The sequence below is a fragment of the Triticum urartu genome, chromosome 3, assembly GCF_003073215.2.
Source record: "Triticum urartu cultivar G1812 chromosome 3, Tu2.1, whole genome shotgun sequence".
NCBI classification, from domain to species: domain Eukaryota; kingdom Viridiplantae; phylum Streptophyta; class Magnoliopsida; order Poales; family Poaceae; genus Triticum; species Triticum urartu.
In genome coordinates, this window is record NC_053024.1 from 50,633,205 (window position 1) to 50,704,466 (window position 71,262).

General features: G+C 46.2%; 5 protein-coding genes and 1 pseudogene across 5 annotated transcripts; 4 read left to right on the forward strand and 2 right to left on the reverse strand.

The window, feature by feature from the left end:
- Positions 1-707: 707 nt before the first annotated feature.
- On the reverse strand, positions 708-3,169 carry LOC125547908 (9-beta-pimara-7,15-diene oxidase-like). Its single transcript, XM_048711645.1, has 2 exons — positions 1,950-3,169; positions 708-1,536 (listed from the first exon to the last, which is right to left on the reverse strand). Exons 1-2 carry the CDS (start codon positions 2,835-2,837, stop codon positions 886-888), a joined length of 1,539 nt encoding a protein of 512 aa, XP_048567602.1. The 5' UTR covers positions 2,838-3,169; the 3' UTR covers positions 708-885.
- Positions 3,170-8,574: 5,405 nt separating this feature from the next.
- LOC125547909 (protein MAIN-LIKE 1-like) lies at positions 8,575-10,854 on the forward strand. The gene is made up of 2 exons (XM_048711646.1): positions 8,575-8,952; positions 9,043-10,854. The coding sequence occupies exons 1-2, from the start codon at positions 8,884-8,886 to the stop codon at positions 9,718-9,720; spliced, it is 747 nt and encodes a 248-aa protein (XP_048567603.1). The 5' UTR covers positions 8,575-8,883; the 3' UTR covers positions 9,721-10,854.
- A 4,193-nt stretch (positions 10,855-15,047) lies between these two features.
- On the forward strand, positions 15,048-18,904 carry LOC125542750. The gene is made up of 7 exons (XM_048705922.1): positions 15,048-15,761; positions 16,181-16,272; positions 16,353-17,053; positions 17,852-17,922; positions 18,043-18,132; positions 18,235-18,414; positions 18,581-18,904. The coding sequence occupies exons 1-7, from the start codon at positions 15,357-15,359 to the stop codon at positions 18,608-18,610; spliced, it is 1,569 nt and encodes a 522-aa protein (XP_048561879.1). The 5' UTR covers positions 15,048-15,356; the 3' UTR covers positions 18,611-18,904.
- Positions 18,905-19,576: 672 nt separating this feature from the next.
- Positions 19,577-23,825, reverse strand: LOC125542749 (annotated as a pseudogene).
- Positions 23,826-33,604: 9,779 nt separating this feature from the next.
- LOC125542751 lies at positions 33,605-36,555 on the forward strand. The gene is made up of 6 exons (XM_048705923.1): positions 33,605-33,817; positions 33,935-34,055; positions 34,164-34,393; positions 34,510-34,581; positions 34,826-34,914; positions 35,448-36,555. Exons 2-6 carry the CDS (start codon positions 34,032-34,034, stop codon positions 35,999-36,001), a joined length of 969 nt encoding a protein of 322 aa, XP_048561880.1. The 5' UTR covers positions 33,605-33,817; positions 33,935-34,031; the 3' UTR covers positions 36,002-36,555.
- A 2,633-nt stretch (positions 36,556-39,188) lies between these two features.
- On the forward strand, positions 39,189-39,837 carry LOC125547910. The gene has a single exon (XM_048711647.1). It carries the CDS (start codon positions 39,222-39,224, stop codon positions 39,801-39,803), a length of 582 nt encoding a protein of 193 aa, XP_048567604.1. The 5' UTR covers positions 39,189-39,221; the 3' UTR covers positions 39,804-39,837.
- The last annotated feature ends 31,425 nt before the right edge of the window (positions 39,838-71,262 follow it).

The following is a 71,262-nucleotide window of genomic DNA, read 5'->3' on the forward strand; positions in this document are numbered from 1 at the left end:
GAATTGAATTATGCATTGGTTATTGAACCTTTGTAAATAGGGTGTGTATATGATGGATACGAAATAAGGGATTGCCTACTTTCAAATTCAAATTCTGAAGAATTTAAATGGCAGGGATTAAATTAGTGAGAAAATTCTTCTCTACGGGTCATGGTTTGAGAAAGCGAAATGTCGATCAACCTTAAGATCAGAAATATTTCTCAGCTCACAGCGTGTGTGATGAATCCCTACCGGCTACCGCACACACGATTCGCTAAGGACTAACTGTGTAATTAAAAACAGCACACATATTTCTACCTAGGGGCGGAGCCAGGCTAGCACTAGGCCCCGTACTTGCTTCATTGCTATAGTGATCTATATTGTGAAATAGTGCAAACAATGCTACAGTCGACGAAAGCTTTCAGCAACATGACCCGAGCCTGGCCCCCTAGGCTTGGGCCTATGTTCTAAGCTTGAAGGCTGGGCCAGGCCCGGTCCTGGGCCGGTCATATTTGCTATTTAGTGAAGAGGCCGGGCCTGAGGCCCAAGGCCCGACGGGCTTTTGTAGTGATGGGCCGGGCTTGGGCCTAATTTTTAGGCCCGACGCTTCAGCCGGGCAGGGCCCGGGCCTTGGTTTTTTGCTTTGAACTTGGTTAGGCCCGGCCTGAAGCTCGGCCCGGCCCGAGGGATGGCCAGGTATAAGTATCATAGATCACCGAACAAGGAAATGGTAAATAGATCTTGTACAGAACTTTACATTAAGATTGTAAAATCGAATAAATAAGATGATACTATGATATATACTATACAACAGGATGGTAGTAACTAAAATAATATAATGCAATATGATACTATCCGGTGTGGGATGCCTACGACTTATTTATTATACTATACTACTAATGAACATCAGTGAGCTTTGCATTCATCAATCTCCTTGTGGATCGGCACATTATATGGTGACACCACCAGGAGCAGCTGGTTGCTTCTCTTTGCCGTCAAGCCTACAACGGTGTCCATGTCCAGCTCATCCGGCTGCATTCCGGCAGGGAGGCTCCAGTCGAAATAGTACAGAAGTCGTGCCACGACGAGTTCTACCAAGGCCAATGCAAAGATGTTCCCAGGACACATCCTCCTTCCACTTCCAAATGGCAGGTACTCTAGCTGTGTGCCTTTGTAGTCCGCCGCGTTGTCCTCGAACCTCTCTGGCCTGAACTCCTCTGCATCCTGCCAGTACTCAGGGCTCCTCGCCATCGCCCATGCGTTCACGAAGACGCGAGTGCCCTCCTCGACCCTGTGCCCGCGGACGTCGCAGGTCTCCCTGCAGACACGGGGGAGCAAGAGCGGAACCACCGGGTGAAGCCTCATGGCCTCCTTAACTACCATCTTTGTGTAGCATAGCTCTTCCATGTGAGCCTCATGGTCTTCTGGGTTCTTGTGGTTGAATGCACACCGCACCTCCTTCTGCGCCTTGGCCATTGCGCTTGGGTTCCTTATGAGCTCCGACATGACCCACTCGGTGGTTGATGCAGTCGTCTCCGTCCCTCCAGCGAACATATCCTAATTAGTCGGTCACAAAGCATAGTTTTCACTTTCAATGAGATGTCTAAGAAATTGATTGAAGTTCCATAATTTTGTTGACACAGAAATGTTTACCTTTCGGTCAAAATAATTTGGCAATTTCAGAACTACATGAAAATTCAAATATTTTCTCAAATCTTCCAAATATCTAGTTGAATATTTTAAGTGAATGATTCAGCCCTTTGGCTGAAATGCAAATCGAGTCACTGGTATTGACTGAATTTATTTTGGTGCTTGCTGAAATATTTCTGAAAAGTGAATTCTAGTGATTTTGTTGCAAATATTTCTGAAAGTGGAAGTGAAAACCATGTCACGGAGTTTACATGCACAAGGATGAAAATCCCGTTTCATGCTAGCATTTGAGAGCAGTTAGGTATTATCAGTCCACTCACCGCTATGACTGCCTTGATGTTAGTGGTGCCCATGGGGACCTCGAGCTGCCCCTCGTCCCTGACCCGAAGCAAGACTCTCAGGAGGTCCTCGTCGTCTCCGGTCTTGTTCTGCTCTCGCCGCTCCTCGCACTCCGCGATGATCTTGTCAAGGACCGTGTCAAGCTGCCGGCGTGCTCGCCAGAGCCGGCGCTTCATCCCACTGACGACGTCGACGAACGACAGAGACGGGAAGAGGTCCCCGACGCAGAGGCCCCCGCTGCTCCTGAGAATCACCTCGATCGCCGAAAGGAACTGCGCCTGCAGCTCCCCTGCGCACCCCTCGCCGAACGCCACCTTCGCCGTGACCGTGTTCGTGCACGCCATCACGAGGCCGCCGAGATTCACGGGTTCACCACCTCGGCCGGCTGAGCGGACCGTCTCGACGAGGCGCATGATCTCGCCGCCCCGGACCGGCGCGAACTGCCGGACCTTGCGCGCGCTGAGGAGCTCCGTCGTGCAGAGCCTGCGCATGGTCCGCCAGTACGCGCCGTAGGGCGCGAAGGCGACGTCGAGGTTCCCGTAAAGGCAGATCTCCGAGGCCAGGATGCTGGGCCGCGACGCGAAGCTGAGGTCCTTGTCCCGGAGGACCTCCTGCGCAGCCGCCGGCGAGGAGATGACGACGGCGTCCACCTGGCCCAGCCTGAGGTACATCACCGGGCCGTGCTTCTTGGCCAGGTCACGGAGAGCGACGTGCGGCAGTGGCGTGAGGAGGTGGTGTAGGCTTCCGATGAACGGGAGGCTCCATGGACCAGGAGGCCTTGCTGCTTTGGATTTGCGGCCAAGTAATAAGGACGACAAAAGGATCAAAGGCAATGAGATGAGCAGGAGGGTGGCTGTGGTTAGCTCCATCAGCGTGGAATTACTTCGTATTGCACAAAGCTCACTATTTTACCTGGGAAGAACAGCGAGAGAGCCCATCTTATAAGCCTTGTGATGAAGGCTGCAGTGGAGACAGTGCCTATTTGATTGTTCCAATTTCTAATATAAGTCACCTGTTTCGGGTGTGCTTCATTTGTCCGTTATGGAGTACTCAGTATTTCCTCTGGGATCAAAATACAGTGCCTATTAGATTCTTCTAACTTCTAATGCAAGTCAAATTTTACTTCCGGTGAATCTTTACAATAGATCTGATCTTTTCGTAAAAAAGACAAAATTTACAAAATTTAACCAGGTTTATGAAAAATAATATGAATAGACAAAAGTTTATTTTAGTCCCCCAACTAATTGACAAGTGCAGCTTTTGTTCCTTAATTTTAAAACCAGACAACTTGCACGCTGATCAAAATGCATGCTTTTATTACGTCTCTATCCTGAATAGAAGTGGTTTTGTTGCTGAGTTCGATGGGTCTAACTACCTATAGTTACATTTTTTTGTAGTTATAAAGAATATTGGGGGATGGGTTAGAGATGCTCTAACCATAGTTGGCAAGCCTTCTATAGACTCGGCGTTTTGATTTCTTATGCTTTGCTATTTCAGGTTTGTACTTTCCTTTCTATTTGACATTTTTTGCCTCTATTTTATTAAAACTACATCTTGTTTGGTTGGTTGGAGCTAATTAGATAAAGAAAATAGGAATTCGGGTTATAAGATACGAACCCACCTGTTTGGTTGTAGGGACTGGGGATCTAAAAGGATAGGGAGTGGGAGTTTAGAGTCTAACAACCCCCACCATTTTAATAACGGGGAAGGGGTGAAAATAGGGATAGAAATGATTCAACGAGATCTTGAACCTTCAATGTAACTTAAGTTGTCATCTCTTACTTTTTTCTTAATCATTTATGAATATCCACTAACCAAATAATGGAATAAACATCTCTCTTAAATTCTCAAATATTCTTATCATTCCGCTGCCAAACAAATGATGGGGATTAAAATGAGATGTCACATGTCTAATCCCACCATCACTCCTTCCTCTTAAATCTGAATCCCCTTGAAAAAAGTTGCCAGACACACCGTTAAAGGTTGTGTATGCATTTTGGCACAGAGGCCGGAAACAACAAATTCTTCTACTATTGGAGAACAATGGCTCAGAAGAAGGATTGGGAGAGGCTTTATTGTACTTCGCTACATGTTAGCATGGTATACAATTTTTTATTGAGGGCCTCTTGATTCTCATGAATTTTAAACCACGAGAATAGGGAAAACATACGAATAGAATGTCATGACACCTTAAATACTACAAGTATGTTTGGATGTTTAATTGTGCACATGAAAAATATAGAATTAGAGGATACCCCACGCGTTGTTGTGGGAATTGATTGATGAAAAATTGAGTTGATAACACAAGAGCCAAAATTAAAAGTAAATATGACTTATTATTTTTGATTAGGTATAGTTGTAACAATATTTATTGAATATAAGTAGAATAATTGAATGAAAAACATGTTTCAATGCATGGTTGAATGTGCTAGTGGGTCTTTTCTCATGCATGATTGCATTTCTAGGTGGGCCTTAATTATCTGATTGATAGTTGTATGGTGGGGTAACTTACATGTTAAGATAAGTAAGTTAGTGGGAATGACTTCCTTAGATATATACTCCCTCCGTTCCAAATTACTTGTCTTAGATTTGTGTAGATACGGAGGTATCTCGCACTAAAATGAGTCTAGATACATCCGTATCTAGACAAATCCAAGACAAGTAATTCGGAACGGAGGAAGTAGGATTCTTCACAAAAGGTTGAAATAATGCAAATTTTAGTACAAATGAATCCTAAGGGTGAAAATCCTATATAAATTTTAATCTTAAGAATCAAACAACTCATGTAGGAAAAATTACCGAGGATTGGAATCCTCCAAAATTACTTTTACAATCCTTTGAATCAAAGAGCCCGAAGCCCTAAACAACTTTTATGCCGGACACTCGACGCCAAGTTCTGGGGAAGCAATCAAAGCAGCTCACACGCTTATTAAGATTGATGATCCTCCTATGTTTTTACTATCAAACTTGGTAGAGGATGTAACTGTAAGTCCTTCACGTTATCGCGTGGAATGGAAGAGACGTTGACCTTGGATTCTTCACATTTCTATTGATGCTCAAGTTTGCAAAATAATACCCAGTTTTGGCATGTAGTGCGCTGAAGAATCTCAAAAGATTAATCCTCTGTACGGCCCGTGCGTATCATATCAAAATACAAGCTTAGAAGTCAGCTGTGCCATCTAATGAGCTAAGCGACAATGGCTGCTAAGGGCGTCTCTACCAAATATGGTATTGACATTGGTAGGAAAGATTTGGTGGCGGCTAAGCGTTCAAGTTTTATATAACAAGGCAGGAACTGAAGAAAATCCTCCAAAGTTACAGAAGCAGCCACGCACGCACGCTCGTGCGCACACACACAAGTAGAAAGAAGAATTAACAGCAGGGCGTTTGATCTTGACTTCACGTGAAGGCATCCAATAGATAAAAAAAAAATTGCATTGTCCAGGGACTCTTTAATCATGGTGAACGGGAATCCTGCTTGTAGTGTCATTTTATCTCTTTTATTAGTGATAGTAGAGAGTGATGCTAATCGATCGAAGTGTCAACTCTTTAGTTGGTGATGTCAGGCCATGTCCAACACGGACGCTTGTCATAAGCGTCAGGATCCAATTCCCGTCTGTTTTGGCCACGTAGGCATGGTTTTAGAAACATATTCCAAAAATATATTTTAACAATATAGTGAATTTGTTCTAAATACATAATGAGCATTTTTAATACAAGATGAATAGTTTCCTACTCCCTCTGTTTCAAAGTACTTGTCGTGTAAGTATTTTGGAACCGAGGGAGTAATAGACGTCAGCCTTTCTTAAAACATTTAGCTGAAAAACACGACGGATATGTTTAATACATGGTGAATATTTTAGAACAATTTCCTAAGAGGTGTGTGAAAATCTTGGTTCTTCTATGGCCTTGCTCATTTTGTCTCTGTGCAATCTGACTCTTCTGCTTTAGTTTTCTTTGCGTGAATTTGGTGAAACTGAAAATGATTACCGGCTATCCAAGTCATCGATTTAGAAATTACAATGGTGACTTTGGTTGTGATTCAAAAAGAAGAAGAAAGAAAATCAACAAAATGTTTTCACTGTATTTTTTTCATATGTCATTTTAGAAGACTTTGACACCCCCAAGGCACTGTATTGTCCGTTTTGTGCAATCTGGCAAAACAATTTTTTCTTTTGGCGAGAAGTATAAGTTTTAGAATTAATTCCACTTTTTACATAAATCGAGGGGACCCATACAACAGTCTACAGTCCGGCCGCAGAGGAGGCTCGCCAAGCGGCTTAGAGCATCTCCAGCCGTTCGCCCCCGGGCTAGAAAAAAGCGCCGCTTGGGGACGAACCGGTGATATTTTCGGCGTGGGGGCGATCGGCTTCCCAGCCGCCACCCCCAGGTTGGCCCCAGACATTTAAAAAAACATAATTGGGCAAATTTCGGTAAACACGGCATACATTCGGCGATATTTAGGCGGTTCATAGTTTTTTTTACATATAGAGACATAATAATAAGTCTACTAAAAAGAAGGAAAAAAAGGCCGCGCCTATAGGCCGAAGAACTAGCTGAACACGCCGAAGTCGCTGCCGTCGTCGTCCTCCTTCTCCTCCTTCACGCGGCCGTCCCTGCTGGACCCCTGCCCGGGGTCCCCCTGGCGGACAGGTTTGGCCGGCGGTGGCACCTCGTCGTCGCTGTCCTCGAGAACGATGACGCCTCCCTCGTCACAGCCACGGCACCGAGTGGCGATCTCCTCCAGGGCGCGGGGCTGGCGCTCCAACTCCGTCCGCGCCCAGTCCTCCCGCGCCCACTTCATGGCGGCCTTATCGTCGATGGCAGCCTCGTCGTTGTGCTCGTGCTTCACGGGGCCGAGCCCCGGCTCCGTCTTCGGCCTGACGAGGCGGGAGGATAAACCGCCGCTGCCCTCATTGATGACGACGCCGTGGTTGCGCCGGCCGAGCGTCGTTTACACTTAAGAGCATCGGTGCCCCGGGGGAGTGGGAGGAGGAGCGGGAGGAGGAGGAGGACCCGCCCAGCATCCTCCTCATCACCCATGGACCGCATGTCCGGCGGGGGACTGGGGCGGCCGGGTACGTCAACGGCGGGTCGTTGCCACCCTCGAGGTACTCGAGGACGGCGTGCAGCATGCGCCGGGGGCGCCCCACCACAGGCGGCGGACGTCGCTGTTGTTGCGCCCCCTCGCCAGTGGCACGTTGTTGGTGGAGGCCAGCTGCTCCGCCTGCCAGCTTAGAATAACGCCGCCCACGCCCCGTGGTTGCCGGCGTCGTACTACGGGAGGGCTCGCTCCTCCTCTGACAGAGACGCCCGCGCACGGTCGATCTTGGCCTGGAAGTAGTGGGGGTGCTCGACGTCGGGCAACGGGGGGACGGGGACGCCCTCGGGGCTGAGCCTCCGCCGCCCCGGCGCGCGCATGTCGGGAGGCGCCGGGTAGTATGCTTCGTGGAGAAGATGCGCTTCTCACTCGTGCAGAGAGCGGCGGCCGAAGCCATCGGCCACCGCCCCATCGCTGGGGAACCTTTCGCCCATCGTCTGTGCGTGCACGGGGAGAGAGGGGGCTCCGGGCTGGGTGTGTTCACCGGCAAGGCAGGGCGGCTTATATAGCGGCTGGGGGCGGCGTTGTGTGTACGCGCGGCGGGGAGGGGGCGCGTCGCCTCACCGCACCGCCCGTGAGGAATCAATGGAAGACTGACCGGCGGCAGCCTTGCATTGATTACTCGCGGGAAATCGAGGCGATGAGGACGACGAGGCGCGGGGGTCGCTGACTCGGCGGGCTCGCCGTTCTTTCACGCCAAAATCAGTTTTCCCGGCGCCCCGGGCGCTCCCAGCACATCAGGTTCGGCCTGAGTCCGCCGGCGCCAGTTTCGGCCCAAACCGGCAAAAAAGAGCTTCTGGAGGGTGCGACTGGGCTGATTTTTAGACGCCGGTATTAAAAAATGACCTTGGGGACGTGGCTGAAGATGCTCTTAGTTTGCGATCGTTTGGCATTCCACATGCATGCCGTGCTGTCGGCGTCCGTCTGTGATGGCTAGCCGGTGGTCAAGCGTATTGGCGTCCATGCTAGTGCGGGCAATTTTGACTATTTTGACCTGTGGACGAAATCAATTCACAAAATGAACTGCCCGTGAAACTATTTCACAGCACTGACCCTTTTGTGTAGCGCCCGCCACGCAGGCGCCACACCCTACGGTGCAGCGCCTAGCTCGGGGGCGTTGCACCTCAGTCCACCGTGGCAGCCCCTGGGCCCGCACCCAGCAGTGCAGCGCCTCAGAGCTAGGCGCTGCACCGTAATGTGCAGCGCCCGGCCCGCAGGCGCTGCACTGTGACTTAGATGCCAGCCGCCCGCTGCCCCCCCCCACCCCCCCCATTCGTTCCAGAGGAGTTACAGAACAGGCGGCCGGCGGCTTCCTCCTCTCCCCCTCTCAATCCCCTCTTAAAAAATCTTCAAATCTGACGATTTGGCCCGTGGATTCCTTCACCAATCCATCCTAGAAGATACTTTTCTCCGATCCCCTTCTTTCTATCCATAGAATGTATGCTATTTCGGAGATTTGAGGAACCCTTGTTTGAATCTTGTGTGTATTAGATTTAGGGAATTTTTGTTTGAATCTTGCATGTATTAGATTTGGGGAACCCTTGTTAGACTAGAATGTGGTTTGGATACATAGGTTGACATGTTATTTATATAGTTTGGATACATAGGTTGACATTTTATTTATATGGAAAAGATATTTGTATTGAATCTTGCATGAGGTAGGCTTAGTTTAGTTTATTGAAATTACATTTGTATTGGCAAGAATGGTTTGGATACATATGCTTTGTATTTTGCATCTAGTAGGCGTACTTTAGTTTATTTGTATTGAAAAGATAATCGTGTTGACAAGAAAGCTTTCTTTCAAAATTGTTAGGATGGTTTGGCTTCTCGATGATCACTGGGACAAACAACACCGGTCGTACGCTATGGCGGTGGAGCAGCGGGTAATAATGAAAGTGGCCTGTTTTATGAATTTCGTATTTATTTCAAACACAAATGCCCCATATGTAATGTTATGAATTGTTTGTTTGTAGGCGCTTGCACCTTTGAAGCTTCGTTCTCACGGGGTCACCCTTGGGTGGATGCGCTATGATGAGCGATACACACCGTATGTAAGGGAGACAGGACTTCTCCCTTTCATTCATATGGTCAGACGGTCGACGCCACCCAACAATGCTCCAGCACTCACCGCGCTTATTGATCATTGGCGGCCGGAGACACATAGTTTCCATCTACGGACCGGGGAGATGACAGTGACGCTCCAGGATATTGCTATGATCACCGGTCTTCCTATCGATGGGAATCCTCTATGTATGAGCACCGACTCCGATGGGTGGCGCGCGCAGATGCATGCCCTTATCGGTATGGTTCCTCCGGAGCCTCCGGAACCAGCAGCAGAAAACAAGAAGAAGGAAAGAGTCGCAGCCGGTGCTACTTTCACGTGGATTACTGAGCACTTTGGTACTTGCCCACCGGAAGCTGATGAGGACACGGTCAAGATATATGCTCGTGTCTACATGTGGTATGTGATATCCAGGACTATGTTTGCTGATGGCACAGGCAAGAATGCTCCATGGATGTGGCTGAAGGCGTTGACCGTCTTCGATAGCAAATGGAGTTGGGGTTCGGCGACACTGGCTTACTTGTGTGCGAGCAATTTGTTCAACAAAGTGGCGAACCGCTTCTCGGAGAAAGCAAGACAACAATCTTGAAGATCATCGGCCAACTCCTTAAGGCCACATGCCCTATAGAAGTTCGAACAAAAGTGCCTCATGCACCATTGATGGTGCAACAGAGCATGCCCGGGAATGTCAATCTCCACTGCGTTAAGAATTCCTGCATGCCGATCCGATATGACACAAATTTTCCTTTGAGCGGGTAACACCTTCGTCCTCAAAAGACGCATAAACCACTCCCAGTTGTCATTGTTCTCCGCCTCAACCAAAGCAAATGCCAATGGCAACACCCGGTTATTGGCATCACTTGCTATCGCAACCAACAAGGTGCCCTTGTATTGTCCGGTCAAGAACGTGCCATCAATGGAGATGACCAGCCTACAGTGTTCGAAAGCCCTCACGCATTGCTCGAACGCCCAAAATGCACGGCCAAATACTCGGACTTTCTTTCCTTCATAAACCGTTGTTTGGTGCCCATGAGGCTCGACAACATGAACCATGCCCGGGTTTGTGGCGGCCATGGCTAACAACAACCTAGGGATTCGGTTGTATGCTTCCTCCCAAGTACCATACAACATCTTAAATGCGGCTTGCTTCGCCTTCCATGCCTTGCCGTATTTCACCTTGTAATGAAAGATGGCTTTCACAAGGTCAATGACATGTTGGACGCTCATTGTTGGAAGTGTGGATATTGAGTTGGAGAGCCTGTAAGCGATGAACTCAGACGTGAGTTGTCTGTGGTCTTGGGACACAATCTTGCCATCCACCCTTTTGCCTCGGCACATGTGAGTTGGCACACAACTCACTACGTGCCAAGCGGGACCTCCTTTCCATGGTCTTGCACGCACAATCCACGGACATATTTCATCTTCACATGCACATGCAACCGTGTAGCGCATATTGACGTCCGAATGCACCACCTTGTGTGGACGATAATGCGTAACCGAGTAGTTGTCGAGCCACATCTTCAATTCCAAGAAGGTTTCGAACTTACACCCTTTACCAATCCGGTTCTTGTCGTCTCCCAAATCACGGTGAGAGCTTGGCCTAACCCCAAGAGATATAGATTTGCCACCATCCACAACGGCTTCATCCGCGAGACTAACATCCTTGAACAATGGTGTCTTGTGATCCCGACCGAATACCTTCTCGAAAGCTTCGGCCTCCTTCACCGTGAACCTCTCCTCATCAACTTGTTCATCGGGACCTTCGTCATCCGAATCCGATGCATATGCACGGGAAAAAGGGATGGAATGGTCCATTGTCTCTTGCAAATGATATTTGTCAAGATCACCCACATTGTTGTCATGGAGATCAACTTCATTGTCATCGTCTGCATACTCATCATTGTCCTCTTGCAAAGCTTCATCTTGGTTGTTTGTAAACGGGCTCAATGTTGGCCTCACTTCTTGGGTCAAAAGAGGTTCAACAATTTCATCTCGCTTCAAGGGTGGGGGGCTACTAGCAACCAAAGGGGAGGGTTTCCGGTTCAAGTCCAAATGCAAATTTGAATCAACCTTCTTCGTTGCAAATAACTCAAGAGCCTTGTCAAGTGAATCGGCCACCGTTTCCTTGTATGCAACCCAACGTTGCTCCGAGTTGATACGCATTGTCTTCCAACGGATGTGCATTCCAAAACCTACATTATGCCTTCCCTCCAACTCAACGATATCACTAGGGTCCATCCAATTCAAATCTTTCCTCACTTGTTGCAAGAGCTCCGCATAGTTAGGACTACTATCAAACAACATATCTAGCTCATCCGGATCCGGTTCAATATTGCCTTTCAAGAAGGCGTCTTTGTCCCCATGATGAACAAACACACATGTTCTTCCCATCCCTATAAGCATTCAAACAACACATCGTAACATTGCTTCCATGAGTACTAATTTAAGGATTAACACGGAATACAAACCCTAATATATATATATATCAAACAACAACCCTAACCCTAACCCTAACCATAACCCTAACCCTAACCATAACCCTAACCCTAACCATAACCCTAACAATAACCCTAACCATAACCCTAGCACCAACATAAGAACACCCATAAGAATAACCGTAACATACTAACAAAGCCTAATCATACGAAATTGGCAAACAAAGATCTCACATCTCCATGCAAATCTCTAGATCCAAACAAAACTAGGGTTTCCCAAACTAGCATTACTTGGATCAAAACAAGGGATCGGAGAAGATTACCTTGAGGGAGGGTATGACTTCGAAATATATATATCAAACAACAACCCTAACCCTAACCCTAACCATAACCCTAACCCTAACCATAACCCTAACCCTAACCATAACCCTAACAATAACCCTAACCATAACCCTAGCACCAACATAAGAACACCCATAAGAATAACCGTAACATACTAACAAAGCCTAATCATACGAAATTGGCAAACAAAGATCTCACATCTCCATGCAAATCTCTAGATCCAAACAAAACTAGGGTTTCCCAAACTAGCATTACTTGGATCAAAACAAGGGATCGGAGAAGATTACCTTGAGGGAGGGTATGACTTCGAAATCCACAGACAAATTCTTCAAATTTGCAAGTTTTGGGAGAGGATTTGAGAGGGGGAGAGAGTGGGAGAGGGGGCAAAGCTCGGGTTGGGGTGTGTGGGGTGAGGGGAGTGGGGGAGGGGGGCCCAGCCGCTGGATAAGTCACAGTGCAGCGCCCGAACGCTAGGCGCTGCACATTACATGTGTGGCGCCTAGCTAGGAGGCGCTGCACTGCTGGGTGCGGGCCCAAGGACTGCCACGGTGGACTGGCGTGCAACGCCCCCGAGCTGGGCGCTGCACCGTAGGGTGTGGCGCCTGCGTGGCGGGCGCTACACAAAAGGGTCAGTGCTGTGAAATAGTTTCACGGGCAGTTCATTTTGTGAATTGATCTCGTCCACAGGTCAAAATAGTCAAATTTGCCGCTAGTGCGTCGCGAGTGTGACATCGGGCTCGATCTGCCGAAGGTGTGCACAGGGTCGATCCTGAGATTTCAGGGGCCCAAGGCGAAACTATACGAGTCCATTTACGATACATCAACCAAATTTGGACAGTATATTTTCATGGTTCGATACTACACTAAATTTTTGGTAGTATATTAATTAGTTAGGTGCATTTTTGGCAGTTCATTGTTTGTTTCTGTTGTGTGCTGGCGGGAGGGCCAGCTACGGCGAGGACGTAGTGGAACAAATTCCTCAGGTCCGTCGTGTTGGGAGGGACTATTCCTCGAGTCGTCGGAGTTCACTGACCGTGTTCCCCCGGCGACGTCCGTTCCCTCTCCATGACCACAGCCGCATCACAAGAAGCTGGTCTCGAATACAGACAGCCGCATCACAAGAAGTCGGTTTAACTAATTCTCATAAAAATTAACCAGTATGTCTTTGAGGAGAATTTTGCCTGATTCATTATGACCGTTGGATCAAACTAATACTACTCATTATATGGAGTAGTATGATGTACTGTAAAAAAAACTCAAGATATATATGCAAGCAAACACCGACGACAACTGGGAGGCTGGTTGTTGTCGTTGTTCCCCTTGTTTGTCTGTTTAGTTTGGTTCTTGGTTGGTAGGTAGCTGCTTGTTTCTTAGCAGATTTGTCCACGTTCAAGCAGAAGATCAATCTCGGTACGATCTTCTTTATTGAAACCTCTATGGTTATATAAAAGTATATTAAAATGAGGAGGGTATCAACACCCATACTTCTATAAGAAATAAGGGTTGGTGACATGCAAACGATCTTGAGTTCTTGACCATCTAATACAGTCAGCCCCAATGGCTCCTGAATCATTTAGACCTTGTATATTACTGTATATCATAATTGCACACATCTAAGAGGAAGCTAATAGGCCGAGAGGAAAATAAAAGGAATTGTTTGATCTTACGTGCTTGCTGAATTTCAATTGCCTGAAAATATTTGAAAATCTCATTCACTAAAATTGGCACACCGGTAACCGTAAAGTTACCCTTTTTGGAGTTGTGCTTTTTTAGTGAAATATTAGTGCAATTTCTTGTTCATGGATTATATTATATATGAAGTGACGAACGGCTCATGTAGCACCCTGATGACCAACGGCGCCACTTTCACACAACTCCACGTGGAAACATGCATGTCATGTGGGTGAAATAGATGTACTCGCAAGGCTTACAACAGACCTAAACTAGTTATGCGACATGTTTCAAAGGAAGGGTGGATGGTTTAGCGGTAAGAACTAAGCATGCCTTGTCTTCCTCCCTCGCATCTCTCACGAGGAAGAACCCATGAGGCGCTCAAACGGTTGGCAAGTTTTAATTACTAAGGTTAAAGTTGTTCTGTGATTAAGTCAACAAGATCCAAGTCGTCCAAAAACATGACTATTCGAGTAGATTTATCCCCACGGAGGTGTGGTACACCAAATGTACCCATACACGTTCATCCATCTCTTGCAGTACGCTGGTTATTGGCACATTATATGCATGAACCGATGGAAGTGGATCGACACGACACTCCCCTACGCTACATCCAAGTCCAGGAAGCGACCTGATTTAGTCGACACCAAATCGAGAGCCCGGCCGTAGTTCCAAGTCGGACCCAATCAAATGCGAGGGGTTCCAACTTCCAAGGTGAATGTTGCCCCGAACCAGAGTCAACCCTTTGTATCAGCTCCACTAAGTTTACGTATCACCAAGGGATTTCTCATCGGTGGCACAAAAGTATGAAAGGCAAATGAAAAACCCTAGCTGCTCGGTAGCTCGTGTAGGCCAAGACCAAGGGCCACCACCACTGGTGGCCCATACACCTCCACTCCTCGCCGTCATCCACTAGACGCACATCGTCACCGTCGGGATCCTCTGCGCACATGGCCCTAGTAAGCCTAAGTTGCCTTTTTTGGAGTTGTGCATTTTTAGTGAAATACTAGTGCAATTTTTTGTTTGTATTTATCTCTCTTTCTCTCTTTGGTTGAACGTTGACCCAAAAGCCAGGAAATGTTACCTAGATTTCAAACAGAAAAAAAAACAGCTAACCTAAGTCTAGCCTCCACAAATTGGCCAGGTCAACGACGACCGAAGACCACAAGTTTGGGTCAATAACTTTGATATCGACAGCGCATGGTTAGCTCACAAAACATACTCCCCCGATTAGTGATCTAAAAAGTCTTGCACTCCCAGTACTGCATTTCTTTACAGAGGAAGTATAAATCTGCAACACGTGCGTGCATTCTAGGCTTGCTCAATGTATCTGCTAAATGTGGATTATTGCTGCTCAATTATAGCACAAAGCAAGTCTAAAGAGAGAGATCAGATCAGATGGGTAAAACAGTATCCTAGGGGAGGCTCCTTTTTAACCCACCACTACTCCTACCAGCATTCCTTTTCACTTTTGTTGAGTCAGCCAAGGCAGCCCAGCCAGCCAATCCTTGCTCACCCAGCTCTGCTAAGCTGCCTCCCCATCCTCCTCCCTCCTCCCTCCTGGAGGATTCTTCCCCTCCTCCTCCGCCTTTCTCCGCCCAGCAGAGATTGCATCCGATTCCAGTTCCAGACCCAGCTCCATCCTCCTCCAAACCCTAGACCCAAGCAATCAAGCAGTCCGTCGCCTTCACCTCGTCCCCCTCCCCCATCTTGCCGTCTCCGTCCATGTGACCGACTTTCTTGGCCCAAGCAGCAGAGCCGGGGCGGAGCGGCGGCTATGGCGGCGGCGTGCGCGGCGGCGCGGATGTTCGCCTACAACGCGACGCTGTGCGCGTGCGACCCGGGGTACTACCTGTCGCCCAACGGCACGGCCTGCGTGTCCCTCCCGGCGTCCGGGGACGGCAACACCTTCGCCGACTGGCAGGTCGGGGCCGTCGGGGCCGGGTCCCGCAACCAGACGCTCTACTTCCTGGCCCCGGTCCTCTCCCTCGACGCCGTCCGCCGCCTCACCCAGTCCCAGGCCGTGCTCCTCTTCACCGCGCTCGTCACCCTCCTCTCCTGGCTCGCCTTCTGCGCCGCCGCCAGGCTCGCCGGCCGCGACCCCTCCGGCAACAAGAAGCTCTTCCGCGCCCGCTTCTGGATCAGCCGCCTCGACTGCATCTTCGACACCCAGCACTGGGCGGTCAGTACTACTCCTCACTAACATCCATTGGTTGATTGATTTCCTTTTTCGTTGCACACATTATTTCCAGAGGCCAAAGCATCCACACATTCATCGATTGCTTTCCCTTCTTGTGCCACACATTCAGTAATTAATCAAGCAAGCAAAGTAGGAATTTCCGGATAAATAAATAAAATTACTGTTACAGCTTCGTTTGCTTCGCCTAGGCGTCTTGGATTGCTTCGCCTTCCCCCAAGCGTTTCCTCCTACTTTTCCTCCTGGTTGGCTGCTTGCTTCCGTGTGGCGAATTGGGATTGCCTTTTGAAATTTTTACCATTATTTGCCTGCTGTGTAACACACGTGTACTCTTGTCGCAATCAGCATATCCATAATATATCTTTCTGATCTGAAAGTAGGTTGCAATTGCTGTCCAAATGTAGGCTGACCAGCAAGTGCTCAAGAAGAGGAAGACAGAGCTGGGTGGGATGTGCTCGGTTGCTGCCCTCATACTCTTCATTGGATTAGTCACTGTGTAAGTCAGCTTCACAAAATTCATCTAGTCTAGTACAATACTCAACTGGAGTGATGCTCACTCGAAATGTGTTGATGCAGGCTGCTGTACCAAGCCATCAATAGGCGCAACATCGAAGTGCATCGAGTCAAGCCGGCCAACGCTCCTGATCTCTTGGCTTTCGTCAACGACATCGAGTTCCACATCACCACCATCTCGAGCATGTCCTGCTCCCAAGTGACCCCGCCTTCGATGATCGCGATGGGGACGCCCGGGTTCATGGACTTCAGGGTGTTGCCTCTCTCGACGCTCTTGACCTACAGTTGCCAGAACACGAGCCAGGGGCCGTCTATCACGCTCAAGTGCAGCGGCTGCAGAATGCCTCCAAGGGACCACTACGTGTCCTGGCAGTTTGTTGACCTGCCGAGGCGACCGGCAATAGCTGTTGGCTTCCAGTTCAACCTGACTACCAAGCAAACCGGGGACGATGAGCACGTGAGCTTTGTCAGTGGGACCATAAACTCTGACAACTATGGCGACGAGAAGCTCAAGACATTCAGAGGGAGAGACTCCAACGTGCTCAAGATTCAGCTGTTTCCCCAGATATACAACAAACTTAACAACTTGAAGCTCTTGCAGCCGCTGCTTCAGGACTTCACTCCAGGGTCTACCTTTTCGGATGTCAGCAGCTTGAATGCTTCCCTGCAGAACCCTACAGATGGAGTATTAAATACTACGCTCTACATAAGTTATCTTTCAGATTACATCGTGGAGATTAGTAACGAAAGTGTCATAGGCCCAGGTGAGTCTCTTATGATGACAAGGCTGAGCATTTTTCTGTTTGATACTCTGTATGTGCTATCTTTCCAGTCTATTTAGTGCCCAAGTCTTTTTTGCTGTGCGCATGATTTGCTAGTAACCGATTGCTTATGGTTATGGGTTATTATAGCAATATTGCTTCAGATTGAACTACTAACTACCATATGAATAGTATCAAACATTTGCTCCATGATAGGTTTTCCAAATCCTAGAGGATCTGTATTTAGTAGTGTGTGGCTAATTAAATTTGATCTTGATCTAGCTGTTTGATTTGGTTAAACATAGTTATAGTTATACTAGTTTAAACTGATCATGTTACTGCAGATATGAATATATGGTTACAAAAGGCTTTCTACTTGTAGCATATAGGAAATTTGCTTCCAGCTCACAGCGGGTTTCACTTAGTAGAACCATCCTCCATTGTTATTTCCTGAGACTAAAAGTAGCTTAACCCTGAATCCCTGGCACGGCAACAAATCCTGAATTTCTTCTCCAGATATGAAAGTACTTAAAACAGAAGCAACTTATAGGTTGTGTGATATTTCTCAAGACGATTTTCCACATGCCTGCACACCAAATAGGCCATAAACAATAGCCTTGTGCCGTTGCGCGCCCCGTAGATACATACTTTTATGGTTATAATGAGGGCCCACTTGTGAGAAAGTTGGCCCAAGTGTCCAACAGAACACCCTGGCAGTTATATGGGTTGTGAATTTGAGCATTAGCTACCTAATTTGTGCAGTTTCCATTTCTATCATCTAATAGCGATTGTTTCATGCAGTCAGTATAATTGCGAGTATTGGTGGCCTTTATGCCTTCAGTATAGCGATATTTCTCTGCCTCATGGCTCAAGTAAGTTCATGGACAATTTACTGTTTTTTTTTTACTTTGTGACACTGAAAAAAAGGAATAAGCATGCGACGACGTGTAAACTGATTTGGTATGCAACTGACTATTATTTGGACTCTTCAGTGTGAAGCTAGGATAAAGAAGCTCCGTAATGAGGATACAAGAATGCTGAAAATTCTGAGCAAACGGCGAGCTCAACAGAATTGGGATAAGGTGAAGCATTGCTTGGTCCAACGATGAACATCATATAATATACATGGCATCCATGGGGCTGCATCTCTGATTAATAAATGATACTGATTTTGTTGTTTATAGGTGAGAAAGTTTGTGATGTATACCTGGGGCCCTAGCAACTTGGATCCAAGTGACAGAAGTGGCAAGTACCCTGAAGCTTCAATGATGGATTCTCTCCATGAATCCTTCCACAAGAAAAGAAAACCGACTAGACGAGCTACCTCGATTGCTACCAGAACGATGAGAGATCATCCTGATGTGGTAAATTAAATGCCCCTTTTTAATAGTGTCTACTGATAAATTTTGTGCACTATAGTACTATATCTAGTTTTGCAAGTTTGTGTTGTTATTCCATTCAGTTTGTCGAATCCTACTAGTACTTTTCTTTAGAAAAAATCTTACCTTCTGTGCATGATACCGCGTGCAGGGAGCAATTGACATTGAAAGAGCTGGGTAAATGCAGCAGTAGACAACAACCTTGACGCGCCTGTATGGACGACTCCTGCAGGAAGAAGTTTGTATGGTTGAGTGACGCGACCAGCCATACCGGAGATTCTTTTATTTTTGTCAATATGATCTATCTCAAGGCAAAAATTGTACAGCGGTAGGTAGGTTGTAAAGTTGCAAATAGCTTGATTTCGTTGGACGGGCACGATTCCTTTTCTTAAGCATGTGATGAATGGGATTATGGATGTGTGACTGGATCTCCTTTTCTTTTCAGCAATTCATCCATCCATGTGAACTTGCAATAGCCTAGAAGACCCCTTTTGTTGTTAGTTCCTGTAGTGGATTACTTTATGTTTTTTTAGAAGGGGATAACTTTTCCGTGTTCCCTCCTTTTATGCCACCACTGAAAGGTGGAACTGGATCAATTATGTCAAGCCATTTAGTTGGGAATCTTAAAGTAGATGGCAGTAAATAAATTAAGGGTGTTGTTTTGCTGAAGGAGTAAACAGCCCTCTGCGGTACCTAAAGTTAACATGAGTTGTAAAAATCACCATAACATTTTCACAATTGTGGCTATCAAATCAATCAACTGCCACACACAAAATGCATAGTTGTTGTAATTTGACTATTCGTTATGTATGATGAGCCTTTTTCCCCCGAGAAAATAATGTCTAACACGAGTAAACTAATACTCCTTTTGTTCCCCCTTTGTTCCTTTATTAGCACTGCAAATGCGCACTACAATTCGGAACTTTAGCAACAACAAAAAAAGGGACTATAAAGAGGAATGGAGGGAGTATTTGAGTTGCATGGGCTGACCAAATTCTCCAACAAATTTCCCAAGTAATTCCCTTGGATGGTGCGCAACAAAGTAAATTCATAAAATTTGGAGGAATGAAGACAGTGAGTAGAGGGAAGTCCATTGAAGTTCTCAAAGGAACAAAATTCAAACACTTGTTAGATTCCCTATAAGATGTGGAGGTCAAAAGAATGCATTCCATATAAATTTTACAACCCCCAATCCTATGCAGGGACACCTATTTTTCCCTGATGATCTGGCCAATTATCTCTTTCTCCTGTTTTTTCCTGATGCTCTTGCCAAAATACAGTAGGGAAAGGATCATAGTGCAGAGTTTTATAAATTAAAAAAACATGTACATAGAGAATATTTACAGGTATGCAGAGAGTACAGGAAGTGTTACAAATTATGTTGTATCCAACCTTTGAAGTTATTCGAGTGCTTTTGTACTCTCTGGATAACCAGAGTAAGATCCTCTCTGAAATTTCTGAGCCATCTCTCCCAAGATAAAGCAGAGAGCACAAACAGCCCCGCTTGCCCAGCAAGTACCCTGGGGATGACTGCATTGCACGTTGAGGAGCGCAACAACGCCGCCGAAGAGCATCGCACCTTTGATGTCATGTCGCGATATCAAGAGCCGCTGGCGCCAAATGCTACGCTGAGGCACCACTGCACCTCCTGTCAGTAGCTTACCTGACAGACAACAGCCAACACCTGAAAAGCAACTCTGAGCACCTTGCGAGGCATCACCGCCAACACCGGAAAAAAGAGAAGCCTGGAAGGTTCATCCTTCAGTTGCAAAATGCGGTAGCAAGGGGCCCCAGTTCCTAAACAGTATCCAGCGCTTGATACTTCCATCAACCCAAACTAAATCATTCCACCATTGCGTTTCTCCTATTATCGTTGCGAAGAATGGGTTATTTTCAGTGACACCAATGGGGATTCCCTTCAGTTTCGCACAGCCCTTCACCTTCAAGTCCTTGAGAGACGGCAAGACCCTTCCGCAGATGCAGCTAAGCTCTGGAAGCTCCCACAGCTGCAGCGACTGTAGCCTCGGAAGAGCATGTTCCGCGGCGACCGATTCGTCGAACACTCTCTCCAAGCTGTCACAGAACCTTATTTGTAGGCTACGAAGATTCGGCAGGCGCAGGGATGAAGGAAAGAGGAAGTTCAGTTTTGGACAGCAATCGAGGAGCAAGTGCATCAGACAACTGAAACTAGTCAAATCTTCCATCCCTTGGCAGAAGTATGCTAAATTGTCCATGTTAGAGATCCATATATTCTGCAATTTGACCATTGTAGCCACTTCTTCCAGTAAGAATATATTCTCCAGTTGGTGACAGTCCTCTACCCAAAGTTCTTGTGCTGCTGTCAGTCTTCCGGTATTCAGCGTTTATACCAGATTTGTCAGTGTTATACTTTTTAATGATATTAGCTCAGCGTGTCTAAGAATCCCTTCGAGATCATCAGGATTGCTGACACATTTTATCTCCAAAACCCTATCGAAATCACCTGACTGTCTGTCCATCAAAGAAAATTTTGTCCTCCATACTTCAAAGCCATTGTCCATTGTTTGGTCAGAGTTTAAAGGGGAGATAACTATGTGAAACTTTCGAAAGCAGTTTGACCACAGTGTAGAGTCTTTGTCCAACAAAGACTGAGCGAAGTTGGCCTGGCTTGAATAAATGTATGTTTTTCCGTCCTGGTTTACATCTTGAGAGACCCTCATGCCAAATCTGTCAGACAACTTGAAAGTAAGTCCACGCGGCAAACAAAGCATGGCCTTCCAATCCACTGGATCCTTACTTACTCCTATCTGGAGGTTACTGACAGCACCTGTTTTTGAAACTCCATAAGGGAACTTGATAAATGCTGTTGTATCACATGAATTGTGGTTTGTTTCTGTAGTTTGCTCAAACTTGAGGCATGGGCAATCTTGTAGCAGAAGTTGGTTAAGCTCCATGCACGCAGCCAGGGATGGCAAGCATTCGATAGAAGTTCTCGAAAGGTCGAGGATCTTGAGCAACCCCATACGGTCAAATGATCCACATTCTACCCTTTTTAGGGAGCCACAACCTGATGCACTCAGTGCCTCCAGCATCTCCAGCGAGCCTATGTGCTGAATTCTCTCCAAGTGTCCACATCCAACCAGTAGCAGCAACCGGAGGTGAAACAGACGAGAAATGGACTGGGGAAGGGTTCTGATTGGAGTGAAGGACAGGTCTAGCACTCTAAGCATTCCCACGCGGCAAAAGAATTCTTCCGATATACTTCTCATATGGCGGTTCCCTCTTAAAAGTAGCGTCGAAGTTGAAAAGCACTCATGACTTGGGCTTGCACGGAGTTCTTCCTTCACTGTGTTATTCATCAAGGAAATCCTTCTGCCAAACTTGGCAAGAAGATACTCAAATGGAATGTCATTGTCGAAGTATTTTTCAGGCTGCTCCACATAGCCATTCTCACGTCCAACTTGTGATACCGTCTCTCTGATGACATCATGGATGCGGATATGATGGTCACCCTCAAAATGAATCAAACCATGCTTTAAAAGCACATGGAGAATTTCCTCACCATAATAGTTAGCCTCATGAGAATCTCTAGCTTCTTGAATGATACCATCCAGCTTCCATAAAATGATCAGGTCTTTGACAGGAATTGCTTCATCGTCAGGGAAGAGTAGGCAGTATAGGAAGCAGCGCCTGGCAGTATCACTAGGAAGCCGACGGTAACAAAACTTTACAAGGCGAACCATTGTGGTGAACACTGATATCTTGGGTCCTAGAGCCACATAAGCTTCACTTATTAACTTGCTCGACTCTTGTGCAGGCATATCACACAGTGCCCCAGCCAGTAAGATAATCGACAATGGCATGCCAAAACAGTTGTCAACTAACTCCAGATCAATATCCTTGCCGATCTTCTCGCGCAGTAGGTCATATGAGGCCTGATCTGTGAGTGGTTGTGGCGATATAAGTATAGCTGGATCCATGACTGAAACTGTCCTCCCGGTTCTTGTGGTCACAATGACCTTTGAACCTAAACTCTGCTCTCGAGGACATGGAATCCCCAATTTCCCTAAGATGTTTTCCTCGACAAAATAAGCATTGTCGAGAACCAACAAGAACTTTCGTCTCGTGAGATGCTCCTTGATCATCACCCTAATTCTCGACGATGACAGTTCTGCGCCAATGTCAATTAAAAGACATGTGGCAATCTTCTCAGTGCACCGTCTCAGACTACAACTTGTAGACAATGAAACCCAGATATAGGTATCAAAGCGATTAGAGTTCCTTGCGGTTTCAAATGCCGCTTTTGCCGCCCATGTCTTTCCCAAGCCGCCAATGCCCTCGATGGCAACCACTTCACCTTCTGGACGAAGAATCAGGCAAAGCATGTCTTGGAGCGTTATCAACCGATACCGTGGTACAGTAAAGCTTGGCAAACGAGTCCTTGATTTCCTAAAACAGCAGTAGGACGCCATGGCCGGCACACCTCCTATTTTGTCAGCCCTTGTGCTTGGGTTGCGCCTGGAGTCACAAGAAATCAGCTCGTGTACCTGCGTGGCGGACAAGTTCTTGCATTGTTAACTAGTCAATGGTGTTGGCTAATGTGTGAACTTGTTGCCAAATAGTATGAAATTCCAGTTCTTGATAATCTAGGTGTAGTTGACGCCCTTAGGCAAATATCCTTTTTCAAGTTTGCACCTCAAAGCAGCATCCCGGTTAACTGAAAATAATTACATTTCTTTCCATGAAAGAAGAGAACTGAAACAAGCTGTTGTGAAGGCTACATATGATATGAGAGAATTCACCCTTTGTGTGCGCAAAGCTTCGGGAGGTAAATTCAAGAGAACATGCTAGATAATTCCTTGTTGAGACTGATGAAATATGGGTTCTCCTCCTTTAATAAACAAAATAGGCGGACCGGATCCGGTCCCTAGCTTAGGTCCGTTTGGCAACATGCATAGCTAGCTAGCAAGCAAACATGGGGAGCACTGATAAGGATAACAGATGCAAAGGTTGTTGCACTTGCACGCCATTGCTCCATGTTTGTCTTGCAGAGAGACAATGCCTGAACTGCAGGAGCGGCGTGCTGCTACATGGTACGTATGGGGTTGTTATTCAGTAAGTCTGACTCGGCCCATCTTTCCTGGAAATCGGCAAGAGTCTGCGACCAAGGGCGGGCAGAGCACACAGGGCTCCCCGTGAATCGTCCCGGATCGGGTTCCCCCTCGCGTCGGAAGCTCGGACGGACGGACAGCTGAAATCCAAGGAAGAACAGGGCTCACCTTCGGCTGAATGGAGGCGAGCGGTGCTGATGCGATACGTGCGGCCTTTCTCCAGAAGCCGAACGCGACCCTGATGATCCGCTGGCGCAGAGCTTGCTTGTATCAGGGATTCAGGCCGGGGGGGGGTGGGGGTGGGGGTGGGGTGGGGGGAGGGAAGGTGGGCGCCGGCGGCGGGTTGGAGCGGGCCCTGGTCCACGGGCAGTCAAAGCAACCCGTCTGATTGGAGAGCGTTATCTTTTGAGATTTTTTCCTGTGAAAAACCTTTTAAGCAATTTAATCACCCATTTTTTTAGTCTAAATCTAAACACATTCACTTTATTGATCAATGTCCAAATACATGAGAATATAATTTAAGTCCGGGGGTTGAAGGAGCCATAAATAGCGCGTAGATAACCACAAAATAATTAGATGGGTCTTTTATGGTCTTTCATAGAAAGACCGTGAAAAATAATTAGGTCAAAATAAATCAACATTGTGGGAATTGAATACAAGGCCTCTTGTCTATCTCTTAGATGTAACTAATCCCAACTCATTTTAAATATACGAGCGGCAGTCATCATGTTTAATTTTTTTTGCGAGAAAAAGAGTTGATATTAAAACAGCCAAATTACAGAAAGGTCCACACAAAAAAGGAAATTGCAACCAAGCCCCTCTGCAACCCGACTACGCCGGCACCGTGGACGAGCCGATGACGCGCCGTTTGCGGCTGCTCGCTGACGCCTTGAATCAAAGCAGCCCCCAGGCAAAATGAGAAGTCTCTGATCAACGGTCCCTGAGGACCTACACCCATGGCTGTCGTCGTCGTCGCACCGCTCAACATCGCCTTCCTTCTCCAGATTTTCAACCGTCGGAATTGTCATCCCTCGATCTCCAGCACGGGGGAACCGTGCACGGCCGCTTCACCGAGCAGCGAGCACAAAGAAAGGAGCTGGTCCACAGCGGAGCTCCACCGGAACTTCGCCGTCAAAGGGGAGACCAACACCTGCAAAAAGCTGATCAAGTCGTGTCGCCGCCTCCACGACGCCACCGGCTGGCTCCCTAGGCACGCCTACACTATGTACACGTTGCAAATAGGGCCTCCCCCGTCCTCCCGCCGCCGGAGCGGCTGGCGGAGGGCGAGGGAGCCGCCGATTCGGCAACGGCGAGGTGGAGAGCCTGGGGTTCGCACAAATCACCCTTCGTTCCTGTAGATGGGGAAGGGTGAGGTCCAAGGCTCATGTTTAGGGAGAGGACTAAAGCGGGTGAGGACTTCATGGTAATTAATGAAAGGGTTATGCTTAAATGCCATTAAAAATGATTGTACTTAAATGGAATCAGTGGGAGATTATGCCCCGCAAAGAAAATATGAACACGACTAAATTGCAACATATTTTTTTATGTTCATTTTGTAGAAGGGCGTTGTTGCGTTGCAACATGTTCTTCATAATGAATCCAATGTTGTGGGACATTATGCTTGTGCAAAACATCAATTTTATCCGTTGCAACGCACGGGCATATGTGCTAGTAATAATATTAATTCAGGTCCATAGACCATCTAGTAATGACCACAAACACTGGAGCGAGCTGAAAATGCACTGACGTCATCGCTCCTCCCTCACTAGAGTCGGGCAGAACTTGTTGCAGTAGACACTCAAGAAGTCGTGCTAAGGCCCCACGGGACTAATGCACCTGAACAGCAAACGTCACCGATGAAGAGAAGAGTAGATCAGAAGGATTAACTATAGACACACGAACGATCATGGTCCTAAAGTGTGCTTAACAAGGCTATGTGCCTCATAGTTTGTCTCCTGCCATTTGAAGATGAAGTATCACTCAGATAGTTGTGTTGTCGTTGCTTTGATCTCCTTCACAATGCCAACTTCTATTTTCTACTATGTGTTTCATTTGTGTTTTTCCTTCTAAACATTACTTCTGATTCCTATGTGTTTTATTTATAGTTTTATACACAAGTTTCTCAGTAGCTTCCATCTTTTGGCAAGGAGGTCAAGAAGAAGAAGAAAAATGGGCTAACCAAATTGATAAGAAAATAGGCAGTTTTTCGATTAAATTAATTCATGAATAAATCATAAATATGACATGGACAGCATTGATAACACAGTGATTACGATCTAACAGAGCATATACTAGGCATATAGTAGAAACATCTACGCATATCGCTAGTACTGCTACAACAGAAAGAAACACGAGAAGGATAAATGATGTATACCCTCCAATCGGCCACACGGCGGTGGTGGCGGTGGCAGCAGCCGCGGCATCCTCGGCGGCCTTCTTGTTGGCCTCGGCCTTCTCAGCGGCAGCACGGTCGGCGTCGGTCGACATGATGACGACGAAGGTGATGCGGACGTAGATGAACAGAAGCGAGTAGTCGCGTAATCGCTACCCAAAAACCTAATCGCCCCTCTCCCGTACAGGATCCGGAGAAGCGGGGTTTCGGAGGCCTGTTCTCCCGTCAACCGTGTACGCGGTGAACAGGACGGAGTCGTCGGCGGCAGCAGCAGCAGAGGAACGACGTGGGCGTGGAGGCGGAGATGCGTTCTGTTTCGTGGCGGCTAGGGTTGGCAGCGTCCCACATATATATGTGCGGCCGCGCGTGGAGAGACGTGGGCTGAACCCACGTCCAAGTCGGTAGCCCACGATCCGACGTCTCAGATCGTGGCCCTACCTGTCAAAGACTCTCCGTTCCTGACCGGCAAAAGAAGCGCATAGGAGTGAGCTTGGCTCGGCTCAATCCCGCAACCCGCGGCGCGGCGCGGCGCGTCGTGGCGAGGCGTGGCGTGGCGTGGCGAGCGGAGGAGGAGGAGTGCGCGAGGGCCTCATCTCTTCTCAAGCTCCAATAGCATGAGGGAGAGGATCCCTTATAAACCACTCCAACTCTCCTTCCACTTTCGAGGTGGGACTGAACTTCCCACCACCTTGTCATGCTACCTACATGGGCCCTTAGAGATCAAATCTGAAATTGTCATATGGGCTCTAGGCCCATCTCATATTTCATTAATCCCCCACCAGATCTCAGGGGCCCACTTTGTCCTTTGTTCCAAACGCTGTTTTGATATATACCAGCATCTCAGTGAAGACCGATTAAGGTTGAGCTCCACCTAGACCAAGTAGTTACACTCCTTCACAACTGAACAATGGACTATGCCTTGAATTGTCAATTTGGCGTCAAGAAGTTTCACCACAAGTCCCATTGATACGAGGCTGCCGAAGGCCGGCCCCTCGGGTGGAGCATATTATTCACACTCCTGGCCTGTTCATGAGCTTGCTAGAGATCACCCCAATCTCATAGACTGTGACTAGTAGTCGGGCTCATATAGGTGTGTTCCTCCAAAGATCGCTCTGTAGGATAGCATCTTGCTTATGCATATAAGCCTTGGAACACATTAAGACAGTAGTCATCCTTCCATACAGTTTCCGAGAGTATTGCATCTCCAACGGAGTGGGTAATTAAAGTTACTCTACTCAGTTCACCATTGGCTTGTTTTCCCAGGTCCTACTTCACGGGATCTCCGATCACATAGGTTGGGTTACTACCAAGGCAACTCATGTGGGTCTCATACCCATCTCCCTTGATGCGCTATCTATCACAACACGTGATAGCCCTTTAGTAAAGGGATCTGCCAGATTCTTAGCCGTTTGAATATAATCCAATGCTATCACTCCAGAGTTTCTCAATTTTCTGACAGTTTTCAATCTCATTCTTATGTGTTTGTTGGACTTCATGTTGTCCTTTGAACTCTTCACCTTGACAATAACTGTTTGGTTGTCACAGTTCATAAGGGCGGCCGGAACCGGCTTCTCAACCACTGGCAAGTCCATCAACAGATCTCGAAGCCATTCTGCTTCGCCACCCGATGTGTTTAATGCTGTTAATTCTGCTTCCATTGTCGATCTTGTTAAAATCGTTTGCTTGCAAGACTTCCAGGAAACAGCATCACCTCTAAGAGTAAACATATACCCAGTTGTGGCCTTCATCTCATCAGCATCAGAGATTCAATTCGCATCACTATACCCTTCAAGTACCGACGGGTATCCGGTATAGTGAAGTCCATAGTTCATAGTACCTTTCAGATAGCGCATAACTCTCTCAAGAGCACGCCAATGTACATCACCCGGTTTGGAAACAAACCGGCTCAGTTTGCTAATAGAAAATGCGATGTCAGGCCTCATTGCGCTCGCTAGATATTGGAGTGAACCAACAATCTGAGAGTATCTCAATTGATCTATAGCTGTGCCTTTAGACTTTCGAATCAGCACACTAGGATCATATGGTGTTTGAGATGGTTTGCAGTCTGAATATCCAAAACGACTCAACACCTTCTCAACATAATGGGATTGCAGAAGTGTAATCCCACCTTCACCATCTCTCAATAGCTTGATGTTCAAGATAACATCAGCCACTCCAAGGTCCTTCATCTCAAAGTTCTGAGATAGGAAAGACTTAACTTCCTCGGTCAGCTTGAGATTAGTCCCAAATATCAGTATGTCATCAGCATACAAACACAGTATAACTCATTCGCCCCCACCATAGCGATAGTATACACATTTGTCGGCCTTATTAAAAACAAAGCCAACAGATGTCAACGTTTCATTAAACTTGTCATGCCATTGCTTAGGCGCTTGTCTCAGGCCATACAAAGATTTCACCAACTTACACACCTTTCCTTCCTGACCATCCATCACAAAGCCATCAGGCTGTTGCATATAGATTTCCTCCTTTAGCTCTCCGTTCAGGAAAGCTGTCTTAACATCCATCTGATGAATGAGAAGACCATGTGAGGCCGCCAACGAGAGTAATACTCGAATGGTGGTCAGTCTGGCCACAGGTGAATAGGTGTCGAAGAAATCTTTTTCTTCTTTCTGGGCATAGCCCTTGGCCACAAGCCTAGCCTTGTACTTTTCTATCATACCATCGGGCCTAAACTTCTTCTTGAACACCCACTTGCATCCCAATGGTTTGCAACCATAAGGACGTTCAGTAAGCTCCCAAGTCCCGTTAGCCATGATGGAATCCATCTCGCTACGGACCGCATCCTTCCAGTAGTCAGCTTCTGGAGATGCATATGCTTCTGAAATAGAAGTGGGATTATCCTCCATGAGGTATATGAAGAAATCATCACCAAAGGTCTTTACAGTCCTTTGTCTCTTGCCCCTACCAAGGGATTCCTCATTATCCTCCTCAGGATTTTCATCATGTGTTTGGTTATAATATTCCATCGGAATGGCAGGTTCAGGAGTCTCCTCAGATTCCTGTCTAGAAGTGCTTTGTACATCTCTCATGGGGAAAATGTCCTCAAAGAATGTAGCATCTTTAGACTCCATAATTGTACCAACCTTCATGTCAGGTACCTCAGATTTCACTACTAGAAATCTATAGCCAACACTATTCATAGCGTAGCCCAAATTAACACAGTCCACAGTCTTTGGTCCAAGCTTACGCTTTTTGGGGATCGGCACATTAACTTTCGCCAAGCATCCCCAGGTACGTAAGTACGAGAGTTTTGTCCTTCTCTTGGTCCACTTCTCGTAAGGAGTGATCTCGTTATCCTTTGTTGGAACTTTATTCAGGACATGACAGGATGTCATTATAGCCTCCCCCCACCATGCCTGGGATAAACCCGACGTATCTAACATGGCGTTAACCAAATCAGTTAGAGTACGGTTTTTCCGCTCGGCAACCCCGTTTGACTGGGGTGAGTAGGGAGGCGTCTTTTCGTGAATAATGCCGTGTTCCGCACAAAAGGCATCAAACTCTTTCGAGAAGTACTCTCCACCACGATCTGACTGGACTCATTTAATTTTCTTTTCAAGTTGATTCTCAACTTCTGCCTTATAGATTTTGAAGTAGTGTAGAGCCTCATCTTTAGTATTTAACAGATACACATAGCAATATCTAGTGGAATCATCTATCAAAGTCATGAAATATTTCTTTCCACCTTTAGTCAACACACCATTCATCTCACAAAGATCAGAATGTATGAGTTCCAGTGGCGCCAAGTGTCTCTCCTCTGCTGCCTTGTGAGGCTTGCGAGGTTGCTTAGATTGCACACACGAATGGCACTTAGAACCTTTGGCTAAAGTGAAACTCGGGATTAAATTCGATTTTGCTAGCCGTGTCATAACACCGAAACTAATGTGACAAAGACGTGAATGCCAGACTTCAGATTCATTAACACTCAAATGAATATTGTTCACGACTTTATTACATAGATCTGCAAGAGAAAGGCGGAACATGCCTCCGCATTCATAACCCTTTCCAACAAATAGTCCATATTTCATAACAACTAATTTATTAGACTCGAATACCAACTTAAACCCTTCTCTACATAGAAGGGAGCCACTAACGAGGTTCTTCTTGATGGCGGGGACATGCTGCACGTTCTTCAGCTGCACGATCCTTCCCGAAGTAAACTTCAGATCGACCGTGCCAACACCAAGAACAGAAGCACTCGCGCCATTCCCCATCAGTACGGACCCGTGACCTGTGGCCTGGTAAGAAGAAAACAATGAAATGTCAGCACACACATGAACACCTGCACCTGTGTCGACCCACCAATCGGTGGACGGACAAACTGAAAATACAGTAAATAAATTACCGTACCCAGATGCACCACTCTCATTGTTGCTCACAATCATATTGACAGACTTGGAGTCCCGCCCTTGCTTCTTATACTTGTTTGGACACTTCTTGGCTCAATGTTCAAGCGAACCACAAGTAAAGCAGCCCTCATCCTTCTTATTCCTCTTGAAGGTCTTCTTACCCTTCTTCTTAAAGTTGGCACTCTGTTGGACACCGTTCTTTTCCTTGGACTTGTGGGAATTGGAGTTCTTCTGATGCACCATATTGGCCATAGAAGTTTCTTCTACCCCTTTTCCGTGCGAGTCCTTTGCCCTTGAATTCTGCTCAACACTCAGATGGCCTATGACATCCTCCACAGAGAATTCATGCCTCTAATGTTTCAGAGTGGTGGCAAAGTTCCTCCAGGAATTGGGAAGCTTAGCGATTATGCAGCCCGCGATAAACTTGCCCGGTAACTCGCACTTAAGAAGCTCAAGCTCCTTAACAATGCATATTATCTCATGAGCCTGCTCCAATACAGGACGGTTTTCAACCATCTTGTAATCGTGAAACTGCTCTATAATATACATCTCGCTCCTTGCATCGGCAGCCCCGAACTTAGATTCGAGCGCCTCCCACAAGTCCTTGGCAGACCGCACATGCAAAATATGCGTCAACCAGCTTATCTCCAATCACGCTCAGAACTGCCCCGAGGAACACGACAGTGGCCTCCTTGAACGCCTTCTCCTGTTCAGGAGCGATCGTTCCTGTGGGAGTCACACCGGCGACCCAGAACGCGTTCATGGCCGTGAGCCATAAGGTGGTTTTAGTCTGCCAACGCTTAAAGTACGTCCCCGTAAACGGGGACGGTTTCAGTGCAGCAGCAAAACCAGAATTCGAAAAACTCCTACACGGATTAGGTTTTTGGATTGATAAGAAAATAGGCAGTTTTTTCAATTAAATTAATCCATGAATAAATCATGAGCATGACATGGACAGTATTGATAACACACTGATTACGATCTAACAGAGCATGTACTAGGCATATAGTAGAAACATCTACGCATATCGCTAGTACTGCTACAACAGAAAAAAACACGAGAAGGATAAACGATGTATACCCTCCAATCGGCCACACGGCGATGGTGGCAGTGGCAACAGCCGCGGCATCCTCGGCGGCCTTCTTGTCGGCCTCGGCCTTCTCAGCGGCAGCACGGTCGGCGTCGGTCGACATGGTGACGACGAAGGTGATGCGGACGTAGATGAACAGAAGCGAGCAGTTGCGTAATCGCTACCCAAAAACCTAATCGCCCCTCTCCCGTACAGGGTCCGGAGAAGCGGGGTTTCGGAGGCCTGTTCTCCCGTCAACCGTGTACGCGGTGTACGGGACGGAGTCGCCGGTGGCAGCAGCAGCAGAGGAACGACGTGGGCATGGAGGCGGAGATGCGTTCTGTTTCATGGCGGCTAGGGTTGGCAGCGTCCCACATATATATGTGCGGCCGCACGTGGAGAGACGTGGGCTGAACCCACGTCCAAGTCGGTAAGCCCATGATCCAACGTCTCAGATCGTGGCCCTACCTGTCAAAGACTCTCCGTTCCTGACCGGCAAAAAGAAGCGCATAGGAGTGAGCTCGGCTCGGCTCAATCCCGCAACCCGCGGCGCGGCGCGTCGAGCGGAGGAGGAGGAATGCGCGAGGGCCTCATCTCTTCTCAAGCTCCAATAGCATAAGGGAGAGGATCCCTTATAAACCACTCCAACTCTCCTTCCACTTCCGGGGTGGGACTAAACTTCCCACCACCTTGTCATGCCACCTACATGGGCCCTTAGAGATCAAATCTGAAATTGTCATATGGGCTCTAGGCCCATCTCATATTTCAACACAAACTGGGTGTGGTTTGATCATCAAAAGACCAGTTAAACTTTGTTGCACAAGAAGTATCTGGGCTGAAAAACGATATCCCAGACATATTAGAAGCCCGTGGATTCATGGGATGGTTTGATGATGATAAAGAAAAACATTTGTTTTGTTTGGATCTTTCATGAAAAAAGACGGCTTGAAAGATACTCTTTTGAGAGGATAAGTAGTTAGGACATATCACTCTCCCGGAATAGTCTCCAACCTTATACCATATTGTACGTGATAAGAAGGATATTCTTGCACATGTGCTCAGCTTCCCCGCCAATGTATTACTTCCACATAATTTGATTGGCCCTGTCTTATGCCATGACAACATCTGTTATCCCATTTGGATTTGATTAACATGACATAGGATCAGATATGTTTCGTTGAAATCCAATTGCATCTAGATCCTTTACATTCAACTCTATTTTATGTACATTTTGAAAGAAGTCAAAATTTCAAAAATTATGAGATGAGCATACTAAAATATCGGTTGCATACACCGACTGGTTCACACAAAAGACCTTAAGCCGTTAAGGAAATTATTGTCCATATATTTCAACACTAAATATGCCTTTGTAGGACGTTTAGAGACTTGTGTCAAGCCTCTAAAAAGTCTTATGTTTATGAACAGAAATATTTTAGAATCAGATTTTTTTTGTAAAACAATGTGCCATTTATGAGACGTCGAAAATAGAAAAAAAGGTATAGTGCAACGTGAATAGCGTGGAAATCCATTTTTATGGTTTTTCCACACATAACGCAAATGATCCTTATTTTTAACAACAGTTTACAAGGTTTACTCTTATCTTTTTTTTCTTTTTTTGAGGGAAGGTCGTCGTGGTTATTAAATTAAAAGACATTTACATCATCAACGAGCTTACCAACCGCAAAGTCAGGTGGCTCGTCTAACCAACTTAAAGTAGACTTATTACAATAACTTTAGTTAGCTAGTACATGAGCTGCTTGATTACAAGAACGAAAACAATACTTAAATATGACCTTCCCAATTATAGTGCTTATATCCACACTCTGCAAATAATGTTGCGGCTGTATGACCAGTACAAAAGTTGATTACTTGAAGAGAATCTGACTCCGCTTCAATTCGGTTGAATCCCAAAGAATTGGCAAATGATAGTCCATCTCTCATAACTATCGTCTCCGTGGTAATTGCATCAGCTGCCACCGAGATGAATTTACATTGCGCGGCGATGAAGTTTCCCCTATCATCTCTGAGAATGGCAGCCGTCGCACCACAACCACCATCTGCAAAGAAAGATGCATCAACGTTTAACTCTGTATCCCCTACTTCTACGTTCTCTGATTCTTTTAATCAAAAGTTTTTTTTTCTGAAACAAGGGTTTCAAAAGTCCGGTACAAACTAAATAAATCCGGTGCACATCGTGCCCGTACATTGTTCATCTGACGGTCGGGTAGGAAGATAGGTATCCTCTGCCCGGCTATCCCCTCCTCCCCGGTTTCAATCCTGTCTCTGAAGACTCCTCCCAAATTCTCAACTGCTGCCGCTGCCGCCGCTGCTTCTTCCTCCTACTCTCGGCGACTCGTCTCCACAATTCATCCCCCCTCTTCGTCGTCGGCGGCGGCGGGGACGACGGGGCACAGCCGAGAACCCAGGTTGCCAGGACCAGCGGCAACTCCAAGCTTGCTTCTTGGTAAGGGAAGGAACCCTAGCTTGCTTCGCCGATTGATTGATTCGATTCGATTCACCGGACAGTTCCTTTGTTCGTCTCATCCTTCGCTCAGTTCATAATTCGATTCGATTCGAGTAGGTGCTTCTTCTTCTTCTTCTGCTTCAGCGCAGCGCGAGATCCGTCGGAGCCGAGCCGAGCTGAGCTGACCCCATTGGACTGAACTTTAGGGGGCGTAATGGACAACACCCAATTCGCCATGGTAATTCCTGCTTACACGAGCTGCGCAAAGGAATCTAATTCTGTTTCTAACCTTCTGTGTGTGATAGTGTCCTTACCTGCCTCTGTTTTTCTGCTTCTGGTGGAGCAGATTGAGGAGCTGGCCTCGCTCATCAAGGACAACCTCTACAGCAAGCACCTCGTCCTCTCCACCGAGGAGATCCTCGTCACCCTCCTACAGCACAGCTACCTCGATGACGACGATGAACACGACCGCGCCACAACTGAAGCAAGTCGCGGGGCAGCTGGGAATACCATAGAGCTCCAGCCCACCAGCTCCTACAATCGCCTCCTTTTGCATCGTCTCGCCGACATATATGGGTATAAAAAACCTCCCTGATGCATTCATCTTCGTCCGCTTCACTGTGCTGACATGCTAAAGTCACTGCGGCGACCACTCCGTTTGCTAATTTTATCTGCTTCTGTGTCGCTGCTAGGTTTGCTCACGAATCTGTTGGCGAGGGTGAGGATCGGCATTTGGTTCTCCAGCGCTGCCCTGAGACAGCCATGTATGTCGTCAACCTCCCTTATTGAAACCTTTCTTGTCTGGCTCGATTCAGCAACGTCGTACATGTCTACACCATGCCAAAAATGTGCTAGTGTGTTTCAAGCAGGGTGTCTCACTACCAGTGCCAATGTTCTCTTTTTCCCTGCTATATATTTAACTCGCCACACATAGGTCGGTGGTTGGCTAAATTCAGAGCTGTTATTATGCTTGCCCTGTTTTGAATTTAGTTATGCTATATGTTTCAGCCCTCCCGTCCTTGTCAGCGATGTGTTGTGGAATTATGACGACGGTGATGGTCCTTCAGCCTCTCTCATGCTAGCGAGAAATGAGACAGGTGAATGAATCATTCTTGATGCGTTTATTTGCTGTATCATGTAGTGATTAGGCAGATGCTTGTTTGGAACAAAGAGTTTGAGGCTACTTCTTGAGAAGAAAAGCAGGATTTACTTAGGAAGTAAAGAGTGTCCAGTCCTTTGCTATGGTCAAATAGTCAAATTTATTCGTAGTGTTACCTTCAGAAACTCTAAACACATCATTAGCAAAAAGAGTTTCCCTACATGTATGAATATGATCTCTCATCTCACGCAACCCTCTGTTTTACAAGTTTATGCTTACTGCGTCTGAATTTGTGAAGATATTCGACGGTAGGACTGAGCAATGCAAAGCTTCTAGCAGTCCCAGTTTATTTTTCAGCTCTTGCACAGTGTAGCTTGTAACCTGGATTTAGCTATTTTTGGTTCAGCCCTTCTGCTGGCCACTAGCTTTACATAACTTGTTTTCCTTCATTAAATAATTAGGCAGACCTCATGCATGCCTGTTTGAAATACTAGCTTGCAGTAATTACTAATTAATACCATCTTCTTTCAGATCTTCAGAAAATTTATGAGCCAGAAAATGTCCAAGACGCTATTTCTCTTGAAAGCTTGCATCTGAAAACTGATACACCAGTTTCGAAGCCATTGCCGCAGTTGGTGCCACCTTCAGCAGCATCGCTTAAGGAGAGGGAAGCTGCTTATCGGGCTGCTCGTGAGCGAATCTTCTCTTCACATGAAGCCAAGGGAAACGACACATCAGCAGCAAAATCTAGGCATGTTCCTGCTGTTGCTCAACGGATGATCGCACACGCACTTGGTAAGAGAGTTGAAGATCCAACAGAGAGAGCTGCCTTGGAGAAAATCAAAGGGAAGGAACTGGTAAATGGAAGAACTAGTCCCACGAGTAAAGAAGCAGGGAAACACAACTCAAGCTCACCTGGTGGTGGTCCGTGTCGGAACCCATCTGCTCGAAGCCGTCCTACACCTACTGTTAGCGCCGAGACGCTCAAGAAAGAACAGACTGGAGCGGCTAAAAGGATGTTTGCACATGCGTTGCGGCTCCCTGGTGTTGAGATGCCCAATGGCGAGGCCCGAAAACCCAAGTAAGAAGAGCTGGAGATGAATGAAATTCCGAGAATGCATGGGCTGGGGCTGCCTTGACTGCCGTGCCCCGTGTGATGGAGCTGGAAGCCCTTGCTGTGCCAGCCTGCTCTTATCTTATGGAGTGGCACTTGTGATGGATGTTAGAAGCAGATGAAAGGATTGGCTGTTCAAATCAGCCGGTGTGAGACAATGCGCCGTAACCTTTATTTTGCCTCCCTTGACTCGAGTTGAGTCGAAGAAAAACCTGAGGGCACGCGGTGAGAAGGCTGAATCCAAAGTGGCCGTTCCCTGTTAGAATTAGAATTGTGCTAGCAAGTAGTGGTGTTGGATGTTTGCCAACAGAAAGAAATGTTCTTGTTAGCGCCTACCCCAGTCCAGTGAGTGTTTTTGGCTCTCCAACCTGCTGTATCGTTCTTAGCTTATATACTAACCTCTCTTTGCAGAGGGAGTACCACTTTGGTGTATCTTACTATCTTAGTTTGGTTTTGAAGGGCTTAGTTCCCAAACAATGTTTTATAGTTGATGCATGAAATTCGTTCTTTTTTCGAGAAAAAGCACATTGAAAAGAGAGTTTTGGTTACATTCCTCCTAAGAGGTAGTCCCTCTGTTCCCATAGAACAGCTGTACATTATGGGACGGGGTAGGTTACAAGCATGGAATAAAGACTAATGCAAATCACAGGTCGTCAGTAGAACAGCTGTACGCCCATAGCCTGGCCTCATTTTTGATTCTACAGTTGCACATGCAGTCATTTCGGTGCTTCCAAGCGTCGCGGAGGCAACGCATCAACTTGGTTGTCTTTTTTCTCTATCTAGAAGTGGAAGTGCTCTGCCTTCATCCAACAGAGATCCAAACCGGTGAGCCAATGGAAGAACTTCACTCCTGGCGTAGCCAAGCTCTTCCATATGAGCTTCCAGGTGCTGCAGATTTGGGCATGGGTTCGCGTTATGAAAACGCCATTCAATTTGTACTAACTTTTTCTTAAAACAAAAATTGTACTACCTTCAATTTACCTCTGTGATTGCTAATAAGATAAAAACATGTAGTAAGTTGATCAAAATAAATCTTAGCTGCTAATGATTTTTTGTCTAAAAGGACTACCTGCCTAACGGTATTGACAAAAAGAACCACCTCTGAGATGAATTGCCAAAACAGACCAGTCTAGACGTGGCGGCAGGCACGCCAGCCGACACGTGGCGCCTGCCGCCACATGCGGAGGCGGCAGCCCCTGCCGCCATGATGTGAGGCGGCCGGTGGCCGATTACAGGAAAATTACAACCCGACGAGCCGTGACGGAAACAGGGGCAGGGCAGGCTGGCCCTGCCGCCATGCAGTCAGGCGGCATGCACTACTGCCGTGCGCGAGCCAAGTCACTTTACTCCTCATCGAAATAGACAACGATGGCAAAGTTGCGTGGATACATGCATGCATCAGGATTCGTTCTCTAGTGAGCAAGTGATCCATTCATCAGGACATACATGCATCAGCAATGGCCCAAAACAGGGTACAGGTGGCCCGGCTCCCGTGCAGCTGCACCATCAGCGCATGCCGCCTAGATGCATGGCGGCAGGGCCCACTTGCCCTGCCCCCGTTCCGTCGTGGCTCGCCGGGTTGTAATTTTCATGTAATCGGCCACCGTCCGCCTCACATCATGGCGGCAGGGGCTGCCGCCTTCGCATGTGGCGGCAGGCGCCACGCGTCAACTGCCACGCCTGCCGTCACGGCTAGGCTAGTCTGTTTTGTCAATTCGTGTGGGAGATGGTTTTTTTTATCAATACCGTTGGGTAGGTAGTTTTTTTGGACAAAAAATCAGCTGCTAATCACCTCCCATTTTACTTCGAGAACTCAAAACAACATTCTTAAAAAAGGAATTCATCTTTGTGGTGTTTGGTGGTGCTTTTCTCTTCATAGCTGCTAAATTACAAGTCTTTGAATTAGGGCAGGTTCTTTTGGGGCTTATTCTAAAAGCCTAACCTAAAATTTTATTTTAGAAGCGTCTCTTGTATCCGGCGGTGCATCTAGCATCGTTGGTGAGCATGTGGAGGTGTGTCTCCGGCGGATCTATCTTTGGTGGATTTGCTCGGATCTCGTCGTTGTTCGTCTACGTTCGTTTGTCTTCGGGTTGAATCCTTCCAACCTACGTTACTCTTCATCGGCGGCGGTTGCTGTTCTGATAGATTGGAAGTTTTTCCGAAAAAAGGAAGCGTCTCTTGTATTGTTTGACTAAGTCTTTGTGGCAAAGTAACTTTTGTAGTGGATTCATTTCTTCAAGACCCGTCGAGTATTCTAGAAAAAAAATTCTTAAGGAATTTCTTGACATTTAAAATGGACACACTTGATTTGCGAATGTAGCATGTCTGGCTCACTGTATGACTGACAAAAATATAATATGACCGCATCCATGAACGTCTATACGTGGTGGTCCGATGGCCTGCCTGCCTCCACAGCCGTCCTCGACGCCGTGCTCCACTCCCTGGCATTCTCAAGCATTGAGCCAGGGTCAGGCCCGAACACGGCGTCCTTTATGCTGTCGCGTATAGCGTCCCTATGCAAGAGCGCATGGATGCATACACCCGTCTTGAACTCATCCACCAGATAAGAAAAAAATATGTTATTTTTTGTTACGTTAGCAAATTGTGATTGTCATTTAATATGGGCACCGGATTAGCGATTTGTTATTGAGGAAAATCAGATTTCGTTTTGAAAGGTTATAAAAAAAAATCTTATGTCTGTCTTTTAGAGAGGTGATCTCACATATATGGTGCGGATATCTGAATTCTTGATTACTTATTATATACTTGATTGAGTTGAATCAAAACTTACCAAAGCAAACACGAAACAAGATCTCCATCTTTAATGGGATTTGGTTTTTAATGGGAGGGAGGGTGGTGGGTGGTGATGCGAAAATAAACCAGAGGAAATATATGGTGGTAGGTGAGGCGGAAAAAAACAGCGGAAGGGAAGCTACCAACTCCCTTTTACGAGTAGAGATTTATGTAGAATATATTGAAAATTAATGCAAAATATACAGAATCTTAATGTTTTAATACCAGATATACTCATCACTTTTCATGCGCATACAGTGCATGCTGGACCAGATCATTCACTAAATCAAATCAACTAATGCTACAAATAGTGCTGACGATGTGTATATATACTTGCACTCGTAAAGAAATATCTCCCCACGAAGAGAGAGAGAGAGAGAGAGAAGCACACACTTTCTATGAGCATGTCAAAGATCATTCTCCTCCTCCTCCTCCTGGCACCCCTTCGCATGGCCGCCGCAAGCCCGGATTGTGCCCCCGGCCGGGAGCCGGGCATGGAGGCGTCTTTTGCCTGTAGCCAGATGTGGCTGTTGAAGGCCGAACAAGATCTCTGCGTCCGCATCATGGCCTGGGGCGGCGTCGACATGTCCGTGTCGCACAAGGAGGAGGAAACCGGGTACGTGAGCCTTGCTGCGTGGTTCGCCGTGGAATCCTTTGAAGTCACGCGGATCGCCGCGAGGAACCAGCTCAACCATAACACATCGCTCTCCGGAGAGGAGAGGCGCGCCTACGAGGGGTGCATGAAGGACTACGCGCTAGCGGGCAGATCCATCACCCGCGTCGCCGACGAGATGCTACCCAGCTGCCGCTTCACGGGCCTCAGCGGCGAGTACAACCGTGCGCTAAATAGCATAGTTAGTTGTATGAATCGGCTGTCGGCGCTGGCTCGGGTGAACACGCCGTTGTACCCCATGGTGTTGGCCGACCAGGACAAAGCAGTGCTGGCGTACCATCTTGCTACTTTGATTGGTGTAGTGTGATAGAGCAAACAATAAAATAGACATTGGACACTCCTAGCTCCCTCTATGCCTATAAATACACCACCCTCTCGAAATTCCGGATTCCCTCCTTCCAAAACCCTAAAAAAACTCATCACACTGCCGTCGGACACGTCCGTCCCGGGCGGACGGAATCGCGCCGCCGCCCCGCACCAGTGGCGTAGTGCCACGTGGCGCCTCACCGCCCCCGCGCCGCCAGCCCGGGCAGGCCCATCGCCGGCCCCCGAGGCTCGCGCGCCCGAGCCGCCGCACCTCGCCTGCCGGCCTGCCTCGCCTCCCCGAGCCGCCGCCACCTCCTCGCAGCGCATCCTCGCCGGCCGCCGCACTTCCTCGTCGCCGGTGACCGCGGCTGCAGCTCCGGCCGCCGCCCCCGCCGCGCAACCGCCGCACGCCCCGGCGAGCTCCGGCCGCCCTCCGCCCTCCTCCTCCCACGGATCCGCCGGCCGCCGTCGCCTTCGTCAACTCCGGCGAGCTCCGGCCGGTGATCCTCGAACCGCGCTGCTACAGTACCGGGCCGGATCTAGATCTATTTGGACGGTTGACTTTTGTCCCGAAACCCTAACTATTTTGCACTTTTCATCATATTGTATCTTTGCATCCATAGCTCTGTTTTGGGCATATAGCATATCAAAATGTTCATCTCAGAGAGTACATCATTTCATCTCATTGCATAATTTTAATTTGAGTTCATCTTGATGCCCGAAATGCTGTTGGAAGAATGCTATTTGAGATAATTGTCAGATCTGCTGCTCCAATTAGATATTTGTCATTTTTGCCATGATTATTGTGTGCATGATATGCCCCTGAGCTCTACATGAGTTTTGTTATATGTTTTGCCATCTTTCCAGAGGTGCAACCCATGTATTTTTGTGATGTGTGTGGTGACCAGCACAAGCTTGCAAGTGGTGCATTCGTTAATGCTGATTTCAGGGACTTAGCAATTCCACTAAGTCCTTAATCTGTTTATTTCAATATGCCATATGTTCATGTTGTTTACTAGTGATCCGTGTCTCTTTTGAGGATGATCAGTAAGGATGTTTTGTTAATCTTGTAGTGCTCTATCCATCCATGTCTTTGTTTGCATTTATGGAGCACCCTAGCTTGAGTCAACCGAGCTCTACTTTTGCTATTTCGTGAATCTGATCAGATTGTCTACTTGTTAGCGATTTTGCCGAGGATGTTGTAGTTGATCCGTGCATACTATGTTATTGTTCTTGCCATGTCTAGCTTGTATAATGTGTATTCTTGATGGGCGTATTCTTAGATTGTCATGACTTACTCTGTAGTGAGTGCATCGAGCTCGTGAACATGCCTACTTGATATCTGATTTTGCATGCTCCAGTTTTCACTAAGTCTGAGAACTGATTATGTTTTTGCCATGTTCACATGCTTGCAAATGTATTTTCTAATCCTTTTTGGCTCAAGGTCACTAAGGGACTTTTGTTAAGCTCTTTGAGTAGCTCCATGCCATGCTTTACTTTGCCATGTTCAATTCCTGTAGCATATAGTTTTCATGCTCCAAAGTGTGCTACCTGATCTGAAATTCCAGACAAGTGTTAATTTCACTAAGTCTGAAATCTGTTTACCAAATGCATTTTTGCCATGCTTGTTTGAATCTGTTAATGGATGAATTGGCCGTAGCTCAGTGTTCATCTTTTGTTAAGCATCATGAATGGATCCCTGCCATGTATTTTGTTGCCATGTTTGAGTGCTGTAGCATGTTTATTTTGTTGCATTTAGATGGCTACTTGCTGTAACCGCAGACCGGTGCCATATTTGAATTGTTTGCCATTTCCAAACCGTGACTCCGATTCCGGTGATCTTTATATCGTTTTCAAGCGATTTCATCTCACCTTTTCAGTGGCATACTTGGTTTTCCAAGTTGAGGCCAGGTTCATTCATTCCTTGTCAAATCTTGCATATGCATCGCATATCGCATCCCGTATAGCATACCATGTTTGCATCATGTTGTTTGAGTTTGCACGTGGTTGATTGTGTCCTTGTTGTTTGTTTGTATTGTTTGGATAGAGCCGGGAGACGAGTTCGCTAACGAGGAGCCCGTTGAGTTTGCTTTCGAGGATCCAGTCAACTCTGACAACTTTGCAGGCAAGATGATCATACCCTCGAAATCACTACTATCTTTGCTTTGCTAGATGCTCGCTCTTTTGCTATGCCTATGCTACGATGCCTACCACTTGCTTATCATGCCTCCCAAATTGCCTTGTCAAACCTCTAACCCACCATGTCCTAGCAAACCGTTGATTGGCTATGTTACCGCTTTGCTCAGCCCCTCTTATAGCGTTGTTAGTTGCAGGTGAAGATTGGAGACCGTTCCTTATTGGAACATTATTTACTTGTTGGGATATCATTATATTATCTTGTTATCTTAATGCATCTATATACTTGGTAAAGGGTGGAAGGCTCGGCCTCTCGCCTAGTGTTTTGTTCCACTCTTGCCACCCTAGTTATCGGTGTTATGTTCTCGGATTTTGCGTTCCTTACGCGGTTGGGTTATAATGGGAACCCCTTGATAGTTCGCCTTGAATAAAGCTTTTCCAGCAATGCCCAACCTTGGTTTTACCATTTGCCACCTAGCCTCTTTTTCCCTTGGGTTTCCGGAGCCCGGGTCATCTTATTTAAACCCCCCCGGGAAAGTGCTCCTCTGAGTGTTGGTCCGACCGAGTAGACTGCGGGGCCACCTCGGGGCAACTTGAGGGTTGGTTTCATAGGATGTCTCATCTGAGTGTGCCATGAGAACGAGATATGTGCAGCTCCTATCGGGATTTGTCGGCACATTCGGGCGGTGTTGCTGGATTTGTTTTAACTTGTCGAAGTGTCTTGTAGAACCGGGATACCGAGTCTGATCGGAATGTCTCGGGAGGAGGTCTATTCCTTCGTTGACCGTGAGAGCTTGTCATGGGCTAAGTTGGGACTCCCCTGCAGGGATTTGAACTTTCAAAAGTCGTGCCCGCGGTTATGGGCAGATGGGAATTTGTTAATGTCCGGTTGTATATAATTTGAACCTTAACTTAATTAAAATGAATCAACTGTGTGAGTTACCGTGATGGTCTCTTCTCGGCGGAGTCCGGAAAGTGAAGACGGTGTTGAAGTAATGCTTGCGCAGGTTGTTCTCTAGTTGTTCGATCGCGCTTTGCCTTCTCTTCTCGCTCTCTTTTGCGAACAGGGTAGCCACCATATAAGCTAGTCGCTTGCTGCAGCTCCACATTTTTACCTTGCCTTACCTATAAGCTTAAATAGTCTTGATCGCGAGGGTGCGAGATTGCTGAGTCCCTGTGGCTCACAGATTACTTCGAAACCAGATACAGGACCTGATGACTCCGTTCCAGATGACGCGTTTGAGCTCAAGTGGGAGTTCGACGAGGACTCACGCCGTTACTATGTGTCTTTCCCTGATGATCAGTAGTGGTGCCCAGTTGGGGCGATCGGGACCGTGTCGCATGTTGGGTTGATCTTTTATTTTGGCGCCGTAGTCGGGCCATGAGTGTTTGAATGATGTAATGCTATTTATGTACTTTGATTGACGTGGCGAGTGTAAGCCAACTATGTTCTTTCCCCTTTATTATTTATATTACATGGGATGTTGTGAAGATTGCCTAACTTGCGACATTGCTTTCAATGCGGTTATGCCTCTAAGTCGTGCCTCGACACGTAGGAGATATAATCGCATCGAGGGCGTTACATTAATGGAGGCATATGAATGCGGCGAGGAGGCCTGTTCAGCCGAGCGTGCAGCGAACGACACCCTCGGTCGACGAGTTGCTTTAATGACGGAGGCAGTGAGAGGTCACGTACGCCTTGAGCCGCCTTCAATGCGGAACGACGCACTCTATAGCGGCATGAATGTGGGCCGCTGGCGCCGGGTGGGATGTCCGCGCGGGAGGGGGAGGGTTTTGGTGGTCCAGGGCCGTCAGAAGCGGGCTTGGGATCGGTCCAAACTCTCGTAAACCTTCCCTATTTTTGTCTCTGAATTGCGGGAGAAATCACGTCCGGACCGTCAAGCCGACCGCTATAGTTCGGACAATGCGGTCTGGACGGTTATGTGAGGTTTGCTGATCAGCTTTGAAGATGCCCTTAAGAGTCGGTTGTGGGCTCGATTATGAGGGTTTGTTTTGGTGACTGACTATATATGTGCCTACAATAGCGCCACATGGCAAAAAACACGCGGTTTCAAATCAGCTCATCACACGCCACCAAGGTGTCGAGGAGAAGGAATATTTGCTTGAGATCACTAATTAGTGAGTTAATTGCACAAAAGTACCACAATTGAGATATTACATGTAGATTGATATCATTTTCGTAATTTTTATATGTCAATACCAAGTTCGGGGAGCCGTTACAAAAAGGTTTAAATCGCGTATAAACATGTATTGACAGTGTACTGACCGACTGGGACCACCTGTCGGGTGCCTATGTGGCAGTTTTTTTAGAAAAACCCCTGGCTTTATATGTAATCACATAAATGTCCATTATTTCACGGGAAAAAGGTCCTGCTAGAGAATATTTTTCGTTCACAAGTTTTCACGGACTCGTTTGAAAGTTTCCGTCAAATTGGAGAAATAATTGTGTACTCATAATAAATTTTAGAAATGCATCAAAACTGTTCAAATTTTATTAAAAAATCAACATGTTTCTTAAAATGCAAGAATGATTTTAACGCTAAGTTCTTATACGTGCTGAAACATTTTTTTGAAATATACATTGTTGAAAAAATTCATCATGTCTAAGAAAATGTTCACCATAAATTACAAAAATTTCACCGCGCATTATGTAAAGTATTCATCATATCTTAAGAAAATTGTTCAACGTATATTAAAAAAATGTTCAGCATATATTACCAAAAGTACATTATATTAAAAAATGTTCAGCGTATATTACCAGAAGTACATTATATTAAAAAAATGTTCACGATTTGTAAAGAAAAGTACATCATGCATTAAAACATGTTCTCTATATGCAAAAAAGTGCTCAGCGTACATTAAAAAATGTTCATACGCATTTGAAAACATGTTCACAATATTACTGAAGCCGATCTTAAAAAATGTTCTAATAAGGATGTTAAAAATCCAGGAGAAAAACTAACCAAGTGAATGAAAAAAGAAGAAGAAAAAATAAAAAAAGAAAGGAAGAAAAACCTAGAAATAAGCCATAACCAGAAACAAAATTAAAGCATACTGAGAGATGAAATGAAAATAAACCTGGGCACTCCTAAAAAAACTGGGCAACGAATGAAGCAGCTCATATAGGGCGCGTTAAGCGCCCGCAATGCCTTAAGCGCCGGCAACTAGAGCTGGCGCCCATGAGCGCAAATAGCAGGCCGCGGCCTAGCAAAGTTTGTTCGCTCGCTCGGCCGCTCGCTTCGCTGGCTCGATCGCTCGCTAAGAGCCAAGTTTTTTCCCGTTTGTTGTGCAGTTCAGTCGGTAGGGAAAAACCTCCCTTTTTCATAATTACGAAATAAAATTGTGAAATGAGAACGGGTTTAAATATTTAAAAAATAGTTCATTGATTTTTTTTAAAAAACAGAAATTTGAGAAAAAATTATCAAATTAAAAAAACATTATCTATTGTGAGAAAAGTTCATTGTTTTTTAAAAAAGTTCATCGATTTTCAAAATAACTTCAACAATTTTGAAAAAGTTCATTAATTTTGAAAAAAATTCATAAATTTGGAAACAACGTTCGTGATTTTGTAAAAAACTTAACGGATTTTGGAAGCAGCTCGCGAATCTAAATAACGAAAAAAAGAAAAGAAAAAGATAAGAAACGAAAAAAAACGAAGAGTAAAATGGCAGCAAGTCACTGAACACAAGAGGTGTGGTTATCCAGGTGAAAAAACAAAGAATCGGGCGCATCAGGCGCCGATCAGGAAGTGCCAACAAATGAGCCCCAGCACGCGCGCTAGTAAAATACGAAACGGAAAAATGGATTGCAGGCCTCGCTTCGCCTAGCCGCCGGCCCAGCGTGTGTATGCTAGTATAAGAAACGTTTTGCCTGGCTGCTCAATTGTGAGTACCTCTTTTGGGCCTGATTAATTACCTACCTAATTAATAATTATATTAATGGCTCATTTTTTAAAATTAGTTCGGTGCAAAAATATTTCTTATTTATATGGACCTAATCATGCACATAATTAATGGTCTGACTACTAATTAAATTAATGACTTGATTTTCAAATTGATTTGGTGTTTGTTTTTTTTTTCAAATTATTTTCGCATTAATGAATGTGTGCGAAACGATGACGTACCAACACCCCTTTAAAATTATATCATTTCTATATCTATACTACTACATAGTGTATGAGTAGCAAAACATATGAACCGTTCGATCATTACGATCGACGGCTCTAATTGATTGATTCAAAAGTTAGGAAATCGTGGCGTCACATGCGTCATTGGATCAGAAAATCCAACGACCAATATTGGAGGGATTCACGGTGGAGACCACTAACTCTGCCAGGCGTGTGATCTGACTTGCTCTAGAATTTTTAGCTAGCTAGATGTGGTCAACTGGGTACAGTACACTAGGGGCCCTGTTTGATTCCAAATAAGTCATAAACTTATAAGTCGAAAAGTGTAAAAAGTGACTTATTTTGCCAAATAGACCCAACTTATAAGTCACTCCGATTTATAAGTCATAAGTTGCTCCACCCAACTTAAAACTTATAAGTCACCCATTTTTACGTGGATCCCATCACCTTTACATTAAAAAACAAGGTGGGAAGGTGTGGTCAGCTGACTTATAAGTCAGATGACAACCAAACAGATGTGACTTATAAGTCACTGATTTTAAGTCACCTGACTTATAAGTTAGGTGACTTATTGAAACCAAACAAGCCCTAAGACTAGAAACATCTCGATGTGTGCATGTATAGGACTGCCATAGCAGCGTACTTTTGAAAAGGTACTAATACGTACTCCCTCCATTCCACAATGTAGTACTTCTTCTATCCCCGTGCTTCAACTTTGACCGTAAATTTAACTACCAAGATTGATTGCGGCGGGAGCAAAAGTTATATCAGTGAATTCGTATTCGAAAGAAGTTTTTAATTATGTAACTTTTTTTCCCGCCGCAGTCGGTCTCGTTCGTTTAATTTATGGTCAAAGTTTAACCTCGGGAAGCGTGGGCGCACTATATTTTGGAATGGAGGGAGTAGCAACATACTGTGGATGAACTGGAGGGTTTATTCCTTTTTTAAGGTATAGTAGTAAGCACATTGTTAAGAGCAACTCCAGTGGGGCGACCCATTTCGTCCGCGGCCGTCCATTTGGATCAGCGCGAACACAAAAGGCAGCTCAACGCGCCGACCCAAATGGACGCGCGTCTGTTTTTTATCCGCGGGCGACCCATTCCAGCTCATTTTTGAGCCTGATTTGCGTCGACGCGGACACGACACGGACGCACGCGCGTTCGCTTACTCCTGTCCTTGGGCCTGCTGGTCTGTGGCACATTGGCCTTCGGTGTCATCCTGCGGCTAACAAAGCAACCCATCCCGCCTTCTTCGTCGCCGACGACGCCGCCCATTTTTTCCGGTGACTCTTCCAGCTGCCGCCGCCTCCACATCCGCCCTGCAACGCCGTCCCTCCCCCCCATCGCCCTCCGCCGCTGTTTTGCCGCCGGGGAGCAAACTGCTTCCCACCGCCGCTTCCCCCACCGCACAACCACCCGTCTCCAAGAAGCCGCCTCGCCGTCCCTGCCACATCCGACCGGCACACTCGTCGGACGTCGGTAGGGCAGCTAGCTGGTCTGTGGACGCCGTGACTCCCCTCGCCGTCCATCTCCTTCGTCGACGCCCGCAAGTTGTTCGACAGTTTGCCAAGGTACGAAATGGACTCCGCCGACGAGTTATTTTTCCACAATTTCCTTTGCGACTCCGACGATTCATCGTCCGACGACGACGAGGAGATATTGGCTGCCGTGTTGGTCCATCACCACCTCAACAGCCAGCGGCAGTTGTTTCGTGGCTCCATTCCAGGACACCTTCCGACGTTGAATCGCAACCGAGAGAGAGGGCATTTCCTTCTCTGGAAGGACTACTTTGATACAACAAACCTATTGTTCAAACATCACAAATTCCGCCGTCGGTTCCGTATGAGTAGGAATGTTTTCAACCGTATCGGAGAGGGAGTGGTCGGCTATGATGACTACTTCGAGTGCAAAGAGGATGCCGTCGACAAGATTGGTTTCTCCTCTTATCAGAAATGCATTGCCGCCATCCGAATGCCTGCATACGGAGTGCCCGGTGATCTCATTGACGAGTATGTCCATATGAGCAAGTCTACATGCCTAGAGTCCCTGTATAAGTTCTGCAAGGCCGTGATTGCTGTGTTTGGCTCTAAGTACTTGAGAGAGCTGACAACTCAAGATACATCCCGTTTGTTGGCGATGAATGCCAACAGGGGCTTCCCGGGGATGCTTGGCAGCATAGACTGCATGCACTGGGAGTGGAAGAACTGCCATTCTGCTTGGCAAGGGCAGTATAAGGGACATGTCAGGGCTTGCACTGTCATACTAGAGGCCGTGACGTCTCAAGATCTTTGGATCTGGCACTCTTTCTTTGGCATGGCTGGATCACACAATGATATCAACGTGCTTCAGCGCTCGCTGGTGTTTGCTAGGCTTGCCGAAGGCAACAATCCACCGGTGAACTTTACTGTCAATGGCCACAACTACGATAAAGGGTACTGTTTGGGTGATGGTATCTATCCTCAGTGGACCACTATTGTCAAGACAATACCCAACCTTGTCGGAGAAAAAAGGAAAAGATTTGCCCAAGAGCAAGAGAGTGCTAGGAAGGATGTCGAGCGTGCCTTTGGTGTTTTGCAATCTCGATGGGGTATCGTTCGGTATCCTGCTAATACTTGAAGCACGCAGAAACTATGGGAGGTGATGACTGCTTGTGTGATCATGCACAATATGATCATAGAAAACGAGCGTCCGGAATGTCTATACGATCAAGGCTTTCAGTTTCAGAGTGAGAATGTTGTGCCTGAGCATGGAGTAGCGGCAACATTTGAGTAGTTCACTCAGTTTCATAAAGACATGCGTGATTAGGAAACTCACGCGCAACTGCAAAATGATTTGGTTGAGCATATGTGGACTCATGTTGGCAACCAATAGATGTATCTTCTTTTTTTCATTTGCAAAACTATGTGAAACATTTTTATTTGTATTTGGCTTGTAAAAACTATACCATTTATTTGGGCGGCCAAACTATTTGGCTTGTTAAACATTTTCATTTCACAATATGTTTGAATGCAAAATCAATGTAAAATTAGGCGGCCAGCCGGCCATGCCTGCACATATGGGTCGGCGCGTTGGGCACACTGCCGACCCATATCAAAGACAGGGCGAACGCCGGGCGGGCGGCCGACCCAAACGGACAAGAAGCGGACGAAATAGCCGTCCGTTTGAGTCGGCCCATTGGAGTTGCTCTAAAGGGGGAGAAATTTTCAAACAACCAAAGAAAATTGATTTTCTATTTTTTGTTTCGGTCCTAGAGACAGTCATGCAATAGAAATTCGGAAATATTCCGACTAAAGGGTAAGAAAAAGAGGGAAAATGAAAAGGTGAATAGTTGTTACATCAAGCTCCTTTTTACTATATTTTAATTTTGAATTATTATTTCTAAATATTTCATGAGACAGTAATAACATTTCTTTTTGAAGAAACAAAGGTTTTGTCTAAAACAGTTTGCATAAACAAGAAATTGTTTTGCTACATGATCTCCTACGAGAAAATAGGAATTTTCTTTTGAAAATTTCAATATAATTTATCATAATACATGGCTTTAGTTTTAATTTTAATGGTTTAGTATTTTGCGTATACATAAAAGTCTCAGGTGCAAAGCACGTACAACTGACTAGTATGTAGAGTATATTGGATATTAATGCCGAATGTACAAATCTTATTTTTATAAAAATATTTACTCCTCTTTTTTTGAGAAACCATGTACAGTTCTCACTTGTCGTCATGTACACATGTTGACCATGCGGTGCATCACATCTTCACCCGTCACATGATACATCTCAAACGTATCTATAATTTTTTGATTGTTTCATGCTATGATAATATCACTTTTGAATACATTTTATAGCAATTATATTATTTTTCTGAACTAACCTATTAATCGATACACGGGGCCGTTGTTGTTTTCTGCATGTTTTTGGTTTTACAGAAAATCCATATCGACATAGGTCAAAAAACCATGAGGGTTTAATACGATTTTTTTACATCGCAAACATTCTAGAAAGTGTCGGGACCTGCCGGGGGGCAGTTAGGGGCCCCACGCGGCCAGGAGCTAACCCGCGCGACTAGGCCATATGGGCTCCTTGTGCACCATCGTCTGTCCATTCTTTCACCTATAGATATTTCGCAAAACCCTTCAGACCAATTTTCTCAGTGTTTTCCTCCACCGCAAGATTCTCTTCTAAGGCGATCAAATCTGGAGGCCTGTTTCGGCATCCTGTCGGAGGGGGAATCCACCATCGAAGGCTTGTTCATCAATCTTGCTGGAGTAAATTGCACAGAAGTACCACAATTGGGGCATTGGAAGCAGATTGGTACCAAGATTGGTAATTTTTACATGTCAGTACCAAGATTGGGGCGAGCCGTTGCAAAAAAGACTAAAAGTGTGTTTTATACGTATTGACAGGGAATCGGATCGGTTGGGCCCGCCCATCAGGCGCCACGCTGGCCAGTGAGCGCGTGCCCGCGTGCTGACTGCGCGTTGACTAGTACGAGGCCGGGTCCAACCGTTTAGGGCGCGGCTGGTGCGGTCGAGCCAGACCCCGACCCCGCTCTGCCCTCTTCTCCTCGCACCCTCGCCGGCGGCTGCCTCCCCGCCCGTCCCGAAGCCCGCCACACCACGCCGTCATAGCCATGGATAGAAGTGCTTAGGCGCTGTCACCTCCCCCGTGGCTCCTCCTCCCTCACGCCCTCCTCTCCCCCGCGGCTGCTGTGCCCTGGCGACGATGGCCTCGGCGACTCTGGCAGGCGGCGATGGCCGGGGCGATGCAAGCGGCAGCGACCTCCCCCGCTTAGGCCTTGATGGCAGTGGCGGCTACTCCAGCTCGGAGTACAGTAGCGAGGATGAAGATTTTGCGGAGCCGGCGTTGTCGATGGAGCAGAGGCTGGGATTGGCGCGAATTTGGGTGGCCAACCCTAGCACCGCCCATCACTGGACTCATGGCTTCGGTGGTGTTCTGTAAGTGCTCCACTGTTCCATTCTTGCTCACTGAAATTGGGGATTAGTGTTAGGGTTTACTGCCTGCATGTTTAGCACTCTAATTGCTAGTCCTAACTAGAGCAGAGAAGTATAGTGGATTACATGAGTCCTAAGTAGAGCAGAGCAGCATTATGTGTTACCTAACTGGAGTAGAGCAGAGCTGCATTAGGGGATTACATTGTTATTTCTTAGTCCAAATTGTCAGAGCAGCATTAGGTGTTACCTAGCTAGAGCAGAGCAGAGAAGCATAGTGGATTAAATGAGTCCTAACTAGAGCAGAGCACCATTAGTGGACAATTCTGTTAACTACTTATCTGAAAATACAAAACATCATTTTGTTGTGAGTTAAGTACCCTCTCTGTAATTAGGGTTGCATTGAGATAGTTGTTTACATTGTTTGATTTTGTAGCAATTGTTTAGTTTATTCATATTGTAAGGGTAAATAAAAGCTTTGTTTATATGTTAACTTAAACAAAGCTTTGTTTATATGTTAACTTAAACAAAGGTTTGTTTATATGTTAGCCTATCTGTTAAGTAAAATTGTTTATTAACCAATTTTGTCTGTTATTTCATTTTGCAGTTTGTATGATGACATTTTGGCTGTTAGGTTCCATTTTGATGCTTCAGAAATGTTTGAGCTGAAGCTCTGCAGTTCAGATGTAACGTACCTGAATATGATTGCAGTGATGGAAACCCAAGGATTTAGTGAATATGATCTGCTGTTTCACATTGAGAATCCAGATTTAGGGGAGAAAGGATTGGAGATGGTAGAGAGTAATGCTGAGTTGCAACTAGTAAAGAGGCAGGTTGAGGACTGTAAGGTTCTAAATTTGCTAGTGAGGGCATGTCCACCTCCTTGCAGCCAGTTTGAGAGGCAAGAGTTATCCACTGTTGTGTATGAAGAGCCTGTGTTATATGATCTCAGTGAGCCACCCATCTATGTTGTTGATGAAGAAGGAGTTGCCTTTGAAAGTCAGAGTAGCAGCTGCAGTGTAGCTCATGGTACTGGTGTTTGCACACAAGAGAGCAAGAATGTAAAAGGAAAACTGAAAGCTATTTTGGAAATAGAAGAAGAAGAGGGATATGATGGCAGTGGTGGTTCTGATTGTGAAGGTGAAGATGGCAGTGATGTAAACCCTTTTTATATGGGTGATGCTGATGACATAGAGATGGATGAGGGAATGAAACAGAGAGAGTATGATGAAATAGAAGAGGAAGAAACAGATGATGAAGAATCTGAGGAGGAATAAGTGGTGCATTATGAGGGTGACACAGAGGTTGAGGAACCTTTTCAAATGGATGAAGATGACAAAGAAGTTTCACAGGATGAAGAAACTGTAATTCTACATGAAGAGAAGAAGAAGAAACAGAAGCTTCCAGTTAGGAAAGGGCCGACAACAAGGACACATTCAAGTGTAGTTCAAGAGGAGGAACCTGATTTCAAACCTTCATCTGATGAAGAAGAGAAAGGATTGTTGAAGGAGGCTGATGATGATGGTTATGAGCCATTGTCATTTGTGCTGCCAAAGAAGAGGAAGATCAGGGCAAAGCAGAGGCCTCCTAGAAAATGGTACAATGAGAAAATGGAGGCACCACATGAGCAATTATGTCTAAAGATGTGTTTCAAGGATCAACATCAATTCAGAGAGGCTTTGTTGAACTTACACATCATTCAAGGCAGAAACTTCAAATATCATAGGAACTCAGATCAAAGAATAATTGTACAATGCAACCAAAAACATTGCAACTTCTTTATGGTGGCAGTAGTTATAAAAGGTGAAACTACTTTTGTAATTAAGAAGATGAGAATTAAGCACACTTGCCCTATTAGTACAGAGACAACAAGGGTAAGTGCCAAGTGGCTTGCACAGAAGTATGAGTCACTGTTCAGATCTGATCTAACAACTGGCATTCAGACTTTTATTGATGCCTGCATGGAGAAGTATGGTGTGGATGTGCCCAAGTCAATGGAATATAGGGAAAAGAACCTAGCTATTGATGCTGTGCTAGGAGACCACAAGAAGCAATACCCTAGGTTGAAAGACTATGCTCAGACAGTGATGGATACAAACCTTGGGAGTAGAGTAGTAGTCACTACTGTAACTCCAACACCCACTGAAAAAAATCCCCCATCCAGGTCCAAGATTCCATGCTATGTTCTATTGCATCAATGGAGCAAGGGAGGGGTTTCTCAAGGGGTGCAGACCATTCATTGGTTAGTTTGTTCACCTTGTGCATTAGTTACATATTGTTTCATCTTGAAATGCATTTGAATGTTTTAAATATTGAATTTGCTTGCTCATTCAGGTGTTGATGGGTGCTTCATTAAGTTAACTACTGGTGCTCAACTACTTGCTGCCATCGGTAGAGATGGCAACAACAACATATACCCACTAGCATTTGGTATTGTTGGGCAAGAGGACACACTTAACTGGTGTTGGTTTCTACACCAACTTAAAATCTTCCTAGGAGGAGAAGAGGGATAGTTTGGTCCATATACAATAATGTTAGATAGACAAAAGGTATGTGCTTTTATCTTATGTCCTTGTTCCTATATGGTTGTTTTGTGCTAGATAGTAGCTTATCTAGTTTAATTATGTGTCCCAGGGCCTACTAAATGCAGTGAATGATGTCTTTCCTAAGTGCAACCAAAGGTTCTGCCTTAGGCATATCTATGCAAACTTCCAAAATGCTGGGTTTAGGGGGGAAGATCTGAAAAAGTATATGGATAATGCTACCTATGCATATAGTGAACACAAATTTAACATTGCAATGAATGACCTTAGAGCTGAATGTGAGCAAGCTTGGGAGTGGCTTTGTCAAATACCCAAGAAAACATGGGCAAGGCATGCATTTGACACAAACAGCAAGACTGACCTTGTAGTTAACAATTTGTCTGAGGTGTTCAACAAGTATGTCCTAGATGTTAGGAAGAAACCAATTAGGACAATGTGTGATGGAATAAAGGATAAGAAGATGATGAGGTGGCATAGGAATAGGGAGAGTGGAAAGAATGCTAGATGGGACATAACACCCCATTATAGTGAGAAACTAGAGGTTGAGAAGGAGAGGGCCAGATATTGCAAACCAATTCAAGCTGGTGTGGACTTGTGGCAAGTTACAAGTGGGCAGCAAACCCATGCTGTTAACTTCCAATTGCACACATGTGGGTGCAGAAAATGGGACCTCAGTGGCATCCCATGTAACCATGCCATCTCAGCAATAAACAAGGGCAAAAGAAAACCAGAGGATTATGTCAGCAAGTTCTTCAAGAAAGCATTTTATGTGGTCGCTTATGAACCAATGATCTATCCAGTTCCTGGTGAGCATGACTGGACAAGGACCCCTGGTCCAGACATTGACCCACCTGCATTTAAAGTGAAGAGAGGAAGAAAGAAAGAGAAGAGGATCAAGGGGAAATTTGAAGTTCCAAAGCCTAAGGACACATCAAGAATGGGGACTATAACATGTGGCAATTGTGGACTGCAAGGACATAGGTACACAAGATGCATGAAGCGGTTGAAGCCTGAGCTGGCTTTGAGGAAGAACAAACATGTGGTAATCCTCTTATAAGTAGTAACATGTTTTCCTTCTTGTACATTCCATTTTTTAAGTACTAACTCATTTTCCTTCTTGTTTATGCAAGCCTCTTGCAAGGAATTCCAATGTTGGTGCTGCTGCTACTACACCAGCAGCAAGAACTTCTCATCCAGCCCCTACAACAACACCAACAGCTGGAACAGGAGGTGCTGGGAGAGGAGCTGGGAGAGGTGCTAGTAGAGGTGCTTGACCAGGTGCTGGGAGAGGTGCTGGGAGAGGGAGAGGTACATTCTCTGCCCCAAGGCAATCTGGTCCCTCCACATCTATTGCTCCCTCCACATATACTGTTGGGAGAGGTGCTGGTGGTAGACATAGTGGATGGAGGAGCTACTTCTATGCAAGTGGTAACTAGATACTTCATGTGTGTGTTCTTGCATCCTATAATACAATGTGATCTTGCTTTGGTGGTGTACTTTAAGAATCAATGCCATATTATGCTGGAGTTATTAATACGCTAGAGTTATTGATGAGTACTCATTATATTATGCAAGCCTGGATGGTTCTTTTTATGATTGATATGTTGATGAGTACTCAAAATGGAGTTATTGATATGCTGGATATATTAATGAAGTTATTGATATGTTGTCTATGCTCATAATGGTTCTTTTTATGATTGATATGTTGATGAGTACTCAAAATGGAGTTATTGATATGCTGGATATATTAATGGAGTTATTGATATGTTGTCTATGCTCAAAATGGTTCTTTTTATGATTGATATGTTGATGAGTACTCAAAATGGAACCTAAAGCCATCAACTAGGGTCTAGGGTGGCTCGGGGTCGACAAAACTGTTGGGGAACGTAGTAATTTCAAAAAATTTCCTACGCACACGCAAGATCATGGTGATGCACAGCAACGAGAGGTGAGAGTGTTGTCTATGTACCCTCGTAGACCGGAAGCGGAAGCGTTATAACAACGCGGTTGATGTAGTCGTATGTCTTCATGGCCCGACCGATCAAGCACCGAAACTATGGCACCTCCGAGTTTTTGCACACGTTCAGCTCGATGACGATCCCCGGACTCCGATCCAGCAAAGTGTTGGGGATGAGTTCCGTCAGCACGACGGTGTGGTGACGATCTTGATGTTCTACCGTTTCAGGGCTTCGCCTAAGCACCGCTACAATATTATCGAGGATTATGGTGGAGGGGGGCACCGCACACGGCTAAGAGATCAATGATCAATTGTTGTGTCTCTGGGGTGCCCCCTGCCCCCGTATATAAAGGAGTGGAGGAGGGGGCCGGCCAAGGAGGGTGGCACGCCCAAGGGGGGGAGTCCAACTCCCACCGGGAGTAGGACTCCCCTTTTTCCTATTAGGAGTAGGAGAGGGAAGGAAGAGGAAGGAGGGAGGAAGGAAATGGGGAGCCGGCCCCCCTCCCAATTCGGATTGGGCTTGGGGGGGGGGCGCCCCCTCCCTTGCTCCTTTCCCCTCCTTTCCACTAAGGCCCAATAAGGCCCATATACCTCCCGGGGGGTTCCGATAACCTCCCGGTGATCCGGCATTGTCCCAATCTTACCCGGAACCTTTCCGGTATCCAAATATAGTCGTCCAATATATCGATCTTTATGTCTCGACCATTTCGAGACTCCTCGTCAAGTCCGTGATCACATACGGGACTCCGAACAACCTTCGGTACATCAAAATATATAAACTCATAATGAAACTGTCATCGTAACGTTAAGCGTGCGGACCCTACGGGTTCGAGAACAATGTAGACATGACCGAGACACGTCTCCGGTTAATAACCAATAGCGGAACCTGGATGCTCATATTGGCTCCTACATATTCTACGGAGATCTTTATCGGTCAGACCGCATAACAACATACGTTGTTCCCTTTGTCATCGGTATGTTACTTGCCTGAGATTCGATCGTCGATATCTCAATACCTAGTTCAATCTCGTTACCGGCAAGTCTCTTTACTCATTCCATAATACATCATCTTGCAACTAAGTTATTAGTTGCATTGCTTGCAAGGCTTAAGTGATGTTTATTACCGAGAGGGCCCAGAGATACCTCTCCGACAATCGGAGCGACGAATCCTAATCTTGAAATACGCCAACCCAACATGTACCTTTGGAGACACCTGTAGAGCACCTTTATAATCACCCAGTTACGTTGTGACATTTGGTAGCACACAAAGTGTTACTACGGTAAACGGGAGTTGCATAATCTCATAGTCATAGGAACATGTATAAGTCATGAAGAAAGCAATAACAACATACTAAACGATCGGGTGCTAAGCTAATGGAATGGGTCATCTCAATCACATCATTCTCCTAATGATGTGATCCCATTAATCAAATGACAACTCATGTCTATGGTTAGGAAACATAACCATCTTTGATTAACGAGCTAGTCAAGTAGAGGCATACTAGTGACACTTTGTTTGTCTATGTATTCACACAAGTATTACGTTTCCGGTTAATACAATTCTAGCATGAATAATAAACATTTATCATGATATAAGGAAATAAATAATAACTTTATTATTGCCTCTAGGGCATATTTCCTTCAGTCTCCCACTTGCACTAGAGTCAATAATCTAGATTACATAGTAATGATTCTAACACCCATGGAGCCTTGGTGCTAATCATGTTTTGCTCGTGGAAGAGGCTTAGTCAATGGGTCTGCTACATTCAGATCCGTATGTATCTTGCAAATATCTATGTCTCCCACCTGGACTAGATCTTGGATGGAATTGAAGCGTCTCTTGATGTGCTTGGTTCTCTTGTGAAATCTGGATTCCTTTGCCAAGGCAATTGCACCAGTATTGTCACAAAAGATTTTCATTGGACCCGATGCACTAGGTATGACACCTAGATCGGATATGAACTCCTTCATCCAGACTCCTTCGTTTGCTGCTTCCGAAGCAGCTATGTACTCCGCTTCACATGTAGATCCCTCCACCACGCTTTGTTTAGAACTGCACCAACTGACAGCTCCACCGTTTAATGTAAATACGTATCCAGTTTGCGATTTAGAATCGTCCGGATCAGTGTCAAAGCTTGCATCAACGTAACCATTTACGATGAGCTCTTTGTCACCTCCATATACGAGAAACATATCCTTAGTCCATTTCAGGTATTTCAGGATGTTCTTGACCGCTGTCCAGTGATCCACTCCTGGATTACTTTGGTACCTCCCTGCTAGACTTATAGCAAGGCACACATCAGGTCTGGTACACAACATTGCATTCATGATAGAGCCTATGGCTGAAGCATAGGGAACATCTTTCATTTTCTCTCTATCTTCTGCAGTGGTCGGGCATTGAGTCTTACTCAACTTCACACCTTGTAACACATGCAAGAATCCTTTATTTGCTTGATCCATTTTGAACTTCTTCAAAACGTTGTCAAGGTATGTGCTTTGTGAAAGTCCAATTAAGCGTCTTGATCTATCTCTATAGATCTTAATGCCCAATATGTAAGCAGCTTCACCGAGGTCTTTCATTGAAAAACTCTTATTCAAGTATCCCTTTATGCTATCCGGAAATTCTATATCATTTCCGATTAGCAATATGTCATCCACATATAATATCAGAAATGCTACAGAGCTCCCACTCACTTTCTTGTAAATACAGGCTTCTCCAAAAGTCTGTACAAAACCAAATGCTTTGATCACACTATCAAAGCGTTTATTCCAACTCCGAGATGCTTGCACCAGTCCATAAATGGATCGCTGGAGCTTGCACACTTTGTTAGCTCCTTTTGGATCGACAAAACCTTCCGGCTGCATCATATACAACTCTTCTAGAAATCCATTCAGGAATGCAGTTTTGACATCCATCTGCCAAATTTCATAATCATAAAATGCGGCAATTGCTAACATGATTCGGACAGACTTAAGCATCACTACGGGTGAGAAGGTCTCATCGTAGTCAATTCCTTGAACTTGTCGAAAACCTTTTGCGACAAGTCGAGCTTTGTAGACAGTAACATTACCGTCAGCGTCAGTCTTCTTCTTGAAGATCCATTTATTTTCAATTGCTTGCCATCAGCATCAGTCACATTACCGTCAGCGTCAGTCAACCAAAGTCCAGACTTTGTTCTCATACATGGATCCCATCTCAGATTTCATGGCTTCAAGCCATTTTGCGGAATCTGGGCTTACCATTTCTTCTTCATAGTTCGTAGGTTCATCATGATCTAGTAGCATGACTTCTAGAACAGGATTACCGTACCACTCTGGTGCGGATCTTACTCTGGTTGATCTACGAGGTTCAGTAGTAACTTGTTCTGAAGTTTCATGATCATCATCATTAGCTTCCTCACTAATTGGTGTAGGTGTCACAGAAACCGGTTTCTGTGATGTACTACTTTCCAATAAGGGAGCAGGTACAGTTACCTCATCAAGTTCTACTTTCCTCCCACTCACTTCTTTCGAGAGAAACTCCTTCTCTAGAAAGGATCCATTCTTAGCAACAAATGTCTTGCCTTCGGATCTGTGATAGAAGGTGTACCCAATAGTCTCCTTCGGGTATCCTATGAAGACACATTTCTCCGATTTGGGTTCGAGCTTATCAGGTTGAAGCTTTTTCACATAAGCATCGCAGCCCCAAACTTTCAGAAACGACAACTTTGGTTTCTTGCCAAACCATAGTTCATAAGGTGTCGTCTCAATGGATTTTGATGGTGCCCTATTTAACGTGAATGCGGCCGTCTCTAAAGCATAACCCCAAAACGATAGCGGTAAATCTGTAAGAGACATCATAGATCGCACCATATCAAGTAAAGTACGATTACAACATTCGGACACACCATTACGCTATGGTGTTCCGGGTGGCGTGAGTTGCAAAGCTATTCCGCATTGTTTCAAATGTAAACCAAACTCGTAACTCAAATATTCCCCTCCACGATCAGATCGTAGAAACTTTATTTTCTTGTTACGATGATTTTCAACTTCACTCTGAAATTCTTTGAACTTTTCAAATGTTTCAGACTTATGTTTCATTAAGTAGATATACCCATATCTGCTTAAATCATCTGTGAAGGTGAGAAAATAACGATATCCGCCACGAGCTTCAACATTCATTGGACCATATACATCTGTATGTATGATTTCCAACAAATCTATTGCTCTCTCCATAGTACTGGAGAACGGCGTTTTAGTCATCTTGCCCATGAGGCACGATTCGCAAGTACCAAGTGATTCATAATCAAGTGGTTCCAAAAGTCCATCAGTATGGAGTTTCTTCATGTGTTTTACACCGATATGACCTAAACAACAGTGCCACAAATAAGTTGCACTATCATTATCAACTCTGCATCTTTTGGCTTCAACATTATGAATATGTGTATCACTACTATCGAGATTCATCAAGAATAGACCACTCTTCAAGGGTGCATGACCATAAAAGATATTACTCATATGAATAGAATAACCATTATTCTCTGATTTAAATGAATAACCGTCTCGCATCAAACAAGATCCAGATATAATGTTCATGCTCAACGCTGGCACCAAATAACAATTATTTAGGTCTAATACTAATCCCGATGGTAGATGTAGAGGTAGCGTGCCGACCGCGATCACATCGACTTTGGAACCATTTCCCACGCGCATCGTCACCTCGTCCTTCGCCAATGTTCGCTTAATCCGTAGTCCCTTTGTTCACCTTGCCATCCTTCTTATCCGCCAAATACTTGGGGCAGTTCCGCTTCCAGTGACTAGTCTGCTTGCAGTAGAAGCACTCAGTTTCAGGCTTAGGTCCAGACTTGGGTTTCTTCTCCTGAGCAGCAACTTACTTGCTGTTCTTCTTGAAGTTCCCCTTCTTCTTCCCCTTGCCCTTTTTCTTGAAACTAGTGGTCTTGTTGACCATCAACACTTGATCCTCCTTCTTGATTTCTACCTCCGCAGCTTTTAGCATTGCGAAGAGCTCGAGAATTTTCTTATCCATCCCTTGCATATTATAGTTCATCACGAAGCTCTTGTAGCTAGGTGGAAGTGATTGGAGAATTCTGTCAATGACGCAATCATCCGAAAGATTAACTCCCAGTTGAATCAAGTGATTATTATACCCCAGACATCTTGAGTATATGCTCAGTGACTGAACTGTTCTCCTCCATCTTGCAGCTATAGAACTTATTGGAGACTTCATATCTCTCAATCTGGGCATTTGCTTGAAATATTAGCTTCAACTCCTGGAACATCTCATATGCTCCATGACGTTCAAAACGTCGTTGAAGACCCGGTTCTAAGCCATAAAGCATGGCACATTGAACTATCGAGTAGTCATCAGCTTTGCTCTGTCAGACGTTCTTAACATTGTCAGTTGCATCAGCAGCAGGCCTGGCACCCAGCAGTGCTTCCAGGACGTAATTCTTCTATGCAGCAATGAGGATAATCCTCAAGTTACGGACCCAGTCCGTATAATTGCTACCATCATCTTTCAACTTTGCTTTCTCAAGGAACGCATTAAAATTCAACGGAACAACAGCATGGGCCATCTATCTACAATCAAACATAAACAAGCAAGATACTATCAGGTACTAAGTTCACGATAAATTTAAGTTCAATTAATCATATTACTTAAGAACTCCCACTTAGAAAGACATCCCTCTAATCTTCTAAGTGATCACGTGATCCAAATCAACTAAACCATAACCGATCATCACGTGAAATGGAGTAGTTTTCAATGGTGAACATCACTATGTTGATCATATCTACTATATGATTCATGCTCGACCTTTCGGTCTCAGTGTTCCGAGGCCATATCTGCATATGCTAGGCTCGTCAAGTTTAACCTGAGTATTCTGCGTGTGCAAGACTGGCTTGCACCCGTTGTAGATGGGCGTAGAGCTTATCACACCCGATCATCATGTGGTGTCTGGGCACGATGAACTTTGGCAACGGTGCATACTCAGGGAGAACACTTTTATCTTGAAATTTAGTGAGAGATCATCTTATAATGCTACCATCAATCAAAGCAAGATAAGATGCATAAAAGATAAACATCACATGCAATCAATATAAGTGATATGATATGGCCATCATCATCTTGTGCTTGTGATCTCCATCTCCGAAGCATCGTCATGATCACCATCGTCACCGGCGCAACACCTTGATCTCCATCGTAGCATTGTTGTCGTCTCGCCAATCTTATGCTTCTATGACTATTGCTACCGCTTAGTGATAAAGTAAAGCATTACAGGGCGATTGCATTGCATACAATAAAGCAACAACCATATGGCTCCTGCCAGTTGCCGATAACTTGGTTACAAAACATGATCATCTCATACAATAAAATTTAGCATCATGCCTTGACCATATCACATCACAACATGCCCTGCAAAAACAAGTTAGACGTCTTCTACTTTCTTTGTCGCAAGTTTTACGTGGCTGCTACGGGCTTAGCAAGAACCAATCTTACCTACGTATCAAAAACCACAATGATAGTTTGTCAAGTTGGTGCTGTTTTAACCTTCACAAGGACCGGGCATAGCCACACTCGGTTCAACTAAAGTTGGAGAAACTGACACCCGCCAGCCACCTGTGTGCAAAGCACGTCGGTAGAACCAGTCTCGCGTAAGCGTACGCGTAATGTCGTTCCGGGCCGCTTCATCCAACAATACCGCCGAACCAAAGTATGACATGCTGGTAAGCAGTATGACTTATATCGCCCACAACTCACTTGTGTTCTACTCGTGCATATAACATCAACACATAAAACCTAGGCTCGGATGCCACTGTTGGGGAACATAGTAATTTCAAAAAATTTCCTACGCACACGCAAGATCATGGTGATGCACAGCAATGAGAGGTGAGAGTGTTGTCTACGTACCCTCGTAGACCAGAAGTGGAAGCGTTATAACAACGCGGTTGATGTAGTCGTACGTCTTCACGGCCGGACCGATCAAGCACCGAAGCTACGACACCTCCGAGTTTTTGCACACGTTCAACTCGATGACGATCCCCGGACTCCGATCTAGCAAAGTGTCGGGGATGAGTTCCGTCAGCACGATGGCGTGGTGACGATCTTGATGTTCTACCGTTGCAGGGCTTCGCCTAAGCACCGCTACAATATTATCGAGGATTATGGTGGAGGGGGGCACCGCACACCGCTAAGAGATCAATGATTAATTGTTGTGTCTCTGGGGTGCCCCCTGCCCCTGTATATAAAGGAGTGGAGGAGGGGGCCGGCCAAGGAGGATGGCGCGCCCAAGGGGGGGAGTCCCCTTTTTCCTATTAGGAGTAGGAGAGGGAAGGAAGAGGAAGGAGGGAGGAAGGAAAGGGGGGGGGGGGGGGGGCCCCCCCCCAATTCGGATTGGGCTTGGGGGGGGGGCGCCCCCTCCCTTGCTCCTTTCCCCTCCTTTCCACTAAGGCCCAATAAGCCCATATACCTCCCGGGGGGTTCCGATAACCTCCCGGTGATCCGGTATTGTCCCAATCTTACCCGGAACCTTTCCGGTGTCCAAATATAGTTGTCCAATATATCGATCTTTATGTCTCGACCATTTCAAGACTCCTCGTCAAGTCCGTGATCACATCCGGGACTCCGAACAACCTTCGGTACATCAAAATATATAAACTCATAATGAAACTGTCATTGTAACGTTAAGCATGCGGACCCTACATGTTCGAGAACAATGTAGACATGACCGAGACACGTCTCCGGTCAATAACCAATAGCGGAACCTGGATGCTCATATTGGCTCCTACATATTCTACGAAGATCTTTATCGGTCAGACCGCATAACAACATACGTTGTTCCCTTTTTCATCGGTATGTTACTTGCCCGAGATTCAATCGTCGATATATCAATACCTAGTTCAATCTCGTTACCGACAAGTCTCTTTACTCGTTCCGTAATACATCATCTTGCAACTAACTTATTAGTTGCATTGATTGCAAGGCCTAAGTGATGTGTATTACCGAGAGGGCCCAGAGATACCTCTTCGACAACCGGAGCGACAAATCCTAATCTCAAAATACGCCAACCCAACATGTACCTTTGGAGACACCTGTAGAGCACCTTTATAATCACCTAGTTACGTTGTGACGTTTGGTAGCACACAAAGTGTTCCTCCGGTAAACGGGAGTTGCATAATCTCATAGTCATAGGAACATGTATAAGTCATGAAGAAAGGAATAGCAACATACTAAACGATCGGGTGCTAAGCTAATGGAATGGGTCATGTCAATCACACCATTCTCCTAATGATGTGATCCCATTAATCAAATGACAACTCATGTCTATGGTTAGGAAACATAACCATCTTCGATTAACGAGCTAGTCAAGTAGAGGCATACTAGTGACACTTTGTTTGTCTATGTATTCACACAAGTATTACGTTTCTGGTTAATACAATTCTAGCATGAATAATAAACATTTATCATGATATAAGGAAATAAATAATAAATTTATTATTGCCTCTAGGGCATATTTCCTTCAAAAACCACCTAAAGCCATCATTTTTGGTTTTGGTGGCTCGGGATCGACGGAACCACCTAAAGCCATCAACTTTGGTCTAGGGTGGCTCGGGGTCGACGGAACCACCTAAAGCCATCAACTTTGGTCTAGGGTGGCTCGGGGTCGACGAAACCACCTAAAGCCATCAACTTTGGTCTAGGGTGGCTCGGGGTCGACAGAACCACCTAAAGCCATCATTTTGGGTTTTGGTGGCTCGGGATCGACGGAACCACCTAAAGCCATCAACTTTGGTCTAGGGTGGCTCGAGGTCGACGAAACCACCTAAAGCCATCAACTTTGGTCTAGGGTGGCTCGGGGTCGACGGAACCACCTAAAGCCATCATCTAGGGTCTAGGGTGGCTCGGGATCGATGAAACCACCTAAAGCCATCAACTTTGGTCTAGGGTGGCTTAGGGTCGACGAAACCACCTAAAGCCATCATTTTGGGTTTTGGTGGCTCCGGGTCGATGAAACTACCTAATGCCGTCAACTTTGGTCTAGGGTGGCTCGGGGTCGACGAAACCACCTAAAGCCATCATTTTGGGTTTTGGTGGCTCCGGGTCGACGAAACCACCTAAAGCCATCAACTTTGGTCTAGGGTGGCTCGTGTTGACGGAACCACCTAAAGCCATCATCTAGGGTCTAGGGTGGCTCGGGATTGACAGAACCACCTAAAGCCATCAACTTTGGTCTAGGGTGGCTTGGGGTCGACGGAACCACCTAAAGCCATCATTTTGGGTTTTGGTGGCTCGGGGTCGATGGAAGAAAGGGATCAGTTGAACAAAGAGATTAAAAAGCTAGAATGGTAGATCCAGGATTTATTTCATTAAGTTACTGCATACATTGCATACACTGCATCACATAGCATAGAAGAAGGAGGAACTAGGATTTATTACATTGCATGCATCAACTGATCCAAGGGGAATGCATGTAGATAGCAAGGAGGATCTAGATACTGCATCACATAACAGCTCATTCATATGGATACAAAATTCTACTCCACCTCATCCTAGTGACCTGAAAGGGATGAAAACTTGCCCTCCTCCTTGCCTAGTGGATGACATCGTCATCACTAGGGTTTGAGCCAAGGGGGAATGCCTCCACGAACTACTCCATTTCCTTGCGGTTGCGTGCTGCAAGGATCCGCTGAGCCAGGTGCCTTCTCGCCCTCCTTCTTGCCTCTCTTCACCTGGCTAACCTTGGCACCTGTTCTTCTTCATCGACGACCTCTCCAAGATCCATCTCTATCTCTCCTAGGGATTTCTCTGGCGGCTAGGGGGAGGAGAAGGGATTGTGGCTGTTGTTTGTGGCAATTGGGGGTGCTTTATATAGTAGAAATGGTGGCTGGTGGTAGGCAGTAGATTTATGGTGGCTGGTAGGTAGGCAGTAGATTTATGGTGGTAGGTAGGCCCAATATTAGAGTCAAATGTTAGTTTCAAAACTAATAAATAATCCCATTATTAGGCCCACATTTTGTTCATTGAAATTTAACTGATAATATTAAAATTCAGTTAACACTACTAGGAAAAGGCCTACTAATGGCGCACTGGTTTTGCCTACTAATGGCGCATTACGAGTGCGCCATTAGTAGCACGCCACTAGTATATCTTACTAATGGCGCACCACAGGTGCGCCATTAGTATCTGGTATACTAATGGCGCACCAACTAGTGCGCCATTAGTATGTAACAACATGCGCCATTAGTGTGCCTCCCGGGGGGCCATACGTAAGCATGACTTTGTCATACTAATGGCGCATTCTCTGTTGATGCACCATTAGTATCCTTTGGCATACTAATGGCGCACCTGGTGGTGATGCGCCATTAGTATGAATATTTGTTTTTTTCCTTTTCTGATTTTTGCGCAGGTTACAAAATATATTATTAGACAGAATATAAAATATATTATTAGACAGAATATAGACAGCAGCACACAACAACATCAGATTCATCGAATACAATAGAAGATTAGTCTCCGAATACAATTCATCATATTAGTCTCCGAATTCAAAAGACCGAACAAAGATAAAACATTACAAGTCTCAAGACCGCGAGTATCGAGTTTGTCTTCACATTACAAGTCGATATCGATCATCTAAACTACCATCACATAGAAGAGATCTGTGGTCATCACGATGAGCATCATCAGGATCAAACTGGTCTTCATCCGGTTCCTCCAACGCTCCCTCCTCTCTCCCGCTAGATAGCGGGCGTATCTAGATTCAGCCTCCGCCCTAGTGGTGTACCCTTTGTAACTATTACCGCTAAAACGGTGAACCTATCTCCGACACTCCTCCCAGTCGTCGTAGACTCCAGGAACCTTACCCTTGTACACGACATACGACGGCATCTCTATGCACAAGCCAAACAACAGATAATACATAAGCAATATGTAAGTATGCAACAAAAGGATCAGAAGAGAAAAGCAAGACATTAATAGCACGATTCATGGTCCTACTAATAAATATCATCGATTACATCTAAGTTGAATGACTGTCCAAACCAAAGAGACATACGAATTCATTAAAGTATAATTACAACATGAGCCAATCAATGTTTCAGAACTACACATCACTACTTTCGACTCGACTCATCGGACAGGAACGTGGATGAAGCCGCCGTCTGTCGTGATGGTCATGAAATCGCGGTCGTTGTCACCCTGCATTTGTAGCATTTCATCTATCTCACTGTTGGACGGTTGATATCTGAGGAAGAACTGCCCCGAGGTATGAAGGACATCTTGATGGATGATGTCCGCAAACTCCGACTGGATGCGAAAGAATTTTTGTCTGAGGTCCGCGTCCTGGACTGCCGACAAGCTAGCGGCCCAATCTTTGAGATTATCTGGTAGCAGAAGTTGATGATGGTCCCTTACGATCGCCCGCATGTGATGGAGGGCGTAGTAGGCATCCTTCTGACCGCTAGGCGGCTACTTGACGCAGCAGAACTTCGTATTGTGTGAGAACATGTGCTTGCCATACTTACGAACTACCCTGGTGAAGGTGCCTCCAGATTTTGCGTAGGCGGGGAGAACATCATCAAGAACTTTCTTGACATTTGTGTAGTGTATCTTGGAGTTACGGTGCGGGTCTAAATACGTGGCCATGGAATATTTCGGGCTTAAGAGGATGAGTGTGCAATGTGTGTCACTGCACAGAACACGGAATGTTAGAAAAAAAAGAACGATCGAAATCTAAGAAATCATATGTTACGGGGTGGTTAAGGGATGACTTACTCGGGAAAGTAAGCCACAAGGAAGTTATCCTTATCTGGGTTTGCCAGAAAGACGCCTTCGAGGTGTGAACTCGCAACTTGGCGATCCCCAGGGCTGCTCAAGTGCTTGGCACACATGTAGAAGGGGTCGACTATCACGATGTCCGGGGTCTTGTCTCTAATGATCCGCATCTCCATACTCAGCGAAAACAGCCGAACGAAGGTGTAGTGCAGTGGATGAAGGTTAAACATAGCAAAGATGTCATCAAACCGCAGGACGATCGTACCCCCGATGTCGCCATCCACAAAGCCCTTGCCCTCTGGCACCTTGGCTACGAAAACCGGGTATGCCACATCCTTCTCTCTGAGACGCCGCTTCTCCAAAGAAAGAACACTGTGGTGCAGACTCCGCATAGCACCGGTTGCAGCATTAAGCATATTTGGCGGTAGCATCGCGCTACCCGCCACATGCACCCTCCTCGAGATATCCTTAGGTGAAGGTGGCCCATCCTGAGCATGGATCGAACTCGGTGCCGGCTGGCTCGCACCGGCGCCCTTGTTAGTCTTTCGTTTCCGTCCCTTCTTCTTGATCTCCTGTAATGGGACTGAGTTCTGCTCACAGACCGCCTTCTTGAGCGTGTTGGGGCTGATAATATTTCGCACCTCAGCTATCTGAGGCTCGGTGAAGGCGGGAGCTGGAGGCGTGTCCTAAGAACTGAATGCCAGACGACGCTTGTTGCAATTGGATTTCTCCGCCGTACCAGCTAGATCGCGGTCGTCTTGGTTGGGTTCTTGAGAAAGAGGCCCGCAGAACTCATCAGCGTACCCATGTTCGGCAAAGTACTTATCAACTTTGGTAAATGTACCGTCGTTGTTGTCGTCACCGTCCGGATCCTGTGCCATAGGGCTGTCCGGATCCTGTGCCATAGGGATGTCCGGCAGGTCCGGTAGCGTTGCAGCGTTCTTGCCATGGCTTGGCGCCGGCACGACTGGCGGTCTTGTCTGTGGGGTGGTGTCCCCCGCCCCCAAACGAATCTGGCTCTTCAGCCAAAGCAGGGGCCAGTTTACGCAGGTGCTGAGGGTCATCTCATCTTCTTCGTCGGCCCCAGCGGGTCGAATCGGAGGTAACAGCTCGTCGTAGCCTGGCAGCACCCGAACCACTTCAACCCTATACATTGTGGGTGGCATCGGATTACCGTGGAACATGGGGTTGCCCGGTTGAATGATTCTGCCCTTGGCGACATCGACCAACTCGGCGCCCACGAAGTGCAGAAGAGTGCAAGGAACGTCGGCGGTGCCCTGCGAAAACATGTACAGGGTGTCAGGGATGCCCAGTCAAAGGCAAGGAGATGAAGTCATCGGCCGAGAGGCTTGGTTATCGTGATGCCGTCGAGCTCGGCTAATGTCGAGGCACCACCAACGGCGGGCGTGCAACTGACGGAGGGGGCGCTTGCTGGCGAGGTGCCGGCCGACGTACACCCGGGTGCATTAAGCTCCAATGCCCGTGCCAGCGCCGGAGACACGAATACCGCCTCCGCCGGAGACACCAATGGAGCCGCCGCCGGAGACACCAATGGCGCCGCCGGAGACGCCAATGGCACTGCCTGCGCGCTGTGCGAGTTGCTGGCCGTGAAGCTAGGAACCGGGGGAGGCCCCTGTTGGCCGCCCGCAGTCCACGTCGTCAGCCCATGAATCAACGTAGGCACCATGGCATTGAGCGTCGTTCCAAGTTGTTGTTGCACTTGCTCTTGGACAAGCTCCGGAATCCGCGCCACTTGTGCCTTGAGTTCTTCAACCTCGCGCGTCTGGCTTTCCGAGATGGTCTTTTTCTCCTTCCGCACACCAGCGGTATAGTATGACCCCCATTTTGTGGACAAGCCTTTGCCGGCCACACGACCAGCTGATGTCGGCTTAGTGAGCTTATCCTTGTTTTTCATTATGTTCAACGCCCTATTTAAAGGGGTGTCGAAAGGGGAGCTCTTAGACGACCCCGCGCTACTGCTTTCAGTGTCCTGCGAAAGGAACGTGAACCATTTAGAAATATTGGGGATTAATTAGAGTGCAACCATATGGAGCTAATTACGCGGGGGTGTATTCCTTACCAGAGGAAGCTCAAGCGCCCTGGTCTTCGGATCCGTGGTAAGCTCCTTTGTTATCGGGTCCTCCTTGTACCGGGCCCTGACATAGTTCCTGGTCTGCTTGTCACCGCTATATTTCTCGAAGCGGGGCGGTAGGCCTTGCTCGGCACGCTCCGCGTCCTCCTTGTCCCATATAGGCTCCGCCACTCTGTAACCGCCGGGACCGAGTTTGTGTTCCCCTAAGTTCAACTCCCGTATTTCTTTCCCCCACTGACTTGATTCGGAGGTTGACTGCTCTCTCACTTGATCTTGAACTCCTTGTACTCATCTTCGCTCATCAAAGGATATTTCGCCTTGATCTTCTCATAACTATCACCTTTATCAATCATTCTCTTCACCGCGCGTTCCCAAGTAGACAGGGCCGTGCTCATCTTCGTGAGGGCGGCACTGTTCACTTTATTCCCTGAGAGGCGTGTATTTTCAAATTCGGCGGGGAACTTGTATCGTTCGTGCAGCTTCGTGAAGAGGAGGTTGCGCAAATTCCCTCGGTCCTTATGCCTAAGGTTCTCGGTGTTGATCGAGACGGTGCTCCGGAGAATGCACCCGAGCTGAAGCGAGTACCCCTTGACTATATGTTTGGGCTCCGTTGGATTCCCGTCGGAGTCCACTTGAGTGAATTCCTCCTTGAGGGTGCGGAGCGCATTCGGGCGCCGGTCCTTCCTTTGCTTCTTCGGTTGGCTGCCATCTGTGTGTGCGCCGCCATCATCAGTGGTGGCATCCTCGGCGGCACCATCAGTGGTGTCATCCCCGACGCCACTAGGGGTTGTGTAATCAGGATCGGTGTCTTCCGCGGCGTCCTCATAGCGGTGAGGTTGTTCCTCCATCTCCTGGGACAGCTCCCAGAATTGCTTGCCGCCCGAACCACCGGCCTCATCGTTGTGGGCCATGTTTTGCTCTAAATAGGAAAAAAGTTTGGCCAAAAAGTTGGTTATTGTCAAGGAACAAGATCATGGTCTCATCATTTAGGGTTTGTCGACACCGAGGCACCCTAAAAGCCTAAGCTTTCATCATTTAGGGTTTGTCGACGCCGAGGCACCCTAAAAGCCTAAGCGTACATCATTTAGGTTCTCATCGACACCGAGGCATCCGGGGCAGCCAAGTTAAGTTTTCAGCATTTAGGGTTTATCGATGCCGAGGCACCCTAGGTTGGGCCTAATCACTAGGCACTAATCACTTGGCTCTATTGCCACCTATGTTGGGTTTATCATCTAGGGTTTATCGATGCTAAGGAGAATTCTAAGTTGGGCCTAATCACTTGGCTCTATTGCCACCTATGGTTTAATGCAAGAAGAATAAAGGGGCAGTTGATCCTACTTAATTAAGTACTAAGATACCCCGGCCCATGCATTATCGCAAGTACCCCATATGTCCTATTTTTAGCGAAGTCATGCTAAAATTCACGGAAAATTTCAGCATGACCTTTGCTGAAAATAGGACATATGGAGTACCTGAATTTGCCGGAACGGAAGTTAATCGACATTCCGGCAAACTCAAGGGCCTCTCTGGGTACCTGCAAATTCATCATGACACGATGGTCGGAGACAAAACCCAGCAAACTAGCACCAAAATGTGCCTCTACTTTCATATGGATTAAAGGGCCACAGACCATATGGTCCTCTGCTTTCATATGGACAAAAATCAGCTCAACTTATGTGAGCTTCCATTCCAGATCTAATAGCAGCAAGTTGTTCACTTGTAGCTCAACTTATGTGAGCTGCCTTCAAGAAAAGAAATCTGCAGTGGCACATCTGCTCTCTGAATACATTGGCAAGAAACAAAACAACACCTAGTACCATCCATCTGTATGGCTGTATCATGCAGTTTAACTAAGCACTAAC

Bases quoted from the DNA above. Each gene is read 5' to 3' on its own strand.
- LOC125547909 (XM_048711646.1), top strand. From the start codon at position 8,884: ATGGTTTGGCTTCTCGATGATCACTGGGACAAACAACACCGGTCGTAC. The intron at 8,953-9,042 runs GTAATAATGAAA...GTTTGTTTGTAG, and splicing joins CTATGGCGGTGGAGCAGCGG to GCGCTTGCACCTTTGAAGCT.
- LOC125547908 (XM_048711645.1), bottom strand. From the start codon at position 2,837: ATGGAGCTAACCACAGCCACCCTCCTGCTCATCTCATTGCCTTTGATC. The intron at 1,537-1,949 runs GTGAGTGGACTG...CCGACTAATTAG, and splicing joins ACATCAAGGCAGTCATAGCG to GATATGTTCGCTGGAGGGAC.
- LOC125542750 (XM_048705922.1), top strand. From the start codon at position 15,357: ATGGCGGCGGCGTGCGCGGCGGCGCGGATGTTCGCCTACAACGCGACG. The intron at 15,762-16,180 runs GTCAGTACTACT...GTCCAAATGTAG, and splicing joins TCGACACCCAGCACTGGGCG to GCTGACCAGCAAGTGCTCAA. The intron at 17,054-17,851 runs GTGAGTCTCTTA...TGTTTCATGCAG, and splicing joins CGAAAGTGTCATAGGCCCAG to TCAGTATAATTGCGAGTATT.
- LOC125542751 (XM_048705923.1), top strand. From the start codon at position 34,032: ATGGACAACACCCAATTCGCCATG. The intron at 34,394-34,509 runs GTATAAAAAACC...TGTCGCTGCTAG, and splicing joins CGTCTCGCCGACATATATGG to GTTTGCTCACGAATCTGTTG. The intron at 34,915-35,447 runs GTGAATGAATCA...ATCTTCTTTCAG, and splicing joins GCTAGCGAGAAATGAGACAG to ATCTTCAGAAAATTTATGAG.
- LOC125547910 (XM_048711647.1), top strand. From the start codon at position 39,222: ATGAGCATGTCAAAGATCATTCTCCTCCTCCTCCTCCTGGCACCCCTT.